The 61,754-nt window shown below is 45.3% G+C and overlaps 1 protein-coding gene and 1 long non-coding RNA gene across 5 annotated transcripts in view; both read right to left on the bottom strand.

Moving 5' to 3' along the window:
- Positions 1-1,740: 1,740 nt before the first annotated feature.
- LOC135911479 (gastric triacylglycerol lipase-like) lies at positions 1,741-47,801 on the bottom strand. Of its 4 annotated transcripts, none has more exons than XM_070527209.1 (9): positions 47,268-47,402; positions 13,995-14,193; positions 11,500-11,633; positions 9,548-9,698; positions 7,920-8,012; positions 6,557-6,709; positions 5,795-5,866; positions 4,717-4,785; positions 1,741-3,008 (listed from the first exon to the last, which is right to left on the bottom strand). In XM_070527209.1, the coding sequence occupies exons 2-9, from the start codon at positions 14,172-14,174 to the stop codon at positions 2,733-2,735; spliced, it is 1,128 nt and encodes a 375-aa protein (XP_070383310.1). In that variant the 5' UTR covers positions 14,175-14,193; positions 47,268-47,402; the 3' UTR covers positions 1,741-2,732. The 4 variants fall into 4 exon arrangements, with proteins under 4 accessions (XP_070383310.1, XP_070383309.1, XP_070383308.1 ...); XM_070527208.1 differs by lacking the exon at positions 47,268-47,402 and adding an exon at positions 22,934-23,525; XM_070527207.1 differs by lacking the exon at positions 47,268-47,402 and adding an exon at positions 22,934-23,525 and having other exon boundaries at positions 11,500-11,614.
- A 6,491-nt stretch (positions 47,802-54,292) lies between these two features.
- The window catches only part of LOC139050943 (uncharacterized), a 7,748-nt gene continuing 286 nt past the window's right edge, over positions 54,293-61,754 (bottom strand). Inside the window, exons 1-2 of the long non-coding RNA XR_011509157.1 lie at positions 60,049-61,754; positions 54,293-54,820 (exon numbers count right to left, since the gene is read on the bottom strand). The exon at positions 60,049-61,754 is cut by the window's right edge and continues 286 nt beyond it. This is a non-coding gene — a long non-coding RNA (uncharacterized lncRNA). The remainder of the gene's footprint in view (positions 54,821-60,048) is intronic.

Below are 61,754 nucleotides of genomic sequence, written 5' to 3'. Positions count from 1 at the left end.
GATGTGAAATGTGTCAATTTTAAATCGCCCAAATGGTGCCACTTACCTTTCACATTACTCTTGTTTATGTTTGTTTGTTAGTTTTTCTTTCCCATTGCCGACACCACCCGATATAAGCAAAATCGGGTTTTGTCTGCATACGTAAATAGCGTGACCTAAAAGAAAAACATTTCAGTTGTCCCCGCATTGCTGCTAAAACACTTGTATACTTGTTCTACCTGCAGTCACACTGTCCTCTTCAGATTTAGAAATAAATGATACATTCCATGGAAGATACCTTGGTCTCATCTGTAGTTTCAAAACTGCCACCCGAGTCCAACAAAGCCTTGCTAAAAGTTTTGTCACCGGTTCTGAGTGATCTTTCCAGCATCTTTTCGACGACGTTGTTACCATCCTGAGCTTTTTTTACAGCCATACTGCGGTCTTAAGATCAAGCAGGTGGGAATAACAAGGAAGGACAAGGTAGGTGGGAACAACAAGGTAGGACATTAACAACGTATATAACGGACGCGACACCATATTTAAAGAGTGTACACAGCACGCTCAGATGCGGTGACTCTATCTGAAAAGAAGACACTGGCAAGCAAGGCATTCCACTTTTGGACTGCACGTTGAAAAAAAATGAATGTTTAAAAATGTTTGTGCGAGACGAATAGGGGAGTAAGTTGTGACAGTGCCGGTGAGGAGATGCGTGTGCCGCTGCCAGCTGAATATATTTCCGCGTGTCAAGGCGAAATGACCCTTCACACAGATTTTACAGCAATTTCAAGCTTGCGATTTTTCTTCGATGCTCCAGTGTGGGAACGTTGGTCACGCGCATAAGTGTGGATAGGTTTATTCATATGAGTAGCGGTAGTCCGTCTCACGCACACCAGACTTCTGTTAACTCATGCAGGCGAAAAATCTAAACTTCAAGTTATCCAATATAATCAAACAGTATATGCAAGAAATTTGCCCTGAATTAAGCGTCTATGAACAGATGTGTTGTCATATTGGTTTCTTGCCACGCTTACAAGAGGGTTTCTTCTTTATTTGGCGCGGATGTCTTTACCGTCTCGCTCTAGGTATAGATACTCTAAGGATTTCATGGCAGTAGAGCAGCCAAGAACAGTGGGCTTTCACACGCAGTGACTCCCCCAAGTGCGAAAGAAAAAAAACTAGGAGGGAGCATCACGTGACAATTCTGAAATCTTGTAGAAAAAAATATAAAGGAAAGACCCGTGAGAAATAAGCTCTCACCACGTAATAAGCAAACGATCATTTCTAGCATCCAAGCACGTGGAAACTAACGCAGAGAGTATACTGGGTGGCAAGGGCGGATTGTGATGAAGGCGGCATTAACAGCTACCACGAACCATGGCCTCCGAGATCCACCGCGATGCGCGCGGATGTAAATCTCGGAGGCCATGCACGAGCCAAACAATATGTTGAAAACACCGACAAGCATGGCGGTCCTACTTCCCAAGAGTCGACACGAAAATGGGCCTCGTCAGAAAGAAGGGGAGAGTCAAATTAGGTTGGCTTGCTGAGGCTAGCTGCTCGACGTCCTGCTGTCATGCTGTTTTTTACCTTATTCCATGCTAACAAGGAAAGCCTGAACTGACCGTCACTTGTCCTCGTTCATCAGTCGAGAACTAGAGTATTCGGCATGGCATGGTTGGAAGGCTGGGGGAAAAAAGAAGGTCAGTTTTTAAACAACATTCTTTAATGTCGCCAACAGAGAACAGTCTCTCAATGCTCAAACGAAAAGTCCTCAAGCCAAGAAAAACAATCAAGCACGTTTCCCGCTTGCGACGATAAAAAAGTCTGTGCCACTCTCACAGGCCCAAAGGGCGCTCACGGGATGCGGAAATGAGCAACTTCCAACAGAAGGCGATGAGGCAGTTACGTGTCCATCACAGTTTGTTCATTGAAGTGGCAGTCACTGCGAAGTCTTCAGATCGAGTCACTGCGAAGTCTTCAGGTCGAAGTGGCAACGACGGCCCTCAGCTTCCTACAACGCTGCATTACTGTCTTGTGCTTCGAATGCCTTCAGCGAAGTACCGCTCGCGTCAAACATTTAAAAGTCACTGCGCGCGGAATTGTAACCAGGGCTGTTTGGTATTGCTGTCCTTTCAGTAGCAGCGCGGGCTCCGTGAAAGCTTAAAAAACACCTTCTGCGTGCGTAATCTTCAAGGGACACTGAAGATGTGTTTAGGTAAGTGAATTAGGTAAGTTATACTTTTGCAACAGCAAAACGGCAAATGTGATCGTGATATTGTGGCTAGGTAAGCCATAAAAACACGCTAGAACAAAAACCGGTTGGCGACGCCACCCGAAAGTCGCCTCACGCGCTCCCTAGGACATCGTATATTTTGACAGCGTCGACTGAGGTTGAAATTGCTGTTTATGGTTGAAATATTACTTCATTGTATTCTAACTGATCCAAAGTATCGACCAAGCAACTTTAAATATCCTTTTCTGTCTAAAAAAAAACAACTCTAATAAATTCAAACACTTTGAAATCCGCGACGTCACACTGATGGACCAGCGCTCAAGTTCCGGTGCGAAATAAAACAAAAAAAGGAGGTGTTCATCTTACTACGTTCATATTTTCTTCGCCCGGTGAAAGAAAATAAGGAGTTTTCAGGGAACATTTTCCGAGTCTAAAGTTATTTAAGTGTGCCCTTGATTGTCCCTTTAGGGCGACGAGCAGACTGGTCCTCATACTTTCAACGCAAGGTGTACGTCAGTCACCGCCGCTTGTAGAAGGGCCAAGGAAGCGGCTCGTTGAATCCTTGAACGAGCGCAACCATGGGTTCGTGGAGCATCACTGTGGCGTCGTAACCAACGACGAAATCCAGGTGCATAAACGTATCCTGTGGAATCTCGTAGTCAAAGACGATGGCGTCGCCTATTCGACTCCTCAGGCTTTGCACGTCGTTCGGGTCGGCGAAGCGGTCCGCGGCGCCGGTGAAGAGAGCGATGGGTGCGAAGACGTGTTCCAGAGGGTACTCGTAGGGTTCAGGCTGGGTATAAGGGTAAGGAACGTTGTAGGAGCCACGTGTTCAGTTAGCCGTGTACACGGGGAAGTGACGCAGTGGCACGAGATTGGCGAGTTTTCGCTTGTCTGTTTATATAACATATTTCAGAAACCACCGGGTTAACAGAGACGTAGAAGCGAGTAACAACGAAGTTAGTGACGTCTTGCGAAGCTTTGGCCAACGACAACGCGTTAGAAGCATTTTTTGTGTGTTACGTAGGTGTTCTCATCGAAGGAAGATATCAAAATAAGAGGGACTACATGTTAAAGATTACGTCCATAACCACGCTATAATCAGCATGTAAGGTAAATACGGTAGATTGGCGTAATAATGACTTTGTATCTTATTTAGTTAAAGTCTGCGTCACAGGATGGCGCCACCAGCACGGCGCTCACGTCTACGTCTCCGGTAACCTGATATTCTGTTAATGGTATTAGTACGTGAATGGCGAGAAATGCTCTGTTAGCCCTTTAACGGGCTTACCTTTGTGCGCACTATGGAGCCAATTCCTTTGCTACATTTGAAAATCAAAATGCTTTCAATACTTCTCTCCAAAATTAAAAATTTTCAAATTGCATTTTCACTAAGTATCTGGTGGGGCGTACGTTTCGCGCTTCCCGGTACACCAACATTTCCTGAGTATATATATACACACACACACACATATATATATATATATATATATATATATATATATATATATATATATATATATATATATATATATATATATATATATATATATATATATATATATATATATATATATATATATATATATATATATATATATATATATATATATATATATATATATATATTCTACTTTAAGGTGACAAATGAATGCAATGGACTGGAATATTTTGCTTGACTAAAAGCAAAATTTTCCGAAGTCAAGCAAATATTTTGCTTGACTTCGCGCGTCGCACTAGAATGGCATTCGTTCATCTTGCGTTGCGCTTTGTAACGAATCGGCCCTCTCAAAGTGCCACGCAAGTTGTTTGTTTAAGTGACACATAGGCACAGCGTCAGCCTTGGAAGGTGTCCAAGGCTCCGCATTCATCGGTTACCTTCGAGCTGCAGATCCACCATTTACTGTAAAGTGCCTCTCGTTGCTTCCACCAGGTGCCTATGGTCACATCTGACTACTGGGTGCGAGAGATATGTAGCGTGACGTTCGTTTAGTATAGCACTCCCGTACGTTCCACATTCAAAATTTTATATAATCATATTGAATCCTGCGTTAAAAAGCCGTGCATTCCCATGTGAATCTGTACTGACATATGGGAATATGGTAAAAGGCATATGGGTATTTTTCATAGGGAAGGCTTGTAAAACAGACTGCAAGCCTATCAGCGGTTTACTTACTGTATATGGAACTCAGGCAACTGCTAGATTAAGTAAATATCAGGAGCGCATGTGTTCTCACGATTCCATGCAGACTCATAGTTTTGTGAGAAAGTACTGTTTAGTATCACTATTGCCTAGTAAGATGTTATCGGAACTGAAAACTAATAAAACTGCATGCATCAGCAAAGTGTGTGGTTTTTTTATAAACGCTATTAACACTGCTTTATGTCTCGGTAGCGCTAATGTGGGGCTAACAGGTTACTATATAGTTAACAATAATAAATATCTGCCGAAACACGCATGCATGATATCGTCCCGTGGGTTAGCATATAAGTGAACTCACCTGGTTGTATCGTATCAAATTTTCTTCGAAACCGTAGTTGTACATAATAAAATTCTGTGCTCTGTACATCTGAAAAAGTAAATGAACATCAATCAGTTACATAAGCAAAATGTTTGCGCTAACTGTACTGCCCACCTCCTTCACCGGCGCTGGTAAAATGAGGAGCTAAAAGCAAAAGAAACGCGGCAATGCGAGCATGTTCTCCTCGGTAGTGCCAATTTGCTTAGGGCACTATAGACACCTTTCAGTCCAAAGTCTTGGCACTCGAGCTTCCTAACATAAAGGCGCTGTTTCTTGCCTGCGCTCCCTTGCGTGGAATGTGTATTTATGCGACAAAATAAATGGTTTTCGCAGCTTAAGCACACGCATGCACATATTCTTTTTTTTTCTTTATTTTTTTTTCTCACGGCAGAGCTGCTTTGTGAATCTAAGCAACTACGCAGAAAAAACGCCTTCAGATGAGGTGTCTATTCTCCACGGTCTCCTGTGGCCTGCTACGCTTGTTCTTTTTTCTTTTCTGTTTTCTTTTACCTGCCAGATTTAGTGGGGCCTTCCACAATGCTAAAGAAGTAGTTTCGAGGCTTGAGCTTGCCAGCAATCAGTGACTCCACACAAACGATAGGCATCGGTGTCATTATGGCCGCTATCAGTGTTGTCGAGTTCCGCCATTTTGGCGTTCTTGAGCCAATCAGAGCGGACAAGATGGCGATTTTGACAATACGGAGGAATTTGGCAGTGCCCAGAGTATGGCACCCTCGGATTCGATCACTAAAGACCGCGTGAAATATTTCATCGACTACAAAGTTATTTTTGTTCCGAGAACTCATGGTGGCTTTCCCTAAGTAGTTTTCCGTTGCAGACAGAAAAACGACTAATACAGCTTTGTGTGCTGCTTTTCTTGCATTCACAGTGAGGTTCTTGTTAGGCTGCCATAGAGTAGGTCTTCTTTCAATCAGTACTTTCGGCGCCTTGCCCATTTTATGAAGATTTCAGATAAGAAGTATCACAGAAAGCTCTAGCATTTCGAAACATATGTGCATCTGATAGATAATGAAACCATATTGAGAACATTTCTCACCTGCATGTAATGAATTATGTTACGTATTGACGTTCCCGCTGGCATGTGGGCAAGGTACACGGGTATCCGTGTCTGGAAAAAAAGTGACACTGTGAGACACCAAAATTATCTAGAACCCATCTGATAGCATGTGTAAATAGTCTACGTTGAAGGAGTAAATGTTTTAAACTGTTGAATGTTCGCTTTTCTTCTCATGCTCTTTCTTTCTCTATTTAATCGCCCAATAAGTTGATAATTAATCATCTGAGCAGAATTAATTTTCGTAGAGGGCCTTAAATGAATATTTTTACCTCGTTGTCAAATTGTCTTCTCCTCGAAACTATCTGCATAATTTAGATTAGGCTTCGTTTAAACAAAATACCACCTAGTAGCGCTTCACAGTCGCTCATCACGCCATCGACACAACCCCATATTCCACCTTAGAGAGAGAGAGACGTATACTGCATCAAGACGGCAAGTTGGGCCAGTTGGTTAGGATTCATTGTAAGGTTCGTTACAGCGCAACACAAGACAACGTCCTCTGTCGTCGTTTTATACCTTCTTTTTGTCCGCGTCTTGTGTTGCGCTGTAACAAACTTTACAATGAAGAGAGAGACATAATCCGGCGCATGAAACGCGCCAGCCATGAGCCTTACACGCTTTTCAATATATCGGCTAGGTGCCACACCACGAAGACTGACTCAAAGAAATAAGGGAAGACCAAGTAGATTGGTAAATCGACTTTTAAATTTAGAAGTGCCCTTTGCGAGGCCGTCGACTCACCTTGTTCAACTGCTCTCGGCTTGCCCCCACGGCAACATTGACTGGCAGGAAACAGGCCCCACGGAAAACATTGTTGCAGAACTGAGTGATCAGGAACTGGGTCGTGGGAGTGGACGTCAGGAGGCCCCCCTTGGTGAAGTGGTGGAATACCGACTGCGCAATTTGTTACGTTTTAAGAGTGGCCGTTTGTGAACGTCGATTGTCGTGGCTCGTGGCAGAGACATGCACGTGCACAAAGTACAACTTGGCTGGCATTGTACAAGTAGAAAAATGGTGCGTAGATGAATGAGTTTCTCTATTTATGTTGTTTTGGTTTTATATATATCCACTTGATTCTGAAATACCAATCCAACAGCAGTCGTAAATTAGGTGAAAACAACAGACCAATCGCCCTTTATAACACTCATTTCAAGCAGTATCAAGCGTTCTTAGCAAACCTTTGACAACTTTGTTATTTCACCCTTCAGTGGTATGAATGCGTTCTTTTTTTAATTTTAAGTATTCTGGGGTAATATCACCAAACTTTAACGTTTCGCAATTCCTAAAGATTCTGCAGCCCACAATGCTTCCCAAAGATTTGACGGTTTCCATCTGTAGGGCTTCTCTATCATCACATTGTTTTATTCCCAACGCAGGCAGGGTAAAGGAATAAAAAAATCGCTGCAATACCCTGTCACAGAATCGTCATGAAATCCCATGCGGACAGCTAGAATCCGTGTAAGCGAATCTTTCGCGTCCACTCTGCCAGTCATGGCCAACCGAGCGCGGGTCTGTCCCTGAAGGACAGCCGTGTCCTGATGACGTCATCCGTGGCCTGAAGTCCTCATCCGTTGCGCCAAACAAACGGCATCCTCTCCTTCATCTCACCCTATAAAGCCACTGCTTGCATCCACCGAAACGTGGTGTCCTACACCTAACGTTGCTTTCAGCTTCCGCAATCGCTTCTACCTCATCCATCCAGCAAAAGCATGGCCTTCGAGATCCGTATTTGAAACTTTCGAGGGTTGTATTTGGACATCACCTACTGGCGCGTGCTACTACCTCCCTAAGTTAACACAGACGAAGGAAACAAGACGAATGACAGGACGAGACAGGGCAGGTTGACAGTGGGGCTTGCCCTGTCTCCTTCGTATGAGTGCGTGTTTCGTCACTCGCCTCATAATTACTACCACTCCGCCAACCTTTCTCCCATCGGTGCTGCCCCTGTTCCGCTCCTCCACGCACGTCACAATCCATACACACAGTCTATCAACACATTCAATCCGCCGCAACTGACCACGACGCCATCGACGCCATCGAAACCCATCGGACGCCACCGAAAAAAAAAAAAAAACTTCGTTGAAGCAATGGCACGATTACTCACGGCAATGAGCTCGGCGACGGGACCCAGAAGAGTGAGCGGCGTCTCGATGTGAGAGATGTTTCCCACCGGTGCGTAGCCTGCCACGAGATTTACCTATCAGAAACCAGCAGAACACAAGCGGTTTCATAAAAGCAGTGCATAGTTCCCCGCTGGTGTTAAATAATTATACTTCAGTGTCTGAGAGTTTTCTTATTTTGGTACTTTGCATCATACTATACTTAATGTTTCCACTGTGTTAATTACTTGATTCATTTGCACTGAAAGTGCCGCATCTTCTCACCTTCGCCGTACATGAGAATGAAATCCTAATTCTTCATTATTACTGAAAAGGATGTTCTGCGTTGTACTTGCAAATTTTGCTAACTGTCAAGAGTATCGCTGACAGCGATCAGTCAGCGTTGTCAGAGTCAACATTTATATTTTTCACTATGTATTTTATGGATAAGGCTAGTGCACCTGATGTTGTTGTTGTCGTCGTCGTCGTCGTTGTTGTAGTTGTTGTTGTAGTTGTTGTTGTTGTTGTTGTTGTTAGTGTTGTTGTTGTTGTTGTTGTTGTTGTTGTTGTTGTTGTTGTTGTTGTTGTTGTTGTTGTTGTTGTTGTTGTTGTTGTTGTTGTTGTTGTTGTTGTTGTTGGCTTACGTATGTGTTTCGCGAGACATGGTCCTCTAGAAACGTTGCTTGTATGTTGTAAATGCGCTTCAAGTATGCTGTACTTTACCCGTATAGTCAAGTTTGTGACAAATAAGCTGATACTGACAAAAGTGCTTCTCCACTGGTCTGAAACTGTGAGAAACCTGCGCTGATGCCCTGATGATTGAGTGTCATTAGACGGATCGAAGAGCGTTGCTCAAGCAGACCTTCACGATACGTGTACATCCGCCATGGCTGTACACATAAATGTCCTAATTTCTTCTGCGCTTGCTATGTAAAACGCGCTCTACATTTTCGCTTTTAGCTTTCGTTTTTATAGGAATCTTATTTTTTACACTGCATCGTAAGTGGAAAGCTGTCTTCGCAATAAGAGGTAAAATGTAGCGGACGCCAGCACCCAAGATATCAAAATCTCCTATGAATATCTTCTTTCGCAGCCAGTTGAGCGAATGCTTCCCACAAATATTTATTTGGACACTCTACAGCAAACAGCCTAATCGTTCTATATTCTCCGCAAAATTTGCACAACAGCCTGCGAACTAGACATTACACTTTTCCTCGAGTAATGTCCCCAAACTTTGCGCAAACAACACTGGAAATCTATGAAGCGCAAATTCCCCAAAACATATGACAAATTGATGGCTTTAAAAATTAAATTATGGGGTTTACCTGCCAAATTGCGACCACCTGGGGTTCTTTAATGTGCACTTAAATCTAAGTACACGGGTGTTTTCGCATGTCACCCCCATCGAAACGCGGCCGCCACGGCCGGGATTCGATCCCGTGACCTTGTGCTCAGCAGCCCAACACCATAGCCACTGATTAATCACGGCGGGTAATTGATGGCTTTGTCTATAGAACTAAACAGCCTTTATTCGGTCATAAGGTAGTGATAATAATTAAAAGCAATTTATAAAGAGCATGTCGACGCTCTACAGACTGTACGCTGAAAGGATGGTGCGGACAGAGTCACAAACCTTGGCGTTATATTCGGGCCTCGTCGAAAGAAGCACCAGCATTTCCGTGAAGCCTTGAGACCACGCAACGATGCTTATGTTCATAAATCCTGTGACGTGGGTGACGTAGTCAATCGTTGCCGACAAGTCGTAGCGACCGATCTCGTCAAAGCTGCGAAGACCAACAAAAACACCGCCACGCAACATTTGGAAAATAAAGAAAGCCATTTTCAGCAATTTTTCGTTCATTTGTATACTTCGGTGCTGTAAACAACTTGTGCTGCATTCACTGAATTTAAGAAATGCAGTAGAACAGCATTAGAACAGCGAAATAGCGCACGCGAATATTTTTAGACCTCGGCTAAAGTTAGCTGACACACCCTGCAGATAGATTGTTCTAGCCTGTGGACTTGTTGCTTCGAACTTTTTCTCAACTATAGCGTCCACAGCCTTGCCACAAACCACCCGTCGGAAGTTCTGTAAACCAGAATAGACCGAAGGACACCGACTAAATATTTCAATATGTATAGCTTACACTTATATAAGTTTGGGTAGCTTTGGAAATAGTATACCCAAGTGGGTTAGCTTTCGCAACAAAGCAACTTTATCGTTATGTTGTATAACGATGAATTACCAACATGTCCAGGCCTATTCCCTTCTAAAGGAGATTTGCTTGCCCAAAAACCGAAATTCTGGTACGCCTTTTGCGTTCTTTTGTACGCCTAATCGTTAAGTGTCCTGCAACTATGGGTCCCCTATTCGTTAAACTCTCTGTTGTACGCCCTTTATGTACTTTTGTGCCATTCTTGCACCCTTTTGTACGCCCAGCGAATTGCGTCCGCTAGCTTCGGGTGCCATAATTCTCAAAGACCCTCTTCTTAGTCAAAAGGTCACGTGCCCAGATCGACCTAAAAGAAATCGTCAGACAGTGGTCTAAAAGCGCTTTTATCACATGGCGTGCTGGACCAGCAGTAATTGGGCCACTTTTGCAAGACTTTCTTTTTATAGGCGTCAGGCCATTGGATGCACCCTGTCACTATAGAGCTTGCAGAAAAGCCACGCTATGTACTCTGTCCTCAGGTAGTCACGTGTTGCGCGCTATGACAGCGTCTCGCCATCCATACCGGTACCGTCGAGGCTTGCAAGGTTACTCACTTCTAAATATTTGCATACGCTCAGTCCCTCGCTGGAAACTAAACACGATTTTTAAAGGTTGGACAGTAGTTCATCTTTCCCATAGTGGCACTTTACAAAGTATGCACCGTAAACTACATGCCCTGCGCTGAGACAAAACAAGCTGAAACTGACAGAAGTCAGTTGCGGTCAGTTTCAAATAAACGCGTTTTGAAATCTTACGCATTGAATTTTAGACGTCCCTTTCTACCTGCTTATAAGCAAGAACACTAAGTGGCTAAATGCCTCGGGTACTCATGCGGCTTCACTTCAAGCAAAAAGTAATAATATAAAAAGTACAAGACCTTTTTCTTTTTGTATGAATGTGCCGCGAGATTATACGCGTGGCACCTCTTTTTTTCTTGCGGAGTTTCTTTCAGGCTTAGAAAAAAACTTTTACGCAGCAGGTATTAAGCCGCAGAATGCTCATTCAGGTTGGTCAACAGTTTTGTCATTCGCGCTTTCGCTCTAAGTATAACATTTGAGAAGTTCATTAACTATTATTAGGTAATTGTGTAACTAGGTGAAATGTACACAACAGTGTGCCTTGCTCCAAGCGACGGCAAACAACATTACCTTGGTTCTGTTGAGGTAAACGGAACTTGCATGTTTTTGAATTTAGGCACAAGTTACATAGGACACATGGTATATACGTCGTAAGAACGCGCGACACCGCAAACGTTTATCCGGTAGTTCATGTTGTCACCCTTCATTTACTTTCAAATAGAACTTGTAACGAGAGGGAAGACGTTCGCTAACTTGTTTCATAACGCCTGCGCATGCATGCATTTCGTTATTACCTCCATTCCCAAAATTCCGGGTCCTCCGTGGTGAGCGTCTTGTGGTAGTTGGAGTACGGCGTCCCCCTGCTGTTGATAAGCCATACGTCGAATCCTCTGTCCGCTAGAAGGAAGCCTGCGCACGTAAAGGACATCTGAAAGCATTTAGAATGTTTGTTTGTTTGTTAGAAAAGGAGTACTGACAAGAAAATTTTTGTGAACCACTTTTCTCGCTTTCTCAGGTAGGAGTAGACTCAATTATGACGGTACGAAGTCTCAATTACTCCACGGCATCCCAAATAATTGATTACAGCACCTTGCATGCGGCCCGACGAAAGCTAGCGCCAAGTGCAACTTCGACTAGCCTCGACCGAAGATGTATGGGACTGTCACGTGTCACAACATTTGTGAGGTGATTCAACCTCTGTGTGACGTCGATGAAAGACCAAGTCTTCGTGGGAGAATAGGGGGTGGGAGCTGTTACGCACCACACGCTCGAACAGCCAAAATTTCTTGTAGTGAGGAATTAAGGCAGTTAGCAGCACAAATGAATTCTTTTTGCCGTACATACTCGCACTGATATTGCCTTCTTCCCTCCCTCTCCTTTCTTTATTTTCATCCCGTAAACCTATTTCCCTCGTGTAGGGCAACAAACCGGACGTGCGTCTGGTTGACCTCCCTACCTTTCCTTTCTTTCCTTTGTTTCCTCCTCTCTGGCGTAATTTGCGCAGACTGGAGTACATCGCTTTAGGACACGAGCCATCTTTTCCGAAATAAATTGATCCGCTCATTGGCCGAGATAGCTCTGCGATACGCCGACCACGGAGTAGCGGAGATAGCGAAGACTAAAGCCACCGCCACGCCAAGTCACCTTAGCGTTCGTACTCTTGCATAACCTCAATTGGAGCTTCGGTTAAATGCGTAGAGCGCGTTACCCCAACGTTTACCCATGTTTGAAATTAAAGGCACTATCGTCCTAGTTGACGTTAGTTACCCCCCAAGGGTACCACTGAATCATTCATGTTAACAGAGCATAAATGCGATTTCAACGGATGCGAATCCGCGCGACCATCTTTTAAATACTGCTAGTACGACTGCAGCAGTTAAACTAGAACGGCACGCCAATGGTACCACGTACCTCCAAGCGACTGCAAAGGTTTTCTGAGCACAGAATTCACAATAAAAAAGAATTAACTTTTCTTCTGTACTTCTCCACTCAGCATGGACTTTATTTTGATATGCTATGTGTTCGCCACACAGCGAACACATGCACTTTGCACTTTGCACCTATGCACTTTGCACTTTGCACTTTGCACCTATGCACTTTTAAGCAAATAGTGTTCTTTGACTCTTTCCCCCGTATTCGGAAAAGAATGCGCGAGAAGTCATGCATCAGAAGAACACGCGCGACCGATGTGCCACGTAGAAGAACGTTGCTTCTGGGAACGTTGCGCAGAAGGCTGAGCAGACTGTCCTGTATCGAAAAGACAGAAATGGTTCAGGAAGCCGAGCAGAAGCCATCGAAGATGGTTGTCAATGTAAGCGAATGGCCAACCGCTTCTAAACAGCTATTCGCATTATTAAAGCATTAGTGCGATTGAAGGCGCGTATTGGTTGCAGCGAGGACATTAGGGCAGCGTGCGCTGTTTCACTGCACGATCACGCAGCGTACAGAGCCGTTCTAGCCACTCTGTACACTCTTAGAAAAATTTACACCCTTTGGGGCTTATCTTGTCCCACAACAATAATCGTCATCTGTCTTGCCCGCGTTTCCTTTCTCTAACGCGGCGAGCCCGGTACTTCCAAGTCACTAACGGCATGCGCGTTATCAGTGTGACGCAGCATTCTCGACAGGAAAGTAGCGAGCGCCGAGTTTTCAGGAAAGGAAACGCAAGCAAGGCAGATGACGATTATTGTTGTGGGATAAATTTACACCCCAAAGGGTGCAACAGATTTAAGAGTGTAGCGGCCACATAAGACGATTCCTTTGTTGCCCCCCACATGGCACGAACACCGGCATGGAAAGACGACTGCTGTCGTCCTCTCCCTCAGCCGCCACAGGTAGAGAGGGGCGTCGGGAGAAGATGATTGATGTCCTTCCCGAGCGCTCCACCACAGCGTTTAAAGTCTCTCTCGCGAGGACGCTCGTGCGTCTCGACGAGCTACGATAGTGGGCGTTCGGCGACGAACTGGCCCTGCAATACAGTGGCGCGAGACCATACGTCACTTGCATGTGAGAGTCAGGCCCCGAACTACGGCTGACCGCAGAAACGGGCGAAATAGCCAAAGAAAGCTATCCGCATTTCAAAAAGGAAAGTAACGTAAATGAGATTATATGGCTCAACCAAGCTGTACGGCACAAGCATGAATTTGCGAAGCCTACGTATAGTAAGCGCGGATGTGCCCAACGTCCCCGATTCACGAACGATTGGGGCGGCGAAATGACAGGGCTTTAAAGTAGTTTGTCAATGCGCTTTGGTTTATCGACACACCTTCCCTGAGGGGACCGGCAGTACCTGCGCTCTGGTGAGGCTTGTTGATGACGAAGTCTGCAGCCGAGGAAACGATCCCGTGAACCAGCAACACGGGCGGCCTCTGGTTAGGCGTGTCACCTTCCACGCCGTACGGCATCCTGTCCACTTCGAGGATGTAGTCGTCCTCGGTGAACACGTGGTGCACTTGGACCGGGTAGCCATTCTTGTGCATCAGACCAGCCTGCGCGGAAGAAATTGTCTTCTCATGTTGAACGCGCCGCGGTTCTCATCGGATCCGGCACTGAAGCTAAGCCGAGTATTCCAGCGCGATATTCCGCTCGACACAGCTGCACTCTTGGCTCTAGCAAGTAGTCCCTCTACATGCTTCCTATGGGAACATGAGTATAGCATTCAGGATATGTCACAGATGTTACATCCAAAACCCATTCACAGCTTCCATGGCACTGCTGGCGATGAGCCGGAAACAATTAAGTGGGTGGGAAAAAGGCGCGGCTGCTCATCGTGCTAGTGCTCCGACATGGCGATTGCCATGACATCGGGGAAAACCGTGGAGGAAAGAAAGATAGTCTGGGAGGGAGCGTTACGTCACAATCCTGATGCTCAGAGATTATACAATACAGAAAGGACGAATCACGGGAAAAGCACCCGAGCATGTATATGGCAAATGGTGGTCGCCTGACACCGTCAAAAATACCGAGGGCCAGTAAAGCTATACTAATCAAATTAAGACGACCCACTAAGCTTCAACAAAAGGCACTCTGAAAGCATACTTAGCGCCAGCAAACAATGACGGAAGGGAAACGACACCATAATGCGCATTGTGGGCATGTCATGCGTAGGTTAGATAACCGGTGGATCATTATGGTTACAGAATGAGTGCCAAGAGAAGGGAAGTGCAGTCGAAGACGGCAGAAAACTAGGTGGGGGGATGAAATTAAGAAATTCGCAGGTGCTAGTTGGCGCAGGACAGATAGGAAATCGCAGAGAGAGGCCTTCGTCCTGGCAGTGTACATAAAAATAGGCTGATGATGATGATGATGATGATGATGATGATGATGGTGTGTGTGTGTGTGTGTGTGTGTGTGTGTGTGTGTGTGTGTGTGTGTGTGTGTGTGTGTGTGTGTGTGTGTGTGTGTGTGTGTGTGTGTGTGTGTGTGTGTGTGTGTGTGTTGGCTTGCAAGTTGGCTTGCAAAGGCTGGCTGCGTGACATAATGGCCCCTTTTAGTTTATTTACTTCCTCCATGGCCTTGTGCCTAATTTCGCCTTGCTCAGGCGATCGGTTGTCGCGTCACTCTTCACTGTGGTGCGAAAGCTTTCTTTAGATCCGCTTTCGCGTGGCGGCATGGTTTCGTATCGAGAAGCAACAGGTGCATTGGGCCATGGCTGACTGCTTCACATAATGCTATCTCTTCAAATACGAGTGTTTGTTTCATGCATGATACAGTAGCTCTACCGGATGGTGGCATCCCGCACTGCCCTTCGACTTGAAGCGGTAACTTGCCTCAAAAGAGACTACAAGAAAATTTTCTAAATTAACAAAAAATTATTTCCAAACTGCTCGCATTCGTCGTTCTATATATTAGAGATAGACACTTTTAACAGAGAACATAAGTTGTATAACGCGTACGTATATCGGAATACCACCGACAAGAACAGCGCACCTAGCGACGACGCCTTCCGACGCTGTGATCAACCATCACACGCTAGAAATCCTCATTTCAGTTGCTCTTCCCTAGAAAAAAAATATTAGGGATTCTTGTGGTGTACGATTTCCTGATTTATGGGAATATTACGGATTTTTATGGCTTTGTCGTATTATATATAGGAAGAGTACAGTCGCTGATTACAAGGAATGAGTGAATGAAACATCGACAATGCAGAATACGCTCTCGCTTGCTGACTTCAGCATTGTATGGAGATGGGCGTATTCTTTAGTATTCTCTAAACCAGATTAGTTTGCACGACCCGGACAAGGATGCATGATCGTCGCGTGTCTCAGCACGCTTTGGTTAACCAGTGTGCTGCAAGGCGCCGTCGCTAGCACTGCGATACCACAGCCGGTCTATAGAGGGGAAAGGAGCGCGCTATTTTAGGAGTGCGTGTCTCTAGCCCGGCCGTGGCTATACATACGTCTACGTTTGTACGCCTCAACGAGGCCTAGAACTGTCTACACTGCATGAATGCCCCGTAGCAGTCGCCGCCACAGTGAGGGGCGATAGGGTCCCGGGGCTCCATCTCGCTTCTCAATCCTGCCTTGACTGACTACCGCGCGCTCGCTTCACCCCCGCGCTCCTTACCGTTGCTTGCACGGCTTCGCACGCAACGTGTGGATAGCGCCGCACGCAAGGACTTCCGGGAGACGGCGTGGAGCCCGTGCCGTCCTCTCAGCGTGCGCGACGCGCGCGCCGCTTCGCGGCGCTCGGGATCCGTGACGCATTGATGACGCATGGGAGGGTGTATACGCGAGAGCTTCTTGACACGGTCACCAGGCGTGAAACGCGACCGCCAGGCTACCGATAAGCGAGCGGGGGTCATCCTTCTTGGCCTTGAAAAGACGCGCGCTGCGCTCCACGGCGCTCACCCGTGAACAGGCGCCACCGCAGCCCGTCGCTTGAGGAACGAAATGTGCCTAGCGCCGCTGCCTTCCAGTAACGTTTTGTCTCTTGATAAGAGTGACTCGTTGGGCTAGTTGGTATATGGTTATACTAAGAGGACACCAGGAAACTTGAAAAAAAAAAAACATTGAGAGGCAGACGGAGCCAAAGCGACAGGAAGGTGGCCGGCCAGCTTTTTTTCCCCTTTTTCAAGTTTGCTGCTATTCTTTTAGTTCTGTCTCTTACCCAGCTAACCAGCTGACACCATCGAGAATGGCGAGAATAGAGTGTACTTTACCGAGTCTTCTGTGTCATCAATGCAAGCGATCACGCAATGGGTACACTTGCCCTTCGCCAGCTCCCCCCGCCCCTCCCCTGGGGCATTTCCCCCTGTCATGGCCTCAAGCGGAACGTTCAATGCGCTGTATCTTTTCTGTTATTCAGTGTATTGAGAAGGATAAACCCACTACTTTAAGCTAGGCGAAAACCTAAGACCGAAACCTAAAACCTAATTCGAAGCTTTAGTTGTGTTCATTCTTTTGAGGTGCGCATAAGTAAAAGTAAGACAGACAGAGAAAACTTTGCGGGCATGGTGCGTGAGAAACGTGTGATGTGTAAATCGAAAATTTAGTTTTTTGTATTGTTGATATGAAATGAAAGGAAATGTTGGCCCCATTATCGGCGCCAGCTAGTCCATTCGGCAGGAAAAGCAAAGCAAAATCACAACAAAGAAGTCACATGCACTGCCGATGTTCAAATAGCACCAACATCTGCAAAATTTAGAGTTCGCTAGAATTACGTATACACTATACAATACCATACAATACCTCTGTCGTTGAAAAGAAATGTGTACAATCATTGCATTCTGCCCGTTGTAGCATATAGGGCAGAAACTTGGATGTTAACAAAAAGCCCAAGAACAAGTTGAGGACCGCGCAAAGAGCGATGGAACAAAGTAAATGTTAGGCGTAACGTTAAGAAACTGGGAGAGAGCGGTGTGTATCATAGAGCAAACTGGGATAGCCGATATTCTAATTGACATTAAAAAAAAACAAATCAAGCTGGGCAGGTTATGTGACGCGTAGGGTAGATAACCAATGGGCCATTGGGGTTACAAAATGGTTCTCAAGGGACGGGGAGTGCAGTCGAGGACGACAGATAATTAGGTGGGCTGATGAAATTAGGAAATGTGCAGGTGCAAGTTTGAATCAGCTAGCGCAGACAGGGGTAATTGGAGATCGCAGGGAGAGGTCTTCGTCGTACAGTGGACATAAATATATAATATATAATGACGACATTATCAAGGCAATCCAAGGGATTCAAAGACACGAAAAAGTCTGCAAAAGGGCAGCTATGCATTATGAAAACATCTTGCGGTTTTTTTAGAGATTTACAAGCACGGACGCACCTTTATGTATATTTGTATGCACTGCACTCTAGCACAGTATTGCTGCCAGAGCTTCTCTCAAGTCTCTCGATCACGCCACAGAGTACTTACTACGTCAATGTGGAAATATCTACACGCGCTCAATCGCGAGCTCAAAGGGTTGACCAACAGACAAAATTTTTATACTGTCAAACCGACAGTTGCGCCAATAAGGGAGGTGTGGCACAAACCGCAAAATGGTGGGGTTTGCGCCGCCGTAGCACGATGATGGCAAGGCGTCGAAGAGGCGCGAGGCGGGTAGGTGGATAGAAAGTGGGCGTGCGATGATATGAAGGTGTCTACCTTCCTCGGAGTGGGTGTACGTCGATGATCGTAGTTTTTATCTGCTACGGTGTATGTGAAGTTTGGCCGCTAAGCGACTGACTCTCTCAAAATTGTGGCTGAGCGACGCTGAGACAGCGTCCGCATCTGTATACTTTAAGGAAACCTGTAAACAACCCGAGGTGTCAAAGTCTCGGAGGCGTAGGGTCCTCCTTGTGTTCAAGACAGCTGGATGGACCCGTTACGCAGGCCGACCAACAAAGTGCGTGGCGATCCGTGTCGAGAACCATGATCACAAAAATAAGGGCGTGATTTTGATTAAGGTTCGCATAACCCTCAAGCACTCTCGCTCGGTGGCACAGTAATTTGATTCTCCACAGGATGCGTGCACTGTGGTCGTTTATATATATAGTGCCAGATTGTAGGTGACGAAACAAGGTTACGGCGAAACGCTGTGAAAGAATCGTCACATTCCGGGGTAGGAGCTAGTTAGGTAAGTCGGCCCTTTCAGGAGCTTTGTAAGTGGTGCGACGGTGGAGCCCAAGCGGCCCACAAATTGGGGACAACAGAGACCGAGGAAGCTGCGGAGCGCTAAATGGTGGAATCCCTGTTGAAGAAAGAGGCAACAAAGCCAAGGCTTTCAGGATCCAAGGGACGCTGTTTCTGGAGAAAGGATCCTGCAAAAGCATTCGACACCGTAGCACAAAGGTCGCCACCGAGTTTACCTTATTCTTCAGCTCCATGGTTAGAAAGTAAACGCGAATCCCCAACGTATCATTGCTGTTTCTGCTTATCAAGAACGATAAATGTTTACACAGCAAGGCACAGAAAGAGCTATTGATTGTTCGCCAAATAAATCACATCCTACTTCAGACAAAACATGCCGAACTGCGCAAATTTATAATTATTTTTTACGCTACTTATTCACCATTTTCTGCAGTGCCAATAAGGCTATTGCAGGGGGGAACATGGTGCATATTAGAAGTGATGCACAAAAGGAAAAGAGACGTATAGCAAGCAAACAAAGTAAAGCAAACGCAAAACAAAACAGTCAACAGCAAAGCACGTAGCATGGCATCATAATCGCAATCAGTAACCGTTTTTGCAGAATTTGTTCTACGTAGAAATGACATGTGGAAAAAGCGAGTATTTAAACCCATTGGTGCGGCTGTATTTCACGGACATTCCAAGCTTGATCTTCAAGACAAGACACAAAATTCGGAGGCATAAGGCGGCGTTCTTTCAGTATCCCGATCATTTCAAAGTATATTTTGTGCAGAACAATAATTTTTTCCCCTGAATGGCCGTTCACTCAAGGGGTTCAATTAAACCTGGAGATCACTCCTGCTTACTCATATTACAGGTTAGTCTTATTAACCATAACCTCCAAAATGCTCGAGCAGATCATATCTGCAACAATGACGTAACTAGACTAGCACAGCTCCTTTTCGCCAAAAGGGCATGGTTTCTCGCGTATGTGATCCTGAAAGTCAAACTTATTTGACTTCATAGCTGAACTTCGCTAGACTGGGAATTACTTATAATTACATATAGATGCTGTGTTCATAAAGTTCGCAATGTCTTTCATAAGTTTGTTCATACCCGTATGATAAAACACTTGCTAATCTCCTCCTAAACAGGAATAGCAAGAACTGGCCTCTTTAACTTTGGGGACAATACCTTGTTTCTGCAAAAGAATTTGCTCCGCACAAACTTTACTAAAGTCTGGCGTACCTTTTTGTTGGTGCATACGCAAGCCATGTTCGGCATTGATATTAACTATATAAGCAATCACCTTAATTCCACTACAAGATTTTTTTGCTGACTACTGCGCCAGTTTGAGGAATGTTATTTACCTTTGTGTTACAATTTTTTCGCAGTCAGGCTCTTGCATTGTCCTGCGAAAGATTTCAAATGGAAATATGTTTCCGAATAAAAAAATATGATATTTACGATGACTGGTGAACCTCGTGCCTGTCTTCAGGCTATTAATAACATGGCCACTGAAAACTTTTCCACAATATTATATCAAGGCATTCTCATTTCATAAGGCCACGCGGCACAATCACACTGTTTAATTCGAAAGCATCCAAGGCTTTTGGTTTTGTGATGCCTCAAACTCGGCCAATCAGGCAAATAAACTCTTAGCACAAACGACTTTAGTTAGTTCCCAAGTGAAATTTGTCACCGTGGTTTAGAATCCGCATCAAGCATATATATTTATAACGTACTCGCATAGCTACAGAATAGAGCCGCTGTATGGATCCGTAACAAAAAACGCTCTGGCTACTTCATCATGACTGATAATCAATATAAATTTGTGTTCAGTCAAAAAGCGAATATTCATTGTTCATGTACTTATACATTTGGGTGCATATTAAATGACCCCAAGTGGTCAAAGTTACAGTGGAGTCTCGTTATGTTGTGCGTCAAAATTAGATCGTGGTTTTTGCGCATAACTCGCCCCCCCCCCCCCCCCCCCCCAAGTTCAGTTTTTTTTCTTGTCAGCCTAATGGCCCATATCGACAATACGAAATCGGTCGTGAATCGGTTTGTTGAGACAAAAGCAAAGACAATTTGTTAAGCAAATGTTTGAGTGTTGGTTGTGTTTTGAGCCTGCTGGAAAGCTTTTCTTTTTTTACAGGTTTGTTTAAAAACCTGGGCCGAGGAGAAGGTTTCTAACGTCGGAAGACGCTCGGCTCTTATCCCTGGCTCATCACGACCAGCCTCCTGCACACGTCAGTACATCGCGTCTGCACACCAAACTGGCTAATATCGGTTGTTGTTCGCTTTAGAGCACACGTCACATTTCTTTATTCTTTCAAGAGCTCAAAATATTTGTTCAAATGCAGACATCATAAAAATGCGATGTTACGATGCATTCAGTGCGACAGCGATGCTTTGCTGATAACACATGAAGATATCCGACCCCCAACCGCAAAATTTTTAGAAGCACAGAAAGTGAAAAAAGAAAGATATGTATCTCGAAGCTAATTCACTCGTTCTCGGGAGAAAAGATGCTGATGATACTTCGCAAGACAAACAGACTGTTTACTTGCATTCCGGGAGGACTGGTGAAGCAGCAAATAAGTTTAAATTCATCGTTAATTGCGCACTTCCAAAACATATGTAGTTGGCTGTATTAATCAGCGATGCTACCAAGCGAACAAAACTTACTGTGGGAGGGTCCGTTTGATAAGACACAAAGTGCAGAGCTAGAATTATTTAAGGCTTATGTTTGTTGTAGCTTCCGCAGAAATTGAATTTTATAAACTTTAGTGACTTCCCAAAGGACAAGAAAGTATTTTCGATGGCTATTAACTAATAATGACGGAATTTTTACGCTGCGATACGCTGCAGCGTGATCCGCCTGCGAAGTAATTCAGAAGGACTCGGTTTCGGAATAATTTGGCAAGCTATGTCTTTTAGCGCGTGCACGTTTCCACCCACAAAAACGTTATGGCACTCCAGCCTTTTCGGAATGTAGTGGCTTCGACTTTGATCGGATCCCGTGACGTCGCGCTCAGTATCATAAAACACCAAATATACCCACTAAACCACCATGGGGGATGCTACGCAAACAGCACCGACGACATAAAGACATGTTTTGGGCTAGGTCGTCCTAAAGTAATGACATAATTTAGCGCAAGGGAACAACCACAATTAATAGACATCTATCTGCGTATCTCCTTCATGGCTGTGTCTTTGCGCTACGTTATGTCGTTAAGTAAACAGCATTTAGAGTTCTCAACGAGATTCCCCATAGAAAACTACGGCACTGCAATCGTGTGGCTTCCACGTGAATCGTGTATCACGTATAAAGTACGTGGATCTGTCTGATCCGTTCTCGTTGCGTTAGTTATTACAGCTCAATTTCCCTTCGAAAACCATATCTTTGTAAACGCCAGAAAGGAATAAGTTTCTGCGCACGTACATAATAATTGAGAATTGTTGCATTTTTAACCAATTATTTTGATGAAAGTGATCAGGTTGAAAAATCGCAAAGCCGTTTAGAGTCACAAGGACGAAGTTAAGGCAACTCCATGTGCTGTACCCATAATTTTTATGCTGGCTGAACCACCAGATTTGAAGCCCCCATCCACGACTATATAGTTTTCCTTGGTAACTATTGAAGGAAACTCTATGGTAAACAGACCCAGAATTGCAGTGTTAGCCTTAACACATCGCGTTAGCCTTAACACATCGCGTTAGCCTTAACAACCTAACCACTTTGATCGACAACCAACGGTAGCGCCTGCTCAAGCGTTCATTTGAATGTTGAGAAAAGAAGCACACGCCATTATTTCTGCGTTAGAGTTTTATGTTTCACCTCTTATCCTGTCTTGCACTTTCAGTAAATGTCAGGTGTTAGTTCACGCTTCCCTCATTCAGTCCTGTTTCTAGGTGTTAGAGTCACTCTCCTTGCATATCCTTACGCTGAAGAAAGGATGAAGCAACTCCACCAACTAGAACTTTATGCGGGAAACAGAGTTTCATAATCATCTGCAACGTTTCCCTTATGATGCCGTGGGACAACCTAATTGATGATTGATTGATGCGGGCAACCTAATTCAACAAAAAAAGCAATAAAAGTGGCACATTTTTGAAGCATAGATTACTTCACGCGCCACGTGCTTCCAGTAAATTGAGCTACCTACCGGACTTAGTTTGGCGTCTTCCTCGACGTCCGAGCTTCCGCCGAGCAGTTTGTTGAGCAGTCTGCCCGCCATGGTCCTCTCTACGAGTGCGCATGCCAACATGCCTAAAAAGAGCAATCTCAAGAACGTCTGTCGTACCATTGTAATGGCCCAGCGTACGCTAACCGTCACCTAACCAGAAGCGCCGCCACTCAGGCGCCAAAGTCCCGGTTCGAAACTCTGCAGGACGCATGGCATCTACCTATGCCCGTCAGTCAACGTACCTTGATTCCCACATTTGGAGCTACACCACTGACTGGACCAAGCCACACATGCACACACGCACAGAAAAAAACCGCTACACTTGAATACACACTGGCAGGCCTGCGATGTGTACGGCTGGCGGACTTGTTAAGTCCCTCGTGTCCTCGTGTTTCAGTGGTGCCGCACCAGGGAACAGCCGAAGGCTTTGTAATCCGTGCCAGGCATGTGACGTCACAGCGACGTCAGATGCCGGTGAGGCGGAGCCGACCAATGAGGCGACGAGAAGCGCCTGTGACGCGAACTTTACGAGAACGACCACTTCATGAAAGCTTGCGCCCATCGCGGCATCTTGTTTCGAGAAGCTTCGACTCTTCTGGCAGAGGCATCTGTTTCAGGCACAAGCAGCTTTGGGCGTTATGTGGAAAGGATGAGAAGAAGAACGATAAGGCGAGAGCAAAAAGAATTTTAAAGAAATAAAGGCGGTGAGGTAAGTAAGAAGGGAAGGGTTCAGCGAGAACGTTGCGTCGGTTTGCGTTTTATATCAAGATTTCGCCTCAGGTGCTGCAAGAGTGAGTTGCCTTTCTTCAGCGCCACCACTGCGTGGTTATCGTCACCGAGTGCCGTTGCCCACACAACACCCTCTCCCCTGGCGGAAAGTGGGCGAAACGCGAAAGGAGGTCGGTGTCGAGCCTGCCCCTACAACTTCTGAATACGAAGCAAGCGTAAAGACACACGTACGTCGATTTCTCCTATACCATGCTTCTCTTTCCCTACATAGCGGATCGTTCCGCTGCACATTCCATTGTCTCGTGCTATGTTGGACCAAATTAATCTCAGTGAGTGATAAGTTCTTACGCCACCAAGCTGTACACGGACTCCATACGAAAGGGGACTCTGTATCCCATCTGACCGCGTGACCCCAGGCGGTCAAATTTAAGCTTGTCTGAGCGTTTTTACATCAGGCTGCCGTCGGAATGCGGCAGCCAAAGTTTGTATTCGATCCTGTGACCTCGTGCGTATCCACCAGAACGCACAGCGAATCAGAATTGCGACGATGATTCCGTTGATGTTTCCATGTGGTTTAATGATTGACTTGAATTTAACTTGAGGCTATTGATTGATTGATTGATTGATTGATTGATTGATTGATTGATTGATTGATTGATTGATTGATTGATTGATTGATTGATTGATTGATTGATTGATTGATTGATTGATTGATTGATTGATTGATTGATTTGTTCATTCATTCATTTGCACGCAATAAATACTGGCCAAAAAGTTTTCCTGCCGGCTTTCCAATAGAATAAAGCTGCTGAATTAAAGAACAGCACAACTGCACGACGGAATTCCTGCTGTAAAGCGGTATTGTGGTCAAGATAGCACTGGTTTCGTTAGTGTTTCTTGTGGTCGACTGATTTACTTATTCGGCAACTGTCGCGGTCGCTCACTTCCGCACCAGCAATAGGTTGTTAAAAGGTCAAACGTTGACCACATGAGGTCACACGGGAGCGTTGCCTGTGGCAGAATGCGTAAGCGTCGAAGCGTTGCTGCCCAAGTTTGACGAGCCGCACGCTAAGTTGCTGAGTCCCTGTTTACTGCGAAACTATCCGCCTCGTATTTACTGTTATTCCATATCCTCTTCAGACTGGATGGCAGCTCAGGGACATAAATGCTTTTAAAGTCGGTTCTCATTAATTACCGGTTGGTATGTTACGAAAAGTCAGAAACCTATTTTCTGTTTAAATATCGCGATTAAATGGTGAACGCAGAATAATAATTTCATGGGGCAAATTAACATCATTCTCCTGTTCCTTGCCGTAATCAAAGCTTTTATTAGTGTTTTGTTGCTTATAGACGAGGAAATCTTGGGAAAGTAGGGCTCCGAGAGGCACTCACTTTATAAACTTCAGCGACTAAGAAATGTAAAAAAAAAGATTGCCACACTCAACTGTGGTTCACATAGACATAATGCGGAGCATTACAAACATCTTAGAGCGATATAAATTTAGCGTCTTAGCAAGCGGGAAATTGTTAATAACGTTCTACTCCGCCTGGCCACGTATGCGGCACATTGGTCACACGCTGCATGGTAGATGTCCTGTGTTAGAATGCGGCCGTGGAACACACACACACACACACACACACACACACACACACACACACACACACACATATATATATATATATATATATATATATATATATATATATATATATATATATATATATATATATATATATATAGAGAGAGAGAGAGAGAGAGAGAGAGAGAGAGAGAGAGAGAGAGGGTGTCCCAACTATCCTGCACCAAACTTTAACAGTAGTAACCAGGGTAATGCTATTTGCGGTCGCTTTGAGATACTCAGACTATGTTTCTTGGATTCCGCTTAATTACATAGTTAGACTTAATTAGCTAATCAACTTCTCAAATATTATATTTTGATTAAACGTGTCAAGGAGACAATTCTTGAGCAGCGTGAAAAACTCCAGACAAAGCTTTCGGTTGCTCAATACGTGCTACACAAAAGTGTTTTTTTTTTTCCAATCGTGAAAGAAGCCCGGAGGTAGCGGGATCCAATCCCGGTCGCGGCGACCTCACTTCGATAGGAGCGAATTGCAAGAACGCCCGTTTCCCGTGCATTGCGGGCACGTTGAAAATCTGCTGGTGGTCACAAGTAATCTGAAGTCTCGCAGTACAGCATGTCTTAAAATAAAATCATGATTTTGGCACGTAGGACTCCACAATTCCATTCAAAGTTCGTGTAGAAAAGCAGAGCGACAGATATATATAGACACACGCACACAAAGTATTAACAAAGTCAACAGTTCAAAGTATTGTAGGCAATGTGCGACATTGCGTGTAGAATGAGTAGAACAAGGAACCGGTGAATAATCGCCAGCTACACGCCCGACACAATGCTCCCGCTCGAGGAAAAGTCAGCATCGGTTGCATTAAACCACAGGGACCTTTCTTTTTTACCTGCTCGCAATTCGAACGCCTGCGCAAACGGTGTCTATCATGTGGCGTCGACAAGAGCGTCCTGAACCAACACGATTACATCGTCCACTTCACGAGCATTCTTGAAGCGCGACCTCATTCATTTCCGGGGCAAGGTGACCACGTGTGACGTCAGCACATGCACGTGCGACACTTCGAACCAGCGGCGTGTTTAAACAAGCCTGGCTTCACTCACGGCGTGCTGCACTTAGCCGCATCCAACGCCGACTCGAGCCAGCGACCCGAATGAATAGCAACCGCTCGGTATCTCGTTGCAGGCTCCACCCCAGATACCACGAAAGGCGCACGCACCCAAACACGGTCAATGGCGCCATTTTGAGCTCCGTAAAATTCTTTTTTTTTTCTTTCTCTTCTTTTCCTTGCGTTGCTCGGTCAGCGTGGCTATAGGCACTGTATAACAATGAATAAAAAATCTCAGCCAGACTTCAGCGACGATCTTTCCGGTTCTCAACCCATTCATGGTGGCAGCCACAAGCTCTCGATGATGATGATGATGATGATGATGATGATGATGATGGTGCTGGTGGTGGTGGTGGTGGTGGTGGTGGTGGTGGCCTCATGTTTCATACCCGCACTGGGGAATTGGCCAAGAATTACGTGCTGAAACATTTACCTAACCTTTTGAAGTGTTACATATTCTTTTAAAAAGAAGCTAAAAATAACGTACAAGAAAGAACAAGTTATCAAAATATATATATCAAAACGTTTATTTAAAAGAAAAAAAAATGCAGAAAGCGAGTGGGTGGAGCCCCTAGTCCAGGGCCCCACTGGCTTGAAAACATTCAGAAATTTATTCGTTTGTTTGATTTATGTGGCCGCAAAGCGCATCAAGCACGTCCCTGCGGCTGACCCCTATAGCTGCACGAACCGAAAGATAGTATTATTACTTATAATAACATTAACCCTAATTTAGCAAGCGGAATTTCTAGATGTCTTGTTCTTGACAATTTATATTGCCTACACAATAAAAAAATAATGACCTAGGGATTATGTATCTTGGCAGTATGGACACAGAGGCGCTATATAGCGTCAGACCAGTCCTGTGTAAATACAGGCTTATCTCACGGTGACCACTTCACTTTTTTTTTTTTGCTTCCCCGGTATGCACACGACGTTGCCTTCGTCAGTTAACGTTCGGCGTCCCGTAGCCTCCGAAATGCGTGCGCAAACGCTGCCACGCTCATTGCCTGTGCGGCACACAAAACACCGGACAAACTCGAAAGCCCGGATATTTTGCGACTGCCGAGTGCTTAGCGCGTCCAACTTTCTTTCAACTGTAAATTAACGCGGGAGTATGTGAGCTTGATTCGCGGGTGGGCACCAGATTGTGTTTTTCTTCGGCATACTCTTACAAGAGTCCCGATATAAAAAAAAAATTTCTTGTGGATCCGCCTTGGTTGCTTAGTGACTATGATGTGGTGTGATTGGCAATGAACTCGCTCACAGTGAGGCAAGGTCGGCCTTCTGTTGCTTTGATGAAGTACGGATTACCTACTCGCAACCTGACACCAACTCTATGACCAAGGCACTCATGCAGGACCTTACAAAGGCTTACAGAGCCCACTGTGACAACATTTACAGGTGTCTACATATGATCGACCCAGACGGTAAATTCTGTTTGCCCCCGAAGGTTACGCGGAGCAAAACGTCATTGATGCACAGCGTTCGGCTGGGCGTTGCTTTCACCCGTCGCTACACGCACCTCATCGGTCAGTCGAACAGCCCTGATTTTGAACACTGCCAGATGCCTGAAACACTGGAACACATACTGTGCTATTGCCCAGCATATATATGCTGGAGCGAAGGACGTTAGAAAGTTTCCTAGCCAGCGTTGGCAGGCAACCACTGTCAGAGGAAGCTATCCTCGGCCCATGGCCTGACACTGCAACCTCAATGCGTGCAACTAAGGCATTGAAGTTTCTGCAGTACAGCAAGCTCGACGAGCGGCTCTAGCAAGGCAACTGTCTCATATACAAAAGTGCACTGACCACTTCCCTTTTCATCATCACCCATCCCAGTACTTTCACTCCCCTTCCCTCTTTCCCAGTGCAGAGTAGCAGACTAGAGCGCACTAGCTCCTGTCGACCTCTCTGTCTTTCCTGTCAATAAATTCTATTCTATTCTGCATGATGTTGGGCAGCTGAGCACGCGAAGTGGCGGGATCTCATCCCGGCCACGGCGACCGCATTTCAATGGGGGCGAAATGCGAAAAAGCCCGCGAACTTTGGTTTAGGTGCACGTTAAAGAAACCCCAGGTGGTCCAAATTCCCGAAGTGCCCCACCCCCACCCAATGGCGTGCCTCATAATCAGATCGTGGTTTTGGAACGTAAAACCCCATAATTCAATTTTTTTATTTTTTTTGTATTTATGTAGGCCTTCCGTTGTTTTCAATCTTTACTATCTCTTCAGACGGTACCGAAATTCACGCGTAAGTTCTGTGAGGGTGTATCGACCGGGAGGACGAGCCTAACGACGACGAAGCGGTTTCACAGGGAGTGCGACATTTCCTGCCGCAGACACTGAAGCTGTGTCGCTTGAGAGGAAGTTTTAGCTCGGGGCCAACTCCGATGCCGCCTATTCAAATACGTGTACAACGCAGAAACGCTTTTCAGAGAAAACCACTGGTCTGATTGGAATTATAGTTTCTGCGTTTGAGAGACAAAGTTAAATTCTAGTGAGTCTTTGTAGCGGAATTTGAATTTATGGCCTGATTATTTTAAAACAAGAACTGGTAAGTTATAAAAATATAGAATTATGAAGTTTGCAACTTAGCAGCTCTGCACCAAGAACAGATATCGCAGTTCTGTAAACTCAGCCCGTTACAGCAGCTAAAGCGGCCAAATTTGATACACTAATTTATATGCTACGTTAATTTGTTACGTTCTTTACAAGGGTCCTACACCCACATCGGTTGTAGATTTGAGAGTCATGTGTAAGAAACTTTGTGCGCTTTATGTGTACTACTAGGAGCAATTTACATAACTTTTATATCATTTTTCATTGCTGAGTTACAGAGTTGTAAGCTTGACAGTTTCGCTTGCGGAAAATTTGAAGATTTTCAAGAATTTTTATCGAAACATTGACGGCCTAAATAAAATATTCGCTACCAACAGTCACTAGATTTTAACTTTTTTCTTTTAAATCCAACAAACCTCATCAAACTTGGCGCTATGGTTGCGAAGAAGAACGGTTTCTGCTTTCTCATGTATTCAGATAGGAGCTCCTAAACTAAAGTTTCCCCGAACTAAACTTTGTATCACGAAGAAAGCCATTCGAGAATTTTAGATAGGGGTACACAGGCCGCTTGCGTTCCCTCTCCTAAAATTCTCTATTATTATATACGGCGTTCCCGGGTGTTCTCCGTTACAAATGCTAATCAAGCACAATGCTGCTGCAAATTTATTCCGACAAGAATTGGCACATTCAGCATGAAATTGCCGTTGATCACGTAAAACATTAATTTATTTTGCATCATTACTACGTCACACGCCATTGTTTTTTTTTCAGCGTAGCTGTTGCCCACCTATGCTACGGGGCACGAACACGATCTGACGCGAGGCTCGCCTCATAACCAAGTATCGGTGTTAAAGGAGTATTAAGACAGATTTTTGTAAATTGTGCAAGCTCTATACTACGCGCTTCTCGTCCCTAAAAAAATAAGGCTTACAAAGCAAGAAATTTCTCAAACGCTTATATCTTAATTTGATACTAAAGTTGGCCTGGAAATCTCGTTACCTTGACGTCATGACACCAAGTGAAATTTCTGATGTCATGTATTAATGAGGCTGGGTGCGACGACGTTGCTAATAAAACGAAAAATGAACAATAATGCCGCGTACGTCTCCTCAGGCTGAACTCCCACGTCGCAGACTTGGTGCTCTCGGTCGCTGCAGCTATCGCAGGAACGGAGTGAGTCGGTGTATCATGACGTCACGATGTATCCACCTCACGGCTACCCAAACCAAAACTAGTTTCTGAAAGCAATTATTACGGTGAATTAATTATGGCGTTCTGTCACTTGCCAGCATCTTTTTTTCTAGCGTTCGGAGGGCCTGGACCTTCACTTAAGAGGAAGCTTTAGCTCGGGAGCCCCCTAAGTACATGAGAACGGAGAAATCGTTTTTCTCGGCAACAACAGCATTCAATTTTGTGAAGTTTGCTGCATTTAAAAGGAAAAGTCGAACTCTAATGTCCGTAGGAAACAGATTGTTAGTTTAGGACATCGAGTTTTTTAGAAGTATTATTAAAGGTCGCAATATTTAAAAAAAAAGCGGGACTATGAAGTTCACTACTCTGTAACTAAGCAATAAATATAGATATCTAAATTCCATGAACTGCACCTAACAATACATTTAAAGTGGACGAAATTGATCTATGATACAAAGCTCTTCAAAATACCATTGATATATGAGTAAGACTTTTGCAAAACTCTTGTAAACATTGTAACACGTTCACGTAAGCTGTAAATGAATACATCAAACGTGTCCGCTTTAGGTGCTCTAACAGATGCAGGTTCCAGAACAGTGACATGTCTTTTAAGTGCAGAGCTACGGATTTTATTTTTGGAATAACTTCCAGTCTATGCCACTTTTTGTAAAATTTTCGAGGCCAGAAATCAAAATTAAGCTTCCAACAGTCACTACGATGTAATTTTCTCTCTCAAATGTAACAAACGTCGCTCAACTTGGTCAAATGATTGTTTCACAACAGCGTTTTTACGTTTGACAGCATATATCTGAGCAGGCTACATCGGAACTGGCCCTTCTTAACGCAAAAGATTACATATCAAAAATGTCGCGTCAGTGCTGCTTAACATGTTCCTTTCCGGTAGAGTAACGATCATTATAAAATATAAGGACGCCAAATAAATGGACACACACAAGAAAAAAGAACTGGACAGGGCGCCTTCTCTTGTGTGTATCCATTTATTTGGCGTCTTTATATGTTATAATGAACAGCTACCACCTAGGCCGAGAAGAAGTGCTTTTAAAAGCAATTATGTCGGGAATCCCTTTCTTCCATTTCTCAATTTCTTTTTTTTTACTTTGTAGAGAATAAAGAGGATAGTTTTCTGCACAGTGGCCTCGAAGAGGAACCACTGTCTCCACGGCAGTTGTAAACTGACTCATGCAATTGCCGCTCTGCGGGAATCGTATGTAACCACCTATAGTTATACCCCAACCCGTTATCCGTGATGCGGACTGCAGAAGTTTTCGTGCCACTTAAGCGCGAAAAACGACTATACAGTGGCTTAGGACATGCCACCGCCTATTGGGAAAGCAGGAATACCATGCAGCGTCCTCCCGGAGCTCAACGGTTACTCTTTTCTGACGCGCATTTCGGTTTTTCTTCGGGTATTGTTCACGCGTGACCTGGCGCTGTAATACGGGTACGTCGACATCGGACATCGGCACAATGCGTCGAACAGCGGCCAAGCGGATTGCGAAGTCTGCGCAGAAATGAAGCGCGAAACACAACTACGTGTATGAAACACACGGCCGCCTGTTGAGAAATCAGGAATCCCAGCTGTGTTGTTCTTTTCTGAAGCGGCTTTTGATTTTTGTTCGGCTATTATGCACGCATGATCTGGTGCTGTTATACGACTATATCGACATCGTAGAGTTATTCGCGCAGTGCGTGGAACCGCGGCTTCTTCTTTTCTTCCTTTTTTTTTTGCTCTCTTTATGTGTAGCTTTCTTCAGCTCTTAACCACTCATCTCCCCTCCGCCCCCCTCCCTTTTTTTTTTGTTGCCTGGAGATGGCCGTTTGGCCGAGTAAACTGGGCCGATTCTAATAGCAGTGCACAATATGTGTTTTCAGAAGGGTCTTGTGGTTTGTAACGCGTGCCGATCACGGAGGCAGTGCAACGTCACAGCTTTCCACACGTCTCATAGCATTAACCAGTGGAACTAACCAATGCAGGTAACCAGGAATTCTTCGCTGCAGCATATGTCTCAGCAAGTCTACCAGGGCGCTACTCTCGTCCTTGACAAAGATTCTGCGATGGCTTATCTCTGCCCAAATGTTTATTCTTCCGATCACCGCCAGCATTTGTCTGTCGTTTTGATGCTAAACTCTGCAGGTTCCTTTTTCCATCAAAACTCGTGGACAGACGCAGCACTATAGAATGTTCCTGCTTATGAAAGAAAAGGGGGAAGAAAAGCGATTTCAACATATCCACAACGAATCCATAAAGTAAACAAGTAAACAAGTAAACAAACAAAACAAAGCAAGGCGGCAGGTGTGGCGCTACTTCGTTCAGATCGCGTTTCCATTCGACGCAATACGTATATGCATATATAGGCCACCGCGCACAACGTTCGTTCGATTACGTACGCCATCGTTACATGCCCGCTTATGTACCTGCTCCATTCGCGGGACCTCACGAGAAACGGACACGTGCTGCGACAAATCTTACGAACGCTAGGCCCCCGAACTTGCGGCGTTGTACCCTTCGGCACGGTTTCGATAGCCGCGACCCGCCTCAAGAATGTGGCCTCCGTATATAGAGGACGTACGCCTCATCCGTCAAACAACTGTCACAAAGCGTGCCGCCACTCAGTAGCCCGAGGCAGGTCCTCTGTTGCTCTTGTCATGGAGGACATTCCGCGTCGGCGTTTCGCCCGAGCAAATTCATGTCGCGTCTTCATTGTCCTACGCTGGAATGACGAACGCGCGCATTTCGCTTACTTGGGCTCTCGTGTAGACGCTGTAACTCGATCACTTGGCTCTCTTGCTTCTTTACCTTGTTTCTGTTTGATTGGTTGTTTCTATGCTCTAGTACGAGTTCCTTTGTACACGGCACGCTGAAGTAGGCAGGCGCTGGTTAGATTCATGGCCAGAGGCTGTAGTAAGATGTTTGAACTTAAATAGGCGAGTACAGGCAACATATCGCGTTACGAAATGCAAACAGTATACGAGTTCTCAATTTACGTCCCTACCCTTGAAAATAAAATAAATGCGAGGAACCATAAAGCACGAATGAATAAAGATAACATATAAGGAGGAAAAGTAAAACTAGATGCACAATGCTGCATGCGACTGCAGCTATAATATATTAAAGTACAAATGCATGATATTCAATATAACGTTATAACTTGCTAATGGTAACATGGTAATTGTATTTTAAGTAAGCAGATCACAAGCAAACGGACCAAGAAAACAGAACGATACTTCCCTGGACTCGCTATAAGTTTAATTGGAAAAACTAAGGGATATTTAAATGGAAAATCTTCTATGGTAATTGTGGTTAAAACCTGTTTATTTACAAGAATGACCGCGATGACTATGAGTAAGATGGGGGAAACACAGAAATGGCAATACTGACAAATTTTATTTTGCTACTACTGCTTTTGTTGCGCCGTGAGCACATACATCTTTCTTTGTATCTTTCGCGGCGTTATCTCGTCAAAATGGCGCACAAACAAAAGAAGCACTCGACGTCTCCAAGGGCTTGATCATGCGCCTCTTCGCTGCGTTTTGTGTCGTGTTGATGCAGCGTATGACAATATACTTCTTGCGAGACGCAGGAAGATGAAGACTTGAAGGGGAAAGAAAAGGTAAAATTAAATTCTGCGATTTTTGCGTGCCAGAAAACACGATCTTGAGTGTGGTTTAATTAAATTAATCGGATTCATTTGACCGCTTCGGGTTCTTTAACGCGAACCCAATGCACGGTACGCGAGCGTGTCTGCCTTCCGTCTCCATGACAACGCGGCCGGGGTTCGAACCCGCACCCTCGGTCTTGGCAGCGCTATGCCAAAGCCGCAACCACGGCAGGTAAGACTTGGAACTCACCAACAGTGGGTGAACTAGAACAGGCTCAGTCTGAAGGCGATGCTTTCCCGGCCTGATTTTAGTGTGATTGACAATTCTTTAAAACTCCGCGCACTTTTCAATGCGTCCGCACGCATCTGATCTCTTTCGTGTCAAGTTGGGCCAGCTATTACACTGGAAGGGACTAGGAGCTAGGATCAATGGTCCATATCTCAACAACCTTTGGTTTGCAGATGGCATTGTCCTGTTCAGCGACACTGGGTATGAACACGGGACTGTGGACCTTAAACGAGAAAGTGTAAGAGTAGGGTTTAATATTAATATCCAGAAAACAAATGTAATGTTCAATAGTCTCGCAATTAAGGAAACAAGAATTCATGGTCGACAGTCAATCTTTATAATCTATATGCAAGAGTAACGTTTATTTAGGCCAATTACTCGCAGGGGACCCTAATCATGAGAACGATATTTACAGAATAATAAAAATGAGTTGGAAGACATTACGCCAGACAGAACAAAATGATTGCCGGGAGATTACCGCTATCCTCAAAAAGTGTACAGTCATTGCATTTTGCCAGTACTAACAAGTGGAGCAGAAACTTGGAGATTAACAAAGAAGATTTGGACCGCGCAAAGACCGCGCAACAAGAAACGGAATGAAAAATATTAGGCCAACGTTAAAAGTCAGGAAGACAGCGGTGTGGATCAGAGAGTACACGGAGGTATCCGATGCTCTAGTTGACATTACGAAGAAAGCATGAAACTGGGCAGGCCACGTAAAGCGCGGAGCAGATAACCGGTCAACTACTGGAGTTACAGATTGGGTGTCAAAGGAAGGAAACCACTCTGCCGTCTAAGACGGCAGAGTGGTGCGATGAATTTAAGAAATTAGCGCGCACAACTTGGAATCAGCTTTGGGCAAGACAAGGGCAACTGGAGATCGTTGGGAGAGGCCTTCGTCTTGAGGTGCATATAAAAATATGCTAATGACGGTGATGACGACGAAATATTTCGTCTCTCATCTAAGCCGTTCTATGCACATGCCTATCATGTTTCAGGCGAGACAGGAACTTACCGCAAAAGGCCATCTAAGAGCCAAAGAATGTTTCGCAATAAGAAGAGAAAAAGAAAGAAAAATTAAGCTCGTATTTTCTCCACGTGGGGTTTATACGGGACAACCTGATTTGCCTTTTCCATGCGCGGAGGGAGTTTGGCATACAGACTCGCACCGTTTAAATATAGAGGCTATATAGTTTAACTGTGTTCAGTCGGTTTCCATCTTTCCGCTCTTTTCAGACACTATCACCGCGAGCCGTCTTTATTTATGAGCTTCCACGCCTTCCGATTAAGCCCCGAGCCGGTCGGAGCAAACCGGCACGCCCGCCCGCCCAAGTTGCTAGCGTACTTTCGCGTTTGGTTTGCTTCTGCCTCGTCGCAGACGAATTGTACTACGCCGTAGACAAGTTTTGCGCATACCTGCCTTACCCATAACGGATGCATTTACGTACGATCGGACTCGCATCGCCATGCTTTCTTTGCTATTTTTGCGTTTTTTTTTTTATTCTTTGTTTTGACTAACTATTCGTTTCTTCTGGGGCAACCATCTCGTCTACGCTCTTCTCGGTCGTTTTACTTTCCTTCTTTTTTTTTGCTAAATGTAATAAAGTGCAGCCGGCGCCTTCCTCGGACAAAGATGCGGCATGCATTAAGCCTTATTGAGACGTGTCAGAGGACGTGCATGAATTTTGAGTCGTCTGCTTGGATGTCAGGGACCATAATCGTCTGCTTCACGAGGAAATCGCTCGGGAAGTACCTATGTAAACCGTGTCCGCGAAATCTATAGGGAGCACAAGTGTCGTCTATATAGACAACGGAATGTGAAGCCAGTTTAAATAGCGCCAAGAGCGTTAGAAAAAGAAAACAGGTCGTTGCTTGTGCCGTTATGCCCCAGCATCTCGGCTATATTTCTTGCCTTCCGAAAGAGCTCACGAAAAGTGCAATTCAGGGGGAAATATTTCGGGGTTTCGGAGCTGCCGAACCCAACCGAGAGAAAAAGCTTTGATATTTGTAAGCGCTATATTCGTTTCGAAGCCTCCGGAATTAGCAACAGACACGCATCGCATGCTTGAACCGCAGTTTTAAGCCCGCATGGAAATCTTCAGGACGATCAATACGCTCTCGGCACTAGTTCACAGTTGTAGAAGCAGAGGTAGTACTATCTCCAAGGTAAAGACGGGTCAGTCGGATAGACAAGACAGAGCGCTGACTATATCAATCGATGCTTATTGTTCCAGTCTGCAGAATACACATAAGTCGTAATTAGAGAGGGAAGGAATGGCATCCTATAGAGGACACCATTGGTGCATTAAACCGAGAAAAACAACCAAGTTTCCCTTTTTTTTTTTGCACTGAAAGGTATAATCCAAACTCAAATACCTGTTTTACGAGCTCTACTCAGAAGTCGGGGTGACGAAAAGAAAATTCCGCAGAACCCAGCTCACGATGAATTTCGACGTTATAGCTCGATTAGTATATTGAATGAATGCAGCGATACGCCGAACTGTCAAATCCTTCACCTTTCTGTAGCCGGCTTCTTCAATTTTCTGTTGCCGACTTGTTCACTGATTGCTTCTTATCCTGCTAATGTATCCGGGCACCCATCCAGTAGCACATAACCGTTCTGGATGATCGGCCGAGAATGTTCACATGCGTAGTGTCGTATGCCAAGTTGGACATACCCTATGGTCCAAGTTGTCTGCTCGGGCACGTGACACCCATGGAATCAAATCTTTCTGGCACAGTCACAAGATAATCACCCGAACATCACAACGCGACGAGAAGACCGAGAAACAAACGGAACAACAAAACTGCCACTAGTTTTCCCCTCGTGCCAGCGCTATATCACTTTGAGACGATTGGCGAATGCGTGACCCTTTGTACAGCGGCGATTTGTTTCAATTCATCTGCGGAGCTCAACGTCCCCAAGCTGCACTGTTCATTACGAGGCAGGCAGTATTGAACGGCTCCCGCTTAATGCCGACCACCTGCGTGTTCCATAAGTGCGCCCAAGGCACAGTACAGGCGAGAGTCTTAGCCTGAGTAGATAAACAAATCGTCGCGTCATCGTCCGCACCAATGTGAGTAGGTCTATTCGATTCAGCCAAGTTTGTCTGCACCTTCTGCACCTATTCACGGTGCACTGCACCTAGACCCTCGATTCCCCGAGGTGCAGCAGTGCACCCTGCACCCCCGTGCTCGATTGAACTGGGTGCAAGGCAAGGTGCCGCCGTGGTGCACTGCACCCTTGAACCTTGCAGCGAGTGGGTGCAGCCCGGCACCCCCTGCACTTTTTCGTTTGAGGTGCCGTGCACCTCTTTCTGAATCGAACAAACCTGGTGATTGCGATGACCGCGAGCACTCACGGTCCCAGTTACGATGGCGTGAGCATCGCCGGCAGTGGGGAGCGCGCGTGCATTTTTCCAAAGCGAACGTTCCCGCGTGCCGCTCCCTTTACCACTTCAGTGTGCCGCGGCTTCGAAGCGAAGTAGATCACGTGACCTCCTGCGGTCGGAATGAGAGTCGCGCCTGCAGTGTCCGTATAATTTACTAAAACATAGGCCACCGTGTACTTAGACATCGAGCCAACAATTTCGTTTCTTTTCAAGCCTAAAGCCCCTCCATCCGCGCGCCACCGCCGCTCTCTTACCGCCAACCGCCTTTTCCCCTCACACCAAATCCGGTTCCGGCATTTCCGCTTCCGGCGTTTCCGCTTCCGGCATGTCCGGTTTTAAGATTTCCGGTTCCGGCGTTTACGCTTCCCGGAGTTGCGCTGCGAGAATTTCCACTGTGATTGCAGACGATTGTGAGACGCCCGTGCTTAGCAACCGGTGCTAATTTGAGTAGCTCGCTTTAGCCATTCCACCAAGCGTCATTCGTGTGCATCTACGTGCTTGTTTGCGTACGCTGCGCCCGCACGCTTTGCCTGTCGTCCCCTTTCTCTGACAAAGTGCGGAGAGCCATGGGCTGGGGCACAACACATGAACATAATTCGCCGTACACATCTGCTCGCGGCACAACACTAACACAATTCGCCGTACACCTTTGCACGCGTTACAACACGCGTGCACGCACCAATTTACTGCACACCTCCGCGCATATCGCACAGGAAAAGCACACTTGCTTTCACCATGTCACTGAATGCCTTCCACGCAAATTTGAACTTGTTATATTTCATAGCTGCACGTCATTGCAGTTCTTCACGCAGTGCACGCACTTGGGACGTTCGTTACCTTCGATCTGCCGTACAAGACAAGTTCAACCTCAGAATCAACAGCATAAACTCTATGCGTCTGCCGTACAAATTGGCGTCGCGAACTCTTTCACTAAAGTCCCTCCATACGTGCTGGCTGAAGGGGATGTATGCTTCAAAACAAGAATTCAAAGGGGACAAGCTGTTGTATTCCACTGAAGTAGTAGTTTGCGGTCGCTGTTTTCCAAATGCACGAAAAACGGGAGCGGTCTCCAAGCACCCAGGCACTGCATTCCACTGAACGTTGTCTCTCGAGGCACAACCCGTCGCAGGTTGACGCGAAGCAGCGAACACGACCAGATCGCCGATTACAATAGGCGGTGGTTCTTGGATGGAATCGCATTAACAGTTTCAACCGCAGCTGGTGCAATTAAAGCCTCTCCGTAGACGCGAAAGTAAACAACGCTAAAAACATAGCGTCACTTCCACTCGGAACAGGAAGCTGAAGTACGTAAGTTCCGCTTGACGCCGGAAGCTGAGGGGATGAGTGGGAGAGGAGCGTGGAGGAGGAGGGTAGGTTGGCGGTACTTAGCTTGGTCGGCGGTGGCGCGTGGATGTAGGGGCTTTATTCAAGCCGAGCGCTCGACTCGGTACACGGCCGCTTGGCGAAAGGCCCTGCCTTCGTCGCTGCCACAGGTGGACTGCATGTAGCGTCCCCTTAGCTCCTTCCATCAGCGTTCACTTTGCTCTGCTGTGCGAGAGGATCGCGTACAGGTTCGTCAAGCAAAGAACCATAAAACAAGTCGGATGAGTCGGTTTAACTGCACACTTACCCAACTGTCCCAACATGTCAGGCTGAACACAAGGGTGTCGTCCTTACATTGTGTTCCATGTTTAAGACAATGCGCAAAAAAAATAATGTGCCACGAGTAGATGCCACCAGAGAGATCGTTAGTAGGGGCGTGTCTGGCATGTCCTGCTTGCCAGTGGATGGCACTCCGTACTGTGCAGATTGCGTCGGCAGCATCGTGTTGCTGTTCAGATAAGTTTTCCGCGCTGCATTTCTCATTGTATTGTGTGGGATAAATTTTGCTTAGTACGTTTAGGTTTAGGTTTAGCAAAATTTATCCCACACAATACAATGACAAATGCCCCTGGTGCCACGAAACACCCACGCTGTATCACATAACGTGGGCATGCCAGAAGGTAGACGGGGTACCCGTTATACCAAACCCGAGTGCGGAGCAATGGGAGGGAGTGCTCTCCAGCGATCGCCAGGTCGACCAAGAAGGTCTGATTCGGCGAGCACAACTGGCAGCAGCATCCAGCGGAGCCCTGTACTAAGGGCAACCGACCGTTGTGCTAGAAGATGGACGATTCCATCTGAAGACCGCAGAAGACCAGCGAATCTAGAGCTGATAAAGTTTTTCACTCACTCACTCCGCGCTGCATTCTTTCTCTTTCATGGTGCGGCAACGGCTTACTGGAACAGCCGTACATTGTGCTGCAGATCTTTCAGTGCATATGTCACAAAATTAGCATTCAAGGCGCGGAGTATCTGTAGCAAAAAGATTACGCATTGTGGAATGACTAATTTAGGTTCTTAAATTAGAAACTATGCCTAAATTAGTTAAATATATATTTATACACATCTTGTTCATCATAGCACGGGCGATTATCGAGTAAATCCCGACGCCCGCCACGGCTGTAAATCTTTGTAACTGCGCCGTGTTCGTCTTTTCTTCCTCTTGTGCTCAATCAAAATTGCGCTGTCGCCCTACTTTCGCTTGGTTACCAAAAATAATTATATTTGTGATCTCCTATGTTTAATAATAAATCTCATGCTGTCGATATAAAATTAGCTGCACATTAGCGCTCATTCGTGCGTCACCTGCAGCCAATGTGTCCCACTGAAAAACGGTGTTCTCTTTTCATTTTCAACGTTATAACTACGCAGAGATCGTTCCGATATCAGTATTGGTTGTCCTAAAAACACGGCGATTATGTAAAAGAACGAGTTTTTTTCGTGGTGGCAGTGGACGAAGCCGCCTTGGTCACGCGTCTCACGTGCGCCGGAGGCTTTTTTGACGGTGGCGGGGAGACGGGGCGGGGAGAGTTCTTCCGCAGAGCCAAGACGACCGCTTCCCTGACAGGCCTGTTCGGCAGCAGCAGTACCAGAAAGATGACTATGGACAGCAGAGCGAACGCTGCGACCGCGTAGGACGCCGACTCGCCGCTTGTCGGCGCTGCTTTTGTCACCGCTGCTCCCGTCGAGCCCTTTGTGCTAGAGTGAACGGAGCCCATCGAGTGGTCGATGCCGCTCTTCGTGCGCCCGGCACCCGGCGGCAGCTGCCTAGAATTCCTGCCTTCGCTCGCGTCGGGGCTTTTCTCCGAAATCTTGTCGACCGAGATGGCCGCCCGCGGGAGCTGGCCGACGCAGGTACCAAGGCCGGGACTGGAGGCCCCGTCCTCGACCTTGGTCGCCGGGGCGCCGTCGAGCGTTGGTGCGTTGGTAGCCGAGGCAACGTTCCCGGCGTTCGCTGTGAGCGTTAACTCTGATCTGGCCTGAAAAGAAAGGAGAGCGGTGGAGATGGCAGTAAACGGGCTAAGCAGAGAGGAGTCTGGTCATGTGGACTGACTGATGAAGCCTGATCACATTGTGATTGTTGCCGATTGATTGAATTGAGTGTTTGAGCGATTGACCAGGACCGACAACCGAGTTATGAGGGACGTCATAGCGGGAGAGTCTGGATAAGTTTTGAAATCACACAGAAATCACTAGGTTCTTTTTTTTTACTTGCGACGCGATACCCAAAATATACGCTTCGCTTTTGCTGGAACCCAAGCGCCCAATCAAAATAGTCTCATATTGACGCATATTCCACAAACCAAATAACCTGATATGAACCCACATTTATTATATAAAATCTCATGTGATCTTATCAGATTATGGGATATGTACTAGATGAGATTATTTTTATGCGATACGCTTGCGAAACAAAGACGAGAGTAAAAGTGAAGGATGAATTTGATATTCTTGTGTGAACTTTGTTGTAACCTCATGACGTTTGTATACCATCTGCTCATAACTACAGTAAATGTGCTTATTAATTAAATAAACATCACATTTTATTCTAACGACACCATAGTCCAATCTTCAGAATGCTTAATGGCTTATCTGCGAGCTAAAATGGTTGGAGCGCCCGAATATAGTTCGGAATCCGTGACATCATACCGAATTATCGACGCTATACAGTGCGGGGTGAAATGCAAAGGAAAGTTCCCCTAATTGACACTGCTGATTACGCACCTTCTCACGCCAAATAAATACAAGTCAATTATTTAAAAATGTGCTTCACAAGACAATGCCTTTATTCTTCCAAATACCAGAAGGAAGCTCAAGGACACAATCGGTTTTCTACATTCTGTTCTTACTATTTCCTTGTGTGTTCCCAACGTATAAGACCTTTTGTTTGTTGCCTTGATAGTTTTTCTTGTCTGCTTGCTTGTTCGTTTTTTGTTTGTTCGCTTCCAATGTGCTTCTTTGTTTGCATCGCTATTTTTTTTCTGCTTGCTTTGCCTTTGCATTTGACATTCACCTTTGCTTTTTCCTTTGCTTTTGCCTTTGTTTTTGCCTTTCCTTTTGCATTTGCTTTTACTTTTGTTTTGCTTTTGCTTTGCCTGCTTGTTTTGCTAGCTTGCTTGCAAGCTTGCCTGTTTTCTTCCTTGTTTTGCTCGCTTGTTTTGCTTGCTTGTGTTGCTTGTTTAGCTTGTTTTGCTTGCTTGCTTTTTGTGCTTTGCTTGCATGCTCTGCTCAGCTCTGCTTTATGCATTGCTTTTTGCTTTGCTTTGATCTGCTTTGTTCTTTGCTCCGCTCAGCTTTGCTTTATACATGGCTTTTTGCTTTGCTTTGCTCTGCTTTGTTCTTTGCTCTGCTTTGAGCTCTTTACTTTTACTTTCTTTGCTCTGCTATGTACGTTGCTCTGCGTTGTGCACTGCTTTTTGCTTAAATTTGTGCTGCTTTGTGCACTGCTCTGCTTTGCACTTTGCTTTATGTTTTGCTCTGCTTCGTGTATTGCTTTGCTTTCTGCTTTGCGTTACTTTTCGCTTTGCTCTCCTTCGTGCTTTGCTCTGCTTTCTGCATTGTTTTGCTCTTTGCTTTGCTCTGCTTTGCTTTTTGCACTGCTTCGTGCTTTCCTTTTTCGAGCACGGTCACGAGCACTTTTCTTTGCACATTGTAACGTGGACAGTCACAGAGGAGGTGCGCGATCGTCTCTTCGCAGCCGCAGGTGTCGAAAGTAGGGCTGTCGGCCATTCCAATGCGGAAGGAATAGGAGTTTGTGAATGCCACGCCGAGCCATAGGCGGCACAGAAGTGTTGCTTCCGCTCGGGGCAACCCTGGTGGAAGACGGAGTTGCGAACTTGGATCCAATCTGTGAAGACGTGTGTTCGTGAATTCGCTGGTGTTCCACAGAGTTAGCGTAAGCTCGCATGCGAGGGAGCGAAGACTTGTGGCTGCATCTGTTCTTGACAGTGGTATGGGCACAATCTGGGCACCATCATGGGCCGACCGGGCAGCGTCATCCGCACTGTCATTTCCTGTAATTCCGCAGTGACCCGGTATCCACTGGTAGATGATGTTAATTGTGTCCCTTGTCGATTGCGTAATGGTGGAGTAGTCGGATGTCTGCGACTAATTGTACATTTGGTCCGTGGTTGAAAGGGGACAGCAGACACTGGAGAGCTGCCTTTGAATCACAAAAGATGGACCAGGAATGTGGTGGATTGGGACCTATAAACTCCAGAGCAGCACGAATAGCTGCGAGTTCTGCAGCCGTCGATGATGTAACGTGAGACGTCTTGAATTTGACAGTGACAGATTGAGCGGGAAGTACCACTGCTCCAGCTGAACTGTTACAGGAGACAGAACCGTCCGTGTAAACGTGAGTGCGGTCGTTGTGTTTTTCATGTAAGAATGAAAGGACGGACAATCGCCCCTTCACAGAAGAGAAAGTTCTAGGACACTGGTCCAGACGGGTTTCCGCACTCAAGGCCTTAAGGGCTTTGCTCCAGTTCTTAAGGACATGTGAATTGTGCGAACGCCTTTGACTATTGTTGCACGTAACATCGCGTTACTGTGTGCATTTTTTTCTCTTTTTTTCTTTTTTTTCTCTCCTCCTTCTCCTTTTATTCCCTTTACCCCTTTCCCCAGCACAGGGTAGCCAGCCGGTATTTACACTGGCTAACCTCCCTGTCTTTCCTTCCCTTTTGTCTCTCCCTCTCTCGTGCTTTCCTTTCGTTATTGCTGTGCTTTGCTTCGTGTTGTGCTTTGCTTTTTGCTTTCGTTTGCTCTGGTTTGTGCTTTGTTCTGTGTTTTGCGTTTTTCTTTGCCTTACTCTGGTTTGCCCTGCGCTCTGCTTTGTGATTAGCTTTTCTTTTCTTTTTGTATTGCTCTTCCCTGCTTTGCGTTTTGCTTTGTTATATGCTTTGTGCATTGCTATGCTTTGCACTTTGTTTTGCTCTGCTTTGCTATTTGCTTTGGATTGCTCTGCTTCATGCTTTGCTCTGCTTTGTGCTTTGCTCTGCTTTATGCTTTGGTTTACTTTGTGCTTTGCTCTGGTTTGTGCTTTACTCTGCGTTGTGCTTTGCTCTGCTTTATGCTTTGGTTTGCTTTGTTCTTTGCACTGCTTTTTTCTCTGTTATGCTATGCTCTGCTCTGCTTGCTTGCTCGCTTTCAGAATGTGTGCGTCAACAGAGCTCTCCTGAATCTCGACGTCATGGATTTTACAACTTCTATTTTCTCGTGTATGAACAACAGCTGGTGCAAAAAAAAAGCTCCTCAAAATTTTCTAGTTTGCCGCTTTAGACACCTCAGAATGCCGTCTTTGTTCAATGATGAACAATAAACTACGCCACGGCCGACGGTGCAGGACTTCAGGACGTCACGTTGAACTGGTACTTGTGCAAACTTCAGGTCAGTGTCGATACCCGATTTACTTTTGTTTCTGCGTCTTTTCTAGCATACCAGGCTTCCTTTCATAGTATAGGAGTAGTCGCCCTGTCATTGCAGAGGCGAAATTTATTAATACAGCTCAACTTCACTTTTATCGAATTCAGTATTCCTTTAACAGCGGGCGTAAGAACGTCCCCCCCCCCACCTTATCAAAACTTTCAGAATGCAAATGCATCGGCTTATGAATAAATATATTATTCTAGCTTAGAAGGAGCGCATTGCCACTGTTACCATTGACTGTCTTCGTTAAATTATTCCCAAAGCGCTCGTTACTTCAGCTTTTCGCCTACTGGCACATAAAACAATTATTCGCTCGATCTTGCAACACTCAATGATCATGTAGAATCATTTCACTAAACGTGACAGTAGAAGTACCGAAAGAGGCCTTGAGATTTGTTTATAGTTCATACGGTCAAACGTCAGTCAGTGAGCTTGTAACACGAAGTGGTCTGCTACCTGTTGTGTAAAAAAAAACGCATTCAATCATTGCCTGAAGTTATTGATTCAGATAAATAATGTTCATTTTTAATATGATCAAGACCTCATAGATTCTTACGTACTCCTCGAGTTACGCCAGTCGAAAACAACAGCGTAAGACTATAATACAGCTAACCTCCCAAATTAATTGCTTTAAGTACTTGTTTCCTGGAACAATCGTTAAATAGAATAATCTTATTGCTGATGTCGTAGTGCAAGGTGCATTCACTTTGATCGAAAGGCACGTTGTGTTTTACACCTGTGAAACTCTGTTCATGCTTCATTATCTGACATCGTCTTGTGCAAGTTTGAAGTATCCATAAATAAATAAATAGCATTTAACAATTGGTGACCGAAAGAACGGGCGGCAAGTCTGTATACTGAGGTACACCATGTACGTCAGGCGTTCACGGTCTCTACTCTCGCATCGCCTCATCTCCACAGGCTGATCACACAACCCTTATTTTTGCCTCCAATACCCGGTATACCACTGGCACTTACATGCTCGCTCGGTATTGGCCCAGCACGATTGTAACGGCACTGACCTTATTTTTGAGCTCGAGTAATGAAGGCGTTGGCTGTGCGGTCACATGCTGCAACAAACTCGAATCGTCGCAAATATTCCGCCTTTACTCCGAGGTAGGTTTCGTGATTTTCTCTTTGATCCTGCAACAACCCCGATAAATCTGCCTCAGACGACGAAAACGTTTTCAAGTGCAAAGACAGAGACAATGAGGGTAGAACATGGGCTCCCGCATGGTCGGTAACAACTCAGCTCCGTGCAGATTAGCACGCCGCACTACGTTCAACGTGTGCCAGAGCAAAGGACGCACATGGACAAACATGGACTCGTGTCATTCATTCTTGTTCGTCTCTCTCCTTTTGGCTGCTAAATGACGAACGTGACCACAGTCACTCAATCCTCTATTCTTGTACGTGCAGCACTAAACATTTCCTTTTTGCCTCCACGCTTCAAAACGTAGTTGCTGAGATATGCCAACAGAAGAAAAATTCGTCTTTGCTATGCCTTAAGCTACACCTCAAAATCTCTGTTTGTCGGTGTAACAACACGCTACCTTCAAAACAATAGTGGTGGACTTGGTTATCGGACATTTATGCACCCCCTATGCAGCAGTAGAATTTCAATACTTTTCGGCTTTCAAATATTGACGACGTTCGCGAACCACCTCATTCGTGATACTCACCTTTAAATTTGTGAGGTATAGTTGACAAAAAAACATAAAAAAAATGGCTGTGGCTTAGGTAAGGTTAAGCCCAGGATGCGAAGCATACTAGCCTTTATTTTAGTTGTTGAACCACTGTTTAGCCTGGTGAACTGCTGTTGCTTGGCTATATTTGGTTCGGCTAGACGAAGAAACAACTCATGCATTACTTCTTCGCCTTCAAGAGTGGAACGCGACAGCGTTCCCGTCGACCCGCCAAGGGGTGTAAGACAATGGGCTACAGGGCAGCTACTACGCGCCCCGCATTGGACGCGGTGAGCGTCGAGCAAAGCAGCGTTCGGCGCGGCAACGAAATGTGCGCCTGAGCAAGAGACGCACGCCTTAGAAACAGCGCGTTTCTAAGGCAACACCGCATTCACTAGAGGCGCTTTTGTACCGCTTTGAAGCGTTGTACTCGTGGCTCAGTGGTAGCGTCTCCGTCCCACACTCCGGAGACCCTGGTTCGATTCCCACCCAGCCCGTCTTGCAAGAGTTGAGCCAAAGCCACTTCTCCTCTGTCGTGACGTCACGGTGTCACGTGATTTCATGGTCACCGCCGCGCCTGAGGAGCTGGGTTGAGCCCTCGTAATATGCTTCGCATAAAAGTTTGAAGCAGGCGTCCTCAAGCTATTTCGGAGGCTATCGAGGCACGCATAATTGATAGTTTATCGGTTGAACACCCCAAAGACAATAAATTGGGGCGCCTAGACGTCAACGCTGCCGAAGCGTGGCATCGGGGCACTCTATATTAAATAAGCTATGAGAGACGCCCTTTAAAACCACGCCCTGTAGAATATTTTGGTAATGCACTACAGACAAGTTGGAAAGCGTCGCCCAGGGAATGTTATACCGCAAGAATTTTGAAAAAAAAGGTTCAGTACTAGCCGAAATTTGAGCAAATGAAATGTTTCGAGGTAATGTTGCGAAGAGGCGAGCTACTCTCCCGTAGCGGAGACACTCTCCCATTGCCTCGGCAAGAGCGGTATTACACTCAGTCTCGGCACCTGCGTACACTACCGATGCGCATGGGTTTTGTCAGTTTGCAGACGCAATTGTCACTGCGTCAACTGCGCAGATTGTAAAATAATTTACACCGTTGAAAGTGAATAAGAGTGTAAATCGGCTTTTGACTCACACCTTTAGACCCAGAAGTGGTATACAGGTGCGAATTATGGACCAACTTACACCTTTATTCAGTTTTAAGGGTGCAAATTATTTTACAACGCTCTACGCTTGTCTCTTTGCAATGGCCAAACTTGGTCGCAGGCCCATTAGCGCGATTCAAGCCTGATTAGAAGTACTACGCAGTGAAAGTGCCCGAACCACTAACCTTGGGCGCGTTCTCCTCGTGGCCGGCCCCGTCGTTGCGCTTGGCACCCTTCTTCCTGCGCTTCCTCTTTCTCTTGCCCCTGCGCTTCCGACGCTGCTTTACGGGCGCCGCTTCCTCGGGCTCGAGCGGAAACGCGAACATAACGGGCGGCAGCGATGTTCCGGCCACGGGGCTGCTTAAGGGGGGGTGCCCGGTCGCCGGCGAGCTCGGGCATATGACGAAGTGAGGCGTCCTTGGAACGGATGACCCGGCTTCAGCTGCACTTTTGCTCGGTTCCACCTGGCTAAAGTACATGGCGTCCACGTCTTCTTCTTCTTCTTCTGTTCCTACGTCGCGTGCGCCTCTCGCATCTATACGGTTGTTGATGATGATTTCCAAGAATGGCCAAAACCCAATGTGGGCGTGGCATCCACTACTGTTCCTAGGTCGTCTGTGCCTCTCGCATCTATACCGTTGTTGATTATGATGATTTCCAAGAATGGCCAAAACCCGCTGTGGGCGTGGCATCGACCTCTTCTTCTTCTGTTCCTAAGTCGTCTGCGCCTCTCGCGTCTATGCGGTTGTTGATGATTATGACGATTTCCAAGAATGGCCAAAACCCGCTGTGGGCGTGGCATCGACCTCTTCTTCTGTTCCTATGTCGTCTGCGCCTCTTGCGTCTATACGGTTGTTGATGATTATGATGATTTCCAAGAATGGCCAAAACCGGCTGTGGGCGTATGGTGTTCTACTAAAATTGCTACACCTACCACGAAAGTGATGGTTAGTATGCATGGATCTGTCTCACCTTCGTGCTCGTTACTTCCAGGCGTTATTGTGGCATTCTTTGTGGCGATTTACCTTTCTTAATTTCCAAGCGCTCAATTCTCTGCAAACGTGGTGAGGGTAATTAAACTCTGGGCGCATGCGCAATCACTGCGAATCGTTGCGTCTGCGAGGCAATGTTTTGTCCGGGAATGGTCAATTTGCAAAATCGCAAAGTCGTTTCGAAGCCATAAGGACGAAGTACAGGCGAATCCGTGTGCTGTCCATCATTTCGAGAATTATTTCCACACTGTTTCATGGCACACGTGCTCAGATGGAGACGTTTCATGTAAAATATTCAGGGGGTACATTTGTGAACGCCCTGTCGCCGTCTTACGCCAGGCGAAAAAAAGTTACTTTCTGTAAAATAATGCGCGCGCTGACGTATCTCGATCGCTCATCTGTACGAAAAGATAAATCGATTTTGCTTCTTTGTTTCTACATTCTATGTATCCCAAGAAATCTTTGTGTTCTGCAATGTAAACAATCGGTTGAAGTAGGACACTGTATTCTGGGCACTTTTGGTCCTTATCCCACGCATGTTTAGCATTGGTGAAACTTCTCTCAATACTGGAATATGTAATAAGTAGCCTAAGTAGTGATGTTCTTCATATTTCTGTTAATCTTGCAGTGAAAGACAAGAAATGAATCGGGGGCTCACCCATGTAGGGCTTCACAGATGTGGTGTGACGAGGCATGAGACATTTGCAGCTGCCGTTTTCCGGGTCATCGGCGTTGGACACGCGACCACTAACTTTGAAGGCTACGTCAACGCAATTACAGTTAATCTTGCAGAATGCAGCGGGCCATGCGCAAGGCGAAAAACATTTGTCCTTCAATACATGGCTTGACATGTATTGCAGAGTCAAGCCATGTCAAGCCATGTATTGCAGGGTAAATAACTGCGTGAAACATTTTCTGAATAATATGCAAATACACTGGGACTGCACTGCGAAAGTGTTTGTTTTGTTTTCTGTGACCTTGTTTCTATGACACTGAACTGTCCTGTTATCATGTGCTCGGTGGCCCAGTAAATTTTGAGTAAGAGTGTGCATCAAGAGCCCCTCAAGCTGCCACTGCAGAGGTACGTTCCAAACAGACGCTGCGTAAATCCCCCGTCGTGAGAAAAAAAAAATCCCGATGTCTTCAATGATGAATTGCATACTTCGGTACTCCGCCGGTTTGGTTACCTGTTCTTTTCTTTCTTTTTGTAGTCGAAAAGCTCCGCATGAATTCCCCGTATTCGCGTAGTTCCATCTGCGTAATCTTGTGAGAGAGCTTGTGACATCCTCTGCCAGAGACGCAACCGACTGTAGACTCTAAGAAACGTTTACACCTTTTGGCGTGTATATTTACCACACAACAATAATCGTCATCTGTTTTGCCCGCAGTTCATTTCTTGGAAACGCTGCGCTCGTTACTTTCCTGCCGAGAATGCTATGTCATGCTGATAACGCACATGCCGTTCGTGACTTGGAAGGGCTTGCAGCGTTAAAGAAAGGAAATGCGGGCAAGACAGATGACGATTATCGTTGTGTGGTAAATATACACCCCAAAGGGCGCAACTGTTTTTAGAGCGTACACCCTCAAACGTTTTACACCATTCAGTGTGTAGTCTTGCTCCAAAATCCATATGCAGCAATTTGCTGTGTGTGCGTTTCCCTTGTGTAACGCTGCGCGGTCGTACCATCTCGGCAAGAACCTTGCTTTTTTTCTGAGCGTGCCGTACCGTTTCAGGCAGGTAATATAATTGGAAGCGTAGCGCTGACAAAAAATAAATATTGAAAGATGATAACGATAACCGCTTGTGACAAGACTACTCTTAAGCAAAATTACACCATTTTGCCACACATTAATCGTCATCTGTCTTGTCCGCATTTCCTTTCTTTAACGCGGCGAGCCCGGTACTTCCCAGTAACGGACGGCATGCGCGTTATCAGCATGACATAGCATTCCAGACAGTAAAGTAGCTGGCGCGGCGTTTTCAAGAAAGGAAACGCAATCAAGGCAGATGACGATTATTGTTGTGTGCACTCTTAGGCAAAGTTACACCCTTTGGAGTGCCCTTTCTGCCACACAACGATAATCGTCATCTGCCTTAATGCGTTTCCTTTCTTTAACGCTGCGAGCCCGGTACTTTCCAGTAACTAACGGCATGCGCGTTATCAGCATGATAGCATTCTCGACAGGAAAGTAGCGGGCGCGGCGTTTTCAAGAAAGGAAACGCATCAAGGCAAATGACGATTATTGTTGTGTGGCAGAAGGGGCAGTCCAAAGGGTGCAACTATGTCTAAGAGTGTGTCAAATATACACCCCAAAGGGTGTACTTTTTTGCCTAAGAGTCCACATTTTGGCATAATTACACCCTTTGGAGTGTCTCTGCCACACAACAATAATCAGCATAGGCAAGCAAGGCAGATGACAACAAATTCTTTTCAGCTTTTCTGTAGGGCGTAGAAAATCTGGTCGGGTGGTATGCCGAATGATCTTTACTCATTTGTCTTCGTATTTCCCATAAAATGCTTAGGGAAAATTATGTTCTGTGTTGGCAGCAATTGCTCTTGCAATCGTTGCTACATGAAGTAAAACAAAACACGTAAAGAATGTGCTTGCGGCATCGGTCACGCAGAGATGGCAAAATGTGGCCTGTCAAAAACACAAAAGTGTTCGGCGCTATAGCGCTCGTTGTGTTGATGCCCCGTAATTGAAAAGAAAGTGACCTCCTATGCAGCAGGACACCTGCCAGCTGGCGATGGTTGGTGGGTCCGAGCAATACCTCTTACTAGATTGGGCGTGCTTCTATACAAAAATCCCTCTGGTGACCAGCTCCTAGATGCCGTACCGCATTGGCTAACCGTATTAAAGGCGCGTGCCCGGTGCGTAACAGGGAAAAAAGAAAGGACAAAAAGTTTCGGAGGAACACCAATATGAGCAACACTAAATCACTTCATACAGGTGACGTGGTCTTGAAAAATTCCTTTTATTGTTATTCTAATTATACGAACGCCCTAAGCGCATTCTGTCAGTGTTGTCGTGCTGACTAGCTGTCGACGGGGCATGTTGCACTCGTGTTAGAGGGTCTCCAGAGGTGTGAAGTGTGCTTTCCCGCACAAGCGACGAATTGAAGTGGAGGCACCTCGAACGCTTCCAGGACAGCGTTGGCCGTCCCGCTGCTGCCACGAGCATTGTGCAAACGCATGCTATAAGGTTTATTATGCACGGTCCGAGTGGAACCGAGAGTAAATGTTTTTCCAATATTTCACTGGGCGTCGACCAACGCCGGCGATTTTCCCGACCATCTCGTGCACCATTGAGGTGCGATGCCTGCCACGGCACCATGCGGTGCTCCTCACCAAGCCAAGAACACTAAGCCAACGTTGCGAGATGCTCGTCAGGGAGCGTTTGCTTGCCAGGGCTGGCTGAGTGCTCTTTCCTAACTTTTTCCATCCTCCATACTGCCAGGGCACCGTCCCTTCTGACCAGCAGCAGATGACTTGTGTGCTGCCTCGTACGTGCCCGCTTATCATTCGAACACCGTCCGACGAGTCCGTACGTAACATTGTAAACTTGATATTGCTGTCAATGTTTCGCCCTTCGGGCGGAACTGCGCAAATTTTTTCCGGTTATGTGAAAAAAAAAAGGGGGCCGACTTAGTCGAGAAAAAAACGGCTGAAGATTTACTTTTTGAACTTCATGGCCAAAATGCATCAGTGCTTAAGTGCGACGTCGCGGATTTGAAAACCTTGGTTGGAAGTTAGCGTTCATCCCCATCAAATGCGGTCCTGATGATACTGCTTCGCACTATACAGCAGAATACTTATGTATTACAATAAAAGTATTACTCTGCTCATATTGCAGTGAACTGGCCTTTTGCCTGCACCACCAACAGAATTTCGACATCATATATTAGATCTGTAATGCATGTTTAGGTCACACCATGTTTATATGCCTTGTCCTCCAAGTACGTAATGCCTTCATTATCATTTTGATCATGAATGCAAACAGTGTCCTGTGGAAGCTATGCACAAGTTTCGTCATGCAGACTTACCAACATGTCACTCTTCTTGTTGTGACGTGTTCTCTATGTAACTGCTTTGCAAGCTGAACCCAGATTTGAAGAAGTTGACGAGGAACCAACTTCCGTAAAATCTGGAATTTCGTAAGATAAGTTATGCGAGAGCGCCTTGTTAAACCTGGACTAATTTATTTCCAGCTGAAAAAGTTAGTTATCTTGTTTTGCCCATGATTTGTCCGCAAGGGCATTATGCAGCTCTTGTAGTGATGCCAAGAGGGACAAAAATAAAGTTCACGCAATTAACTGGGGAAGGGACTGGCAGGCAGCTGTTATTACACATCATTTTATACCAGGTATCTAGGTACACATAAATTCTGGGCCAACGTGGGGCCACTTGTTTGGTGTCTACACCCGGCGAGATAGTGCCAAGCTACCTAAGCAGAAAGCTTTTCGAGATTGAAGGCATCAAACACACTATGTATGCTGATGATATGACTATACGGTGCACAGGAGGTCAGGTTGAGGGAGCCTTACAGGAGGCCATAGACACTATCGAAACCTATCTCGAACCCACTGGTATCAGATGCTCCCCTTGAAGTCGGAACTCTTAGTGTATAGTCCCAAGAAACGCGGTGCAAGACCCAAGGGGCAGACATTGTTAGACGACAGAGACATTAACCTATATACAAGAAACGGCTGCCGCATACCCAGAGTCGATTCAATCAAGGTCTTGGGCATGATCATTGAGTCGGGGGGTACAAATGGCAAGACTATATGCAAGCTAATTGCTAAAACTGAAAGTGCTGTTCGTTTAGTTCATAGGGTATCAAATCGGCATCATGAACTCAAGGAGGATAACCTCATTCGACTAATGCATGCCTTCATTCTGTGCCACTTTACATATGTGGCAGCTATGCATCGATGTAACGAGCAGAGCGGGATAAATTGAATGCACAGCTTAGGAAGATTACTAAGCGGGTTTTTGGGTTACCCGTATACACTTGTACAGAGCGCTTAATGCAGCTTGTCATTCACAATACTCTCAAAGAGATTGCAGAGGCCCAGGAGCGTGCACAGCTAACTTGCCTCACTACAACGAAGGCAGGGAGATCCATCTTGCAGGAACTCGGATATCACCCCGATAGACTAGCGCAGGAATTCTCCGACGTTCTTTCGTTGACTCGTGAGAATATTACGGTCGCGCCCAAACAGGCCGACAGACTTCTTGGGGGCAAGGCAATCACGCACCACTTCATTTATTGGTTTCCCACACATCAGGGTCAGATAAAGGGTACTCCTCCCAACCTCAATGAGTCGGCTCACGGGGCTGCGCATGAACTTGCTCACCGTGGTACCCTCGACCAATTGGAAGCCGACTCCCCAGAGAACAGGGACACGCCCTCCACCTACAACGAGATTACTAAACACTACTATCTCAGCCGTAGAACCTACTTTGTTCCTCATTCATGGCTCAATAGAGCTCAAGCATTAACGCTCCATCTACTACAAACGAATACTTTTCCCAATCCATTGCTCTTACATAAAATCTATCCGGATACTTCCACCAATGCTACCTGCCGTGATTGTGGAGAAATAGCCACGTTAGACCACATGCTCTAGCGGTGTGCCCGGTCGGGCTCTATCATCGATAACAGCTCGGCCAGATGGGAGGCACTTCTCCACAACCCTCTTCTGGCTGACCAACTCTGGGCTGTCCAGGAGGCTCGGCCTTCTGATTCCCACGTGGGTGCGGCCTGCTTCGTGAATCCTCATGGTCTGCAGGACTTCATTAAAGCTTTACCATACCATACCTCCATACCTAGATGTTCTTGTAGAACTAGAAGTCGAATGTTTGGCCTGCTACTCGGGGTTGGCTAAACATGACCAAACTTATTAGTTGTGTAACATCCCGAAACCAACAGCCTAAAGCAATTGCCGTGCATGTGCAACAATAGGAAAAAAAATTGTATGCATAGCTCTCCCCAAGACCACGTTTAGCTGTTCTTTTTGCCTCTTGGAAAAAGCATCACAATATCCTGAGCAAAAAATACGACCTCAAGTATTTCATGCGAACAGACCAGCAAACAGTCTAGAACATGTCTGTCATCTGCTCAAACTCTATCTTAACTCTATCTTCATAATTTTTGTGTTGATATACAATTTCTGCAATTTGCCACCAGCGGAAATAAATGAACACACAGACGCCTTCTTTGTATTGATGGTTTAATAGGCAATACAAAAAGCAATGCACTGATGGGTTCTCAAGGTACTAGACCCCAGGAACATAAGAATATGAAGAAAACCTCTTCAATCCATTCATCAACGGCAACTTGCAAATCAGTAGAAAAATGCTTAAAGCTAGAAGCATCTCAGTCACTTCATCCCAAGGGGATACACACGATGCAATCACACAAGAGTCAGCTGTACAGCAAAAGGAATCGTGCCTCAGTTCAAGACTAGGAGAACAAGAGCTCGGTTCCTGCGGGCCACTGTTGCAGCCACTGTTAACACCGCAAATAGGAATCAAGTTCATTCCACAGGAGCTCAACAAGGTAGCACACACACACAGTCACACAATTAAGAACCAAAGCCGGAAATGAGGATAGAACTATGTACAATGTGTCCCGTATCACATGCTTGAATTGTTCTAAGCTTTACTGGACGTCCTCCAAAACGAAAATGGCCGATGACCTTTTTTTTTTATTTCTTTTTGTACAGTATGTACAACTGGTACCTGTTGGAAAAGGGCATCAGTCAAATGTTCTACTGTGTGTTTAAAAGGGTGACTAGCGAGTTCTTGCTGCTGACCTACAAGCACTGATAACCTGCGGTTACTGCTCTTCTTGAGGCAATAAAGTTAAAAAAACTTTAAAATAAATAAGCAAAGCTCGAGCAAGCGTTGTGAATTGGATGTTTGTGCACTTGATACTCTTTACATACAGTACACAATACTATTAAAAATTAACGCAATTAACGAGATGCCTCAGCAAACAGGTTGGCAGAACATTGGCATTCTTATGGCGAGTTCCAGTGTGACAGTATTTAGTGTTTCACGCTTTATGAAGTTTCACGCTAGTTAAAAAAAGAAATACAAATAAACATGAATGGTATCCTGTGCAATTGGGAGCCCTTCCCCATTACTGCCCAATACTGATGACAATTACCACAATTAACGAACTGCATCAGCATACAGGATGTCGGCAAGACCTTGGCTTTCTAACAATAACTTCCAGTGGGTAAAATGAAGCAGTGTTATGCAAAGAGATTCGCACCGACAAAGCAAAAATGAATCAAAGTTATACTTTGCGTGAACTGGTACCTTGTGCAAATGATGTCTCTCAAATTCAGCGTATTTTTACCAATTACGATTACCACTAATCGGCTGCAACTTTGAATGGAATGTTGGCCAAACAATGGCATCCTTTCGACAAATTCCAACAAGTGAACAGTAGTATTTCCAAGCATACAGTTTCCAATTAACAAAATAGAGAAAACAGAAACTTAAAAGATTGCACAAGCTGCTTGCTTTTGCATCTTTGTCCCATGTACATCCGCAGCATGAAAATAATTGGTCACCATAATTAACCAGCTCCATCAAGAAACAGGATGCGAGCAGAAAAATTAGCATCGTTGCAGTAAATTTCACTGGGTGAACAGTAGTAGTGCATGCAATTTCATGTTAAAAATAATCAAGCTATATCTCTAGTGTCTGTATGCATCACCAGTATTGTTCAGATGAACATTCACGTTCCAGGTAGCATGGATAGTGACAGGCAGTACATGGATTTACATAAACTTCCTCCCTCTAGGTTCAAGTGTACCTACGATTTCCTAAAATCTTCAAGCTCGCAAAGACTACAGGACCTACCATTTCTCTTTTGCTGCATTCATATCGTAGTTACAGAGAAAAGTACTTGTTTAGATCATTAAAAGTTATATACCTGTGGTCTGTTATATACCTGGTGTGTCTGAAGGCTGTATACATTTAGGGAAACACGCGCTTTAGTGTTGTGCTCTGATCACATAATGAAAATTACACGATAAAATCGATTATTCTTGTGGCGTGCATGCAAAATAGCGGAAGCCAACGCAAAAATAATGAAGCTACAGCGTGGCTTCGCAACACAGCCAAGTGAAATTGTACAAAGATCTACTTACTAAAAATTCTAACTGCAGTTAAGCAACCAAAGCACAAATGGTTGTATTTCCTAATGAACAATTTCATTTGAAGTTTTTTTTTTTTTTTGGCTCTTCGTCAATAGCTTGGACGGAGCCACATCGCCATTATAGCAGGGCATTGGTCATTTGGCATGACAAATGAAAAGAATGGAAAAAGAAACTTGTCAATATAAAATATTCACGCAGGGTTCTGCCTAGTAATGTTATTGTGAAAAACTATGCCGTTCCCAAGTGCTCTTTTAAGGGCTTCTGTTGGTACTGGCCGCGACATTGAACTGGAGGCTGCAGCACCATCACTGCATTAGTGCGGATAGGCAGTCGGCCACGTGCATTGGAATGTACACAGTGGCATTTTGCTGCTGGCAATTTCAGCTGATTGTATGCTTATAAAGCGCACTGACTGCAGTGAAATGGTAATATGTTCCTCTACAGTTCAACATTCTCGCTCGAAATGCACAGAACATTCCCATACTGCGTGATTAAAACGCAAACTGTCATTCGTACAGGAGAGTGGCAGTCAGCTGCATAGTCTGTTTCAGCGCTCCCTTGGTGTTTCTTTGTGCGTGTTCCGCTTGCGTTCTGCCTGTTCTGTCGGTATTGTTGTTGAGCAACTGACCCAATGCAGTAATTTCTGGCAATATTGAACAGGTTTAACAAAAAGCCTTTTATTATGTTAACTAGTAATGTGCACTCTACTTCACAGCTTGTATGCATCACTTTTGTGCTGTGAAGTCCGAGACAGTTAAACAGTAAACAAGCCATGTCACTGTGAGTGAGTATGCTTTATGATTGCCATGTTGATCCGCACATTATTTTTATCGCAGTAACAATAAAAACATCGCATTTATGAACAAAAAAAGAGAAATAAAAAGGACAAGAAGGATTACGGTGCATGACGGTGATGCGGAAGCTTTCAACTTATACTAAGCGCCAAAATACGAGGGGAAATCAAAAAAGTGTTGCAACTTGGCTGTCCCCAAATATCTGACAGTGATCTCTCTCTACCTTTTGTTTAGGTCATCTCTGCAGCCTAGCAAGGTCTGAATATCAAGCCTTCCAGTTTATAACTTGGTCTGCACCAGTCAGTCAAACATGGCGTTCTCCCATGATTTCAAGCTCGAGTACCGGAGCGTTATCCAATTTTTCTGCAAAGAAGGAAGTTCCGCCTAAGAAATCCACAGTAGGATGGTGAAGGTGTACGACAGGGAATGTCCTTCACATGCTACAGTGACTTGGTGGTTCAATGAGTTTAAACATGGCCGCGTGCACGCGGAAGACAACCCAAGGTCAGGGCGGCCGCCCACTTCAACCAATTTGGACCATTCAGCCTCAGCAGACAGCCTTATCATGAATAATCGCCGAATCAAGGTGTCCAAAGCTGCTGGACAACTGAACATTTCGTATGGCAGTGCTTTCACTATCATTCACAATGTTTTGGGTGTGTAGAAGGTCTCGGCACGATGGGTGCCACAGAACCTATCAGCACAAGATGGATACCACCGCTTGCGTTCACCAAGGAAACTTTGCACCTCTATTCAAGCGACCCAGAAGATTTTTTGTCCAGACTTGTGACTGGAAATCAGATGCGGCTGCATCAGTGGGACCCAGAAACAAACAGCAGTCTGTGCAGTGGAGGCATTTGGGGTCCCCTCCCCCGAAAAATGCAAAGACCCAACGCTCAGGGAGGAAAGTGATGGCGACACTTTTCTGGGACGTGAAGGGGATCCTGCTCATTGAGTATCTTGAAAACAGTAGGACAGTTACAGGCGAATACTATGTCAACATTCTTCGAAAACTATGTAAAGCCATTGTGCAAAAATGCCGAAGATTAGTGACAACAGGTGTCCTCCTCCTGCATGGCAATGCCCCGGTTCACAGGTCTCGTGTTGCCCAGGCTGCCATTCGAGAGTGTGGTTTCGAACAGCTGGACCACCTACCGTACAGTCCCGACCTGGCCCCGAGTGACTTTTATACGAAGCATACTAACCACACAACCACACTCTTCCTTGCTGCGCTGCGCACGGCCGCGTAGCTACCATATGACGTCATAACAGCTGCAAAAGCGGAGGCTCAACTCGTGCGCTCGCTTGCGGCCGCGTAGTTACATAGCCGGGTCTCAGCTCGTGCGCTCGCCTGCATGAGTTGTTTCTACGTCTAGCCGAACCAAATATAGCCAAGCAACAGCAGTTCACCAGGCTAAACAGTGGTTCAACAACTAAAATAAAGGCTAGTATGCTTCGCATCCTGGGCTTAACCTTAGCTAAGCCACAGCCATTTTTTTTAATTTCCGAATTTGAAGAAACAACTCAAGGGAACGAGGTTTGACGACTTGAACTTGCTTCAAACTGCCACAGAGGAGTGGCTTGACAACCAGGAAGGAAGTTTTTTATTTTTGCAAGGTATCAAAAGCCTTCCAGGAAAATGGGAAAAGTGCATTAGTGTGAGGGGAGATTATGTTGAAAAATAAGTTTTCCAGGGTCTGGCAGTTTTCCTGATATGCAAGTTGCAAAACTTTTAGATCATTCTTCGTATTATGTTGTTTCCTTTATAGAATTGCAGGGAAAACACGGGGAAGGCAGGAGATGGAAATTCAAGACGATGAGCTAAACGAGAACAAGGTAAAAGCGAGAGCCTTTATTGAAGTAAATAATGGCTGCTACCTTCAGTTAAGCTGGCACAGCTGCCGAAAATAAGTGTTAAGATGTTCTGTCTAGCGACTGCCATGTCGCACCTGATTCTCGATCATGTGATACTCACTTCTCGTTTCCCTTTTCTAACAGAGAATTACAATGCTAAACTGCCATAATTCAGTTAAGAGGCAAAATGATTTCTTTGTAGTGGGATCAGAACCATATATATAAATATACCTAAGCGCACAAAAAGCTGGTCATGTAACTAAGCAAGCGTCATGCAATTATATGCCTAAGATATACAAGTTTCTAGGATATTTTTTTCGACGTACTACACGCCACTTCGTTTTTCATGGCATTAAAGGGTTATGGAATCATCTTAATTTCGCGACCAGAGTCACTAAAGCGCTTCACTCACTTCACGCTGTGACGACTATTTCTATAGAACGCAAAAAGCGTTTCTGATATGCTTGAAACAAAAAGCAGTAACAAATTTGAAATCATTAATGAATGAAGGGTGCAATGCTTACATATCGCACTCTTGACATGTGTAGTGATTGGTATTATTACAACGTAAAAGATTACAGTGCAAGGCCATCAAAAAGTACATCATCTGAAAGGCATAGCAGCATTTGCACTGTACAGGCAGGGCTGAGGTAATACCAATCATTCGTGGTGCTCTTCAGACATTCCTGGCCCTTGCGCCGTTAAATGCCACATATAATTATCATCATAATAATAGCACAGAAGCTGCTAGCCACTTTGCTACCTCCATTAGAAGAGAGACATTAATCTATCTGTCCCTTGATATTTTCTAAGCCATCAATGTAAGCTTTGTTTCAACATCTAAATGTGTTCTTTCATGTTGAATATAAATTTCACTGAATAAGTCGGCCCAAATGTTGCTGCTGCCTCTACAGTTGGTTAATTGCACCCCACTAATTTTTTTAACATCTTAGAATGAGGACGAAACATTGCAGAAGTGAAGCTTTGCAAACTCTAACACCTAAATATAACTAAGGGCTGTGCCATTCGATTCAACAAGTTTATCATGTACAATCTTTGCCTTTCAACAGAGCCTGCTAACTCATCGAAGTCTTTATAGAAAGAGAAACATGCATGTGAACGCTAATTATAAAGCAGTGCAGCTAACCTGTTCAGCATCGATCCATAATCTCTTCCACAACCAAACATCCTTTTAGGACACCATCGTCCCCAACAAGAAAAGCTTTTGATGCAGCTGGACATAATCCTGCAGCCAGATCACTGAAATCTAGAAAATGAAAAGCCATTCAATACATCGATGTGCAGAAATGAAACACAAGGAGCACCAGTCATGCACATAGTATATGTACTATCTATCTGTGCCTGCATGGAAAGCAGGTACATGTTGCGAATTGGAGATATTCAAAGTTCCTTGAGCAAGCCTGCCTGCAGAATACTCACTACAATGACTTCTTTCGTAACTCTGTTGGTGCAATTCGCCAACAGTGTCAGATGTGCACCGTATTGCATGAATTTCTAGTGTAATGTGTTGTGGAAGGACATGTCCAGCTCTGATTTACCTAGGTTTAACAAATATATTGGTGTGTACTGAACCTAGAAGAAGTTCAACCTAACTCTAAGAGTTGCGCTTACTGAATAATGCTTACACTAAAAGAGGTTTTTATTAAGTCTGAACGGAACGTTAGCATTATCTACTGACTGTATAATACCTCAAAATATATTGCAATAAGTCTTTGAGTGCAGCGAGTGGCTGACGAATATGGCAGCTTAGATTTATCTTACATTTAACGATTTACTTATGCACACTGAACCTAGACCTACAGGATGTGCATACTTGATAACGTTTGCACTCAATCAGGTTTTAATTATAAGCCTAAAAAGACTACGAACCAGGACACCTCTAAACAGATCAAATCAACAGTATTTTTCAAGTGAAGACATGCACGGAACTGCCATGTTTATGGCATTGAAGGCAGGCTTGCTCATGAAATTTTGCGACATTGCCTATAATAGCCCAAGTATCACTGCAGAGGGCACACAATGAGCCACACCGAAAATGTCAACGCAAGTTATGTAACGAAGTCAAACCTTCACCACCCATTTCCCATTGTGGCTGACAGACCAGCCAACTAAGACATTGTCATTGTAACTGGAAGGAATACGGTTCAAGTACTAACGCAGATCAGTATGTCAACAAGCCTCACAGACTGTGGCTTCATATAAAACAGGGTGTTCGTCTTTTCTTACAGTGATGGCAAGAGAAGCACACAAACAAGCAGACAGCACATGCGGACATTCACACCAAGCCACAAGGACGTGGATGACAAGGAACCATCAGCACCAGGACGAATGCACACTTTAAGTAGTTAGAACCAACGACAACAGCTGAAACTATCTGCTGTCAAAACAAGTGCCAACAATGTGAACAAACACACTTTCAATTCGTGCATTTTGGGCTGACAGTTTTTGGTGAGAAAGAAATGAACCTAAGAAAGCGACGGAGTATATCAACAGCAAATTCACAAAGCACAACAGAAGTACCGCAACAGTAGAACTTTGAATAACAGTGTGATTTTTACACAAGACAAAAAAATATAATGGGTACCATTGTCATTTGTGATGAAGTACATAGTTGTAACACATAGTTGTTGGTCATCACAGACGATACAGTACAACATAGAGACACAGGCACGCATGCACATGCACACACGTGCAAACACACACACACAAACACAAAAACACCCAAAGAGAACATGGACGCAGCAGAGTGAACTTTGCAGTTGTGGCTGGAAATGGCTTCCCTCCCTATCAATTCAGGTTCAAGGCTCACATGACTTGCATTATCTTGTCTTT

This window comes from Dermacentor albipictus, chromosome 10 (genome assembly GCF_038994185.2).
Source record: "Dermacentor albipictus isolate Rhodes 1998 colony chromosome 10, USDA_Dalb.pri_finalv2, whole genome shotgun sequence".
Lineage (NCBI taxonomy): Eukaryota > Metazoa > Arthropoda > Arachnida > Ixodida > Ixodidae > Dermacentor > Dermacentor albipictus.
The sequence above is the reverse complement of the archived record's forward strand: the minus strand, read 5'-3'. Positions and strand labels throughout refer to the sequence as shown.

Coding starts and splice junctions, on each gene's coding strand:
- LOC135911479 (XM_070527207.1), bottom strand. CDS start 23,074: ATGGTACGACAGACGTTCTTGAGATTGCTCTTTTTAGGCATGTTGGCA. Junction 6,710..7,919: donor CCGTCGCCGAGCTCATTGCC/GTGAGTAATCGT, acceptor CAAATTGCGCAG/TCGGTATTCCACCACTTCAC. Junction 3,009..4,716: donor ATTTGATACGATACAACCAG/GTGAGTTCACTT, acceptor CCTTATACCCAG/CCTGAACCCTACGAGTACCC.